General features: G+C 45.5%; 1 protein-coding gene and 1 pseudogene across 1 annotated transcript; one reads left to right on the top strand and one right to left on the bottom strand.

Moving 5' to 3' along the window:
* The first annotated feature begins 21,527 nt into the window (after positions 1-21,527).
* GPR139 (G protein-coupled receptor 139) lies at positions 21,528-62,204 on the top strand. The gene is made up of 2 exons (XM_027098110.1): positions 21,528-21,927; positions 61,021-62,204. Exons 1-2 carry the CDS (start codon positions 21,804-21,806, stop codon positions 61,953-61,955), a joined length of 1,059 nt encoding a protein of 352 aa, XP_026953911.1. The 5' UTR covers positions 21,528-21,803; the 3' UTR covers positions 61,956-62,204.
* LOC113615561 (rho-related GTP-binding protein RhoG-like) lies at positions 52,249-52,741 on the bottom strand (annotated as a pseudogene).
* Positions 62,205-72,089: the final 9,885 nt, after the last annotated feature.

Genomic DNA, 72,089 nt, shown 5'->3' with positions numbered 1-72,089 from the left:
TACCACAAACCAGGCTTCACTTCTTAGAATCACGTTCCTTATAGGAACTTCCTGTTGTGAGACAACTCAGGCAAGCGGGCCTGGCCAAGGCAGCTGGTTTCAGTCAACCGTTCCCTAACAACCTGCCCCCTGAGAGACTTCATACTCAAGATACTTCTTGGGAATTGGGGTGGAGGTCTGTTTCTTCTGTAACTACTTCCTGCTGGGAATGGGTGCCGTCCTGCCTAGTAGAGTAGAAGTCTCTCTCCAGCTGTTCTATCCTTGTATCTTTTTTTTTTTTTTTTTTTTTTGGTGGCTCGTGGGCTCTAGAGCACAGGCTCAGTAGTTGTGGCACACGGGCTTAGTTGCTCTGCGGCATATGGGATTTTCCCGGACCAGGGCTCAAACCCGTGTCCCCTGCGTTGGCAGGCAGACTCCCAACCACTGCGCCACCAGAGAAGTCCCTCTCCACCTGTTCTAAATCAAGGTATTCCGTGTCTGAAACTGGCTTCCACCCTCATAGTAACAACAATTTAGCCTGAAACTGTTGGACCCTATTAGATATAAACCTTATAAGCAGACAGGGACCAAACAGGAGGCCTAACAGAATGTTCATTGCCGAGCCCAGAAAAGGAAGGCAAAACTTGGGGTGAGGGCTGCAGGGGGTGTGACTTTCTTCTGATTGGTTAGTGGTGAGGTAACAGGGCGGTGCTCCAGGAATCTTGCACTCAGCCTGAAGTTACCATCCTCCACCTGGGTGGGACCCCCAGTTCTACAGAAGAGCTCAAAGATATTGTTATGCATACTCCTGAGGAGGAAACAGGGCCCTGCCCCAGGGCAGCACCACCACTTACTGCTCCTCCCCTGCTTCTGCATTCCCTACCTTCCCTGATTAGCAACTGTTTGAATCTGCTCTTTTGAACTTAAGGAAGGTCAAGGAGGCTGAAACATGGGACACAGAAAGGATTTGTACCTGGGAGCTCTACAGGGTCCTGCTCAGTTTCAATTCCCCCTTTTCTTTGAAACTCCTCAGTCTCTCCGGGAATGGAGCGACAACCACTCTGGCCACTTTTTGCCGAAATGGGGCATAGTCCTGCCTCGATCTGGGGAATAGACACCAAATTGGAAATATTCCTGAATTCCAAGTCCTGGATCTGAGTCTTTTATGATTAAGATCTCAATTCCTTGGTCTGTCATTTTGGTGTAACCGACCCAATTAGAAGTAGTTGGAAGAGTGACAACTGGAATTTTAATAGACAAAAATACATCTCATTCCCCAAGGAGTTCAGAAGAATAAGCTTGAAACCCAGTCTGGACCTCGCATCTTGGGGAGACTTATAGCCAGGTAGCCAGTTGTCTAATTTTACCTAAGTAGGTTTTAACTTCTGATGTAGCATTAACATATACGTAACAGGAGCTATTGGCCACTACACGTATGTCTCCTCTTTTTGTTAATATCTGATCTAAAGCAATTTCATTGTCTAAGAAATTTAATAGTTACAGGGGGATATCTTGAAACCATAAGGTTGCAGCTACCAGAGGCCAGCACATATTGTTTTGAGAATGGCTGGTGGATCCCATGTCTGATGCAGCTCAAAAAACTCAAGTTCTCAGCAATACAAGGACTTTGAAATCATGTCCATAATGCCACCTAATATTACCTTGGATGTCTGAACCGCAGCTACCCCATTTTGACTTTCAATTGCATTTCTCTCCTTAATGGCCAAAGCAGATGTCACTGTTAATGATGTCAGTGCTTTTCTAGATATGAGAAGATGCAAGAATTTGGGCTCATAAAATCTTCTCCTGAAAGTATCTAACTATCTGAAGGCCTGTTCTGCCAGTTTTTCCCAGAGCACAGAGCACCTCATTCCTGATCTCCACCCTGAATTCCTTTCAGGGTGTGTTGAAGGTCAGTGACCACAGTAACCATAGACTTAATCCTTGCAGAGGCAGTTGACAAGTGCCAACTTTCAGCTGGCAGGGTCCCATCATGGTCATAAATTCGACCATGGTTTGACAGGTATTTCATGACCATTTTGTTCCACGGTGCTAGGAATGCTCATTCCCAGGTCTGGCAAAGATTTCGCTAGTAGGCCCCTCAATGTGCTGTTACTGGCCTAGGCCTTATTAACAGTAGCCAAAGGTCTCTAGACCACCTGTCTTACTAGTCTCTTATGGAAAATAGTCCCTCTTGCTGCTTTTTCCCGTAGCTGGAGTTACACTATTACAATCCTTGATCTCATAGGAACATACCATCATTTTATCAGAGGCTCAGTCACACGTTTGATAATGCAAGAGACAACAAGTTTATAAAACAGGCACTGTAAAAAATAGTACAGCTAGCAGTATTAGTGAGGTCGTAAGCAAGAATTTAAGTCAAGAACTTCCATTAGGTGCAGCCCAGTGTATCTCAGGTTGTCTGACTTAGTCTGTTCTGTACCAATCCTTATCTATAAGGTAAATTTTATATTGGCATTGTCCATAAAGCACCCAGCCCAATTTCCTAGTGTTACTAGGCTGGTTATCACAAGTATGGTTTGATTGTTCCCAACGTAAGGGAGCCTTTAAATTTAAATGACCATAGCCTGGTGTTAATCTCCTGTTTGCAAATCATGAAGCATTTGATCTTCATTCAAAAACAGATTACTGAGTTAAGCTTCAGAAACAAACTTAGAGTGCCCATTTAATAATTCAATTAAACTTTACAACAATATAACCTAACAGCAAGGAACTATCTGGGAAGTGAATCTTAGTGAATACAGACCTCAATCAACAGAATTAGAATTTGATATCCATTGATACACCTCTTTCTCTCTAATATTACCCTCACTTTTGTCAAATCAAGACTGATTCATCTGCAAATTAAGTCTGATTAATGGATAGAAGGCCCCCTAGGGCCAGGAAAACCATGCCAAGGGCTTCTCACAGATTCCGCCTTACAGATTTAGGTGAATTCCTCCCTTTTGAGGTCCACAAAATACCTTCAGATTCCTGCACCTGTTAGGAGGTGGCCTTCCTAATTTAATTTACCTTATAAAGCTGCTGGGAACCTAAGAATTTCCAATCTCTGGAGGGATCGGGGAGAGAGAAAAGAGAAATGCCGTGATTTTGCTCACAGAGGTGTGATTTACCAAGTTGTTGTTAAGTCATAAGTAACTTGAGGGGAAGGCTTCCCTATCTGGAAGACACAAATCAAGACCAGTATAACCATATTCACCAGTTCACTCAGTAAACAATCCTCCTGTTAACTTTTTATGAGCTATCAAGCTTTCATTTAGGACTCCTTAATTTCTTACCCAGTTCAGCATTATGGTCTGAAAGTCAGAAACTTGTATTTATCCAAAAGTTCTTTCTATAAATCTTCTCGAAGAGGAAACTTTTTTTGCAAAAGCATCAGAGTAAAACCATAGCTATCTAAAATGACAAAAGACCTAAGAAGGCACGTTTAAAATCTGATTACAACGCAACTGACAAAGAAACTTGATTACTGCTGTGACATACACTTTCAGATAATAACTATAATTATGACTGATAACATTTTACCAGGACATATCAGGTTCTTAGGAACCCCGTATAATTTCTAGGATATCTCTATTAATAACATTTACCATACAATAGAGCCTAAGAAGATTTATTACTCATTTGACAATACTTCCCATGTAATTTAACATACCAAGCGAACCTAATAGAGTTTAATATCTCTCTTTGGGATGTTTCAGGGGCCCTTTGAAGCATCCCAAAGTTAGCTAGCAGTCAAAAGGACTTCATTAGAATTTGATTTAGGAAGTTTTGTCCAAAATTAAAAATACCAAAAAGGATTTAAAACGCTTGGTCAGATAGGATCATAGGTCACTGTGAAACAACAGTTATTCACTTAGCCAAAGTGACAATGAAAGATTTCAAAGGTAAATACAGAACTCTTCACTTAAAAGGTAAAGAAACTTAAAATCTGTTATCAAAGTCACTTCAACATTTTAAGAAAACTTGTTCTTTTAAAAGAGAGAAAAACCAAATTCAAGTTTGGCACCAGCTTACTTTTAAAATTCATTTACTCATTTAAATTCATTCTAAACTCAGCCAGTCCCAACCACGCACAAAACTCAGTGTCCGCTTCCCACAAACCTTCCATCACTTTCTGTATCTATACTAGCACATCCCTCATTTTTCCATCCCAAAACAACCAGCTCCAAGATAGAATCACTTTCTTTTTCCTTAATAAAATGTAATTCCATTCCTCATACCTTCTTTACTGAAAACATACATCCTACTTTCCTTAAGCAACCATGAACTGTCTTTTACATTAGCCTTAAACATAAATGCCAGTGATAAATTCTAAAAACATCTCAGGGAGGCACCAAACATATTCATTAATAGTCCAAAATACCTTTAGTTTCTCTGTTTAATAATTTTATTTGGGAATGACCCAGCTATTCAATAAACTTCCATCATTTAACTTAATTTAACACAACTCTAAAATTTAATGTTGCCAAATATCTGGAGAGATCATCCTCAAGTAGACATTCCTAAAACAGAATTATTCCTATAGAGTTTACCTAAAAGCTCTTATATCATTTATATTTACTTTCCTTAAAAGGTTTTTTTTTAGTTACTTTCCTTGTTGACAGATTTGTAACAGATATAATAAGGTTTTATTTGACTTTTATTAAACTTAGGTATAATAAAGGTATTATACTTAATGTCGATGACTCTAAAGACATGTTTATATTAATTAAATTTACAAACTTAAACTAAGTTTAATACCATATATTAATTTAATACTGAATATTTCCCAGTTCACGTGAACCTGAAATTAATTCTGGCCAGTTACCTTCCGTATTTTTAAGAATTTATATAAGCGCTTAATTTCCTTTAAGCCAATTAAGTAGAACTCATTGACAAATTAATATGATAATACCATCCAAAGGTAAGGACATATATATAATGCACACAGGCATATAGAAAAACACAACCAGAGATCTCATAGCTTCATTTTCTAAACTTAGTCATGAATTGGGTGTTAAAATATAAAACTCACTAGTTTATAAATAACAGTTGGAATAAGTAAAAATTTTAAAGGCTTTTTTCCCCTATCTTTTTTTCCCCAGTCTCAGGAATTAGGGATGATCTAGATAAGTGATCCTGAGTGCCCTGGTCTCAAGGCACAGGGTGAGAAAAGCAAATTCTTCTAGAAGGACTTATTCCCTCAAGGTCAGAATTCTGAAAAGATGTTTTATCAAGCTTGCTTTTACTAACTGTACATGCAAAAAGAACCAGTTTGGGAATTTTCAAGAGTTTTACCTAAACCAACTTTCTCTGGAGTCTAAAGACTATTGTGGCCACACAATGTTATAATAAAATACCATCTTTTCTTAGTCATAGGCTCATAGCTAAAATCTTTCCAGTCAGGCAGAATTTGCCCAAGAGGGCTTCACAGTAGAACAGAACCAGAATTTCCCATTTGACGAGGCAGAATGGCCATCACAAATCACAGCACAGAACACAAAGTATTAAACACACATACTCACAGCTGTCCTAACCAGAGATTCCCTTAAATACAAGGCTGCGGTTTCTCAGAAAACCTCCTACAGAGACACAGAACTTCAGATCAGAGTATTGACAGAGTAAACGGAAATATCTCGGGTCTTCAATGATTTCAAACGGAGGGAAGAAGGCCAGGTTGAAAGAAGAAGGGAAGGAGGAGAGACAAAAGGGGTGGCCTTACGGACGTCTCCTGCCACCCGCAGAAGCCCAGGCATGACAGGACTTTTCCCTGGGCTTACAGGAAGGGAGGACGGGAACTCAGCCCTACCAAAAACCAGAAACCAGATACCAGATAATTTGAGTTCTCTGCCCATCGGAGGTGATCAGTCTCTGGCCCTCAGATCAGGCTGAGGCCCTTCAACCAGACTCCTGTGTCCAGGACAGAAGAAAGGAGGGGACAGATAGGAGGGGTTGAAAAGAGGAAAGGGAGAGGGTAGGGGAAGAGGGCAACAAACTCTCTTGTTCCTTACCCGGTTGGGGCACTCTGATCAGTCGTCCATGTCAGGAGGAGACCAGGGACAAAAGGGTCCCGGTAGCAGCTGTTGGGTCTGGTCCATCAGTGGGTGAGCTGGTCCCCAAGAACCCTGAGTGGTCGGGATGTCAGTTGTAGCAAAGAATGGGTCCCATCAGAGTCATCAGCTGTTGCAGAAAGGGGGATCCCTTTCAGAACCTGAGAGTGGGCTCTTGTCTAACACTCGGAAATGATTGTCCGAGGAGTCACACATGCTGACAAAGCAAAAACTTTACTGGGGGGCTTCCCTGGTGGCGCAGTGGTTGGGAGTCCGCCTGCTGATGCAGGGGACACGGGTTCATGCCCCGGTCCAGGGGGACCCCACATGCCGCAGAGCGTTTGGGCCTGTGAGCCATGGCCACCGAGCCTGCGCGTCCGGAGCCTGTGCTCCGCAGCGGGAGGGGCCACAGCAGTGAGAGGCCCGCGTAACGCAAAAAAAAAAAAAAAAAAAAAAAAAAAAACTTTATTGGGAAGGGGCGCCCAGGTGAAGAGCAGCAGGGTAAGGGAACCCAGAAGAACTGCTTTGCCGCATGGCTTGCAGTCTTGGGTTTTATGGTGATGGGGTTGGGTTAGCTTCCAGGTTGTCTCGGGCCGATCATCTTGTTTGGCCCATTGTCTGACTCAGGGTTCTTCCTGGTGGTGCGCACATCTCTGAACCAAGATGGATTCCAGCCAGAAGGACTCTGAGATGTTGATCATCTCCTCCCTCTTTTGGCCCCTCCCGAATTCTCCAGGTTACTTTTCAGCAGCTGCACCATGTTCCTTATAGGAACCACCTGTTGTGAGACCACTCAGGCAAGTGGACCTGGCCAAAATGGGTGGTTTGGGTCAACAGTTCCCTAAGAGTATGAAGCCCTACCGCTCGTGCTTTTGCAATTCTAGTGACTGGTTGAAGTGTGGGATGGCAATACAACTCTGGCCATGAAGACCTGAAAAGTCTCAAAGACTAAGGGAGCTTTTAAAAAAGCTTTCCTTCACTGAAAAAAATAAAGGTGCACAGGGGAAGAAATGGCCCCTCTTTGGTGTGATATGCACAGAATAGCCACCACCTTGCAAGCATGAGAAGAACAAACTGGAGAGGAAAGTTGAAACATCAAAGACAGCAGAGCAGACGATAAAGATACCTGGGCCCTGACGATATCACTCAACCAAGCACTGATTTAACAGCCCTGGATAGCTCTGTCTTAGGACTGGTTTTCATGGGAGAAAATTAATCTCCTTTTTGTTTCATCCATTTGAATCAGATTTTCTGTTATTTTCGGCCAAATTCATCCCGATAAAATCAGCCATAATGATACCTGCACTACTAAGAATAAGATTCATTGTACACTTACTACGTTTCAAATACTGTACTAAGCTTTTTAGATTTGATATTTCCTTTGAAATATTACATGTTTCACCCTTACAAAAAACTCATAAAGTAAACACTATTATTAACTCCATTTTACAGATATGTAATAAAGCGGAAGAAAGAAAACCAACATTTGTAGATTACAAGCATACATACTTAACCTCTTGGGACATTGAGGAGATGGCTAAGAGTGCAGACTCCTGAGTCAGACCATCTACATTCAAATCCAGTTTTATCTCTTACCAGCCCTGTGATCTTGGGCAAGTATTTATAAAATATTATCTTTGAGCCTCTGTTTCCTCATCCTTAAAATGGAGATGATACTTGCATCTATCTCAAAGTGTTGTTAGAATGAAAGGAAATTCATTGAATCAACAAATATTGTGTGCATGAATCAGGGTGCTGGGATTCAAATCTAACTAGGTTTCTTTTGGTTTCAAAGAAATTGGTGTGGCTACATGACAAAGGCTGTTTGGGTCTGAGATTGGGACAGAGAAGTGGAAGGATGAACTAAGCACTGGTTGTGAAGAGCTCTTCATGTTTGGTCAAGGAATGTGGGGAACACATTTCTGAACTGAGGCTGTGGGACTGTGAGAAGAAGGCAGCATGGTCTAGAGCTGGCAGTGGAGAACAGGAGAAGGTGAGCGCTGCCAGATGGGTGACCCTCAGTCTCCAGAGATGCAGTCAGTCTCTGGGGATACACTCTCCAAGGATGGCTATGGGATTGCCTCATTAATTATTAGATTTGCTTGTGCACTGTGATATTGTGATTTTTAATAAGAAATATGTATTTGTCTCTGTCCTGTTTCTGGCACAGAGCTCCTGAAACCCTTAGAATTTCCTAAGTGTTAGGAGTGATTAAGGTGTCTTCTGTTATGTAAATGAGGTGAGTTTTGGACCGCATCTAGATGAGGGCTGGTTACCAGAAAAACGAACCCTGTGATTGAAGGATTGGAACTTTCAGTCCCACCCTGCTGACATCCAGGGAGAGAACTGGAGACTGAATCACTAGCCAACAGCCAATGATTTAACCAATCATGCCTATGTAATGAAGCCTCTGTAAGTACGCAGAGGGAGGGGGTTGAGAGTGCTTCCAGGTTGGTGAACATGTGGAGGTGCTGAGCTCCATTCCCCCTCTCCCCATACCTTGCCCTGCGCATCTCTTCTACCTGGCTGTTCCTGAATTCTATCCTTTTATAATAAACTAGTAATCTAGTAAACAAAATGCTTCTCTGAGTTTTGTGAGTCACCCTAGCAAATCAATTGCCATCTAATTGCCATCAAATTGCCATCTATTCTAAAATTCATACCCAGGGTTTGTTTTAATGAGGTATGGTTAGACACGCAGACATGGAAATGACTGTCATGAGGGAAGAAGTTTATACTCACAGATCCCTAGAAACAGGAGGCAGGGCCACACAGGGAAGCACCATGGTCAGTCAGGAGTCAGAGGTGGGATATGGCAGAGTATGGCCCAGAGCCTTTATTGGGGTACTAGCAGGAAAGAAAGGGTGAGGCAGGGTAGGTATACTGAGTAATTTAGAAACGGATGATTGAATAATTTTGATGGGCTCTGGAGTATAGGGGCAGTCCCTAGTTGTCTAGTACCTGGCCCTGGAGTGATTTAGGGCAGGGGGAACATTGGTTTGGTGTGTGAGAGTTTGATAAAGGAAATGATTGGGGGGTATGGGATCTGTATGGGTTGGTTTGTATATCAAAAGCACACTCAGAAAGAGTTGTTTGCTGTTTCTAGGAATTAGCTAGCCCTGGAAGGGGCCATATCTCTAGCATCAAGGCCCTAGATGTCAGAACATCAAGAATACAGAAGATAAGAAAATATAGCCAATACATTACCACATAACAAGATTTCCATAATTGATATCTATAGTATTCTCTAATAGAGAGGTGGGGGCAATGCATCCTATTTTGAAGAATTGTGAGAAATGATTGTGTAATGTGTGCAAAGAACCAAAAACATAGGAAGTCCTCAAAATTGTTATTTCTTTCCCTTTCCTGCTACAACACATTTTGACCTCTGATGCTGTATTTAGACCAGAAAATACGCTACAGCGGATGGGTTCTGACCTGCATTTTAAACCGAGAAAAAAGTTTCACCTTCTACAAACCAAATCAGCCCTGGCAACTGATTTAAAAAAAGTGTATTCATCATTGGATGTGTTGCCACCATGTTTGACCCTCTGACAGTCACTTAAAAAGTAGCAATGACAAAAGGACAAGGGAAAGAGAATAAACATGTGTTAAGTATAGTCTATGGGCCAAGCACTACGTAAGACAAACATCATCACAATGTTTCCCCAAATATAGTCACAAAAATGCTATGGTCTGACCGTTGTGCCCACACTTCAAATCCATGTGTTGAAATCCTAACCCCCAAAAATGATGGTGTTAGAAGGTGGGAGCTTTGGGGTTGATTAGGTCATGAGGGTAGAAGCCTCATGAATGGAATTAGTGCCCTTATAAAAGAGGCCCCACAGCGCCTCCTAGCCCTATCCCATCATATAAAGACACAATGAGAAGGCTCTGGCTGTGAACCAGGAAGTAAGCCCTCACCAGCCAGTACACCAAATCTGCTGGCACCATGATCTTAGACTTCCCAGCCTCCAGAACTGTGAGAAATAAATTTCTGTGGTTTATAAGCTACCCACACTTGTGGTATTCTATTATAGCAGCCTTACAAACTAAGACAAGAGACTATGGGGAAGATAATTTTAGAGGTTCCTATACCCAATATTAAATGACATTGAATCACAAGGAGAGAGAGTTCATTCCTTTCCCATCATTCCAATTGCAGCAAGGGAAAGTCTCAAGTGGGTGCTAGCATACCTTTAATGCCTCTCCAACACTTAACAATCTCCCCTTTCAACAAAGAATGAGTTAAGCCTTAGACTCAGAGCCTTGGCAGGCTACAACACTAGCTAGAATGCTAATGACATTAGTTTTTTTCCCCTTTGATTTCTTAAACGATTTCCTTCTTTATGAGCAAGAGAGGCTAGTTTGACTATATGTGATAAAAACTAATTTAAAAATTAATTTTAAATATCTAATTTTTAAATAGAAGTATTTCTAAGTGAATCAACTTAAAGAAAAATACTATGTAAATAATAGTACAAGCAGCAAAAATCATGCACATGGTACTCAAATTGCTGAATTTCAGGAAACACTAGGTTATTTCTTTTATCTTAAACCTATGAGGCAGAAGCCTTATTTATCTCTGGTTTACCTGGAAACTGGAACACAGAGAGGAGAAATGATTCAGCCAAGGTCACATAAGCCTCTTCAACACAATTCCTTCAGGCTCCAAAGTTTGAAATCTTACAACACTGATAGATCATGGTGTTTATTTCCAGAATCAGAAGTTATCAATTTGGGAAAGCCTATGTATCTCTTAAGGAAGCTCAGGGACCTGCCGGCTTTAGAAATTAGCAGCCAGGTGTCTGGGTAACCCTCACCTGGGAAAGCCTGGGCAGATCATTCAATTCTCTCTTCAAGTCTGCTGCAGCTTCTCCTCCCACAGCACAGCTATAGAGAAAGGCAGAGCAATACTAGAACCAGACATTTCAGGTATTCAGGACACTCTGAAACTTTCCCGAGCAGGACAGCTCTTTCCTCTGCCCCCACCTAGCCTGGTCCAGCCATTAGATGACCTACCTACTGGCCTTTCTAGCTGCTCTGCTTCTGTGCCCATTGCTGCGTGGTGGAACTGGCCTTATCTGTACATTGATGAGTCATGCTTTCTGTACATTTCAATGTTTTATCCCTGCGGGAAAGATTCTGGTAAATACCTTCACTCTCACTGCTCTCAATACCCTGTGCCTCCCTCTTAGGACTATTTCTAAGGCTCTTAAAGAAAATTGAATTTTTGGCAGTTATAGTGCAGTGATTGGAGGAAAAAAAGCTCAAGGAATAGGGGAATGTTCCCATGATAGATGGCTGGAAAGGATATTCAAACCTTCTCTTCTAGTTTGACAACCTGAGTGCCTGGAATGTTCTAGGTGTTATATGGTGTGTGAGAATTCTTTGCCTCTGTAACTCTGCAAATCAAATGAAAATGACATTTGGTAACTTTTTACTCATACAATACATAGACATGATGGTAACTCTACTGTTATTGTCTCTTTTGAAGCCAGTTCTCCATCGTGCCAAGAATGGATTCAGCTTTGAGTTTTAAAAGCTGCATTTGTGTTCCAGCTCTGACACTAATACTGTGTGTGGTCATGGACACCTCACTTGACTTCTCTGGACCTCCATTCTCTCAACTGTAAAGTGGGGGAATTGGACAGAATTCTCTCTGTGGGTCCCACAGCTCTCAAGCACCAGGTCATCGTGGGCACATTGCTTCCTCTCTCTGAGCCACGGATTTCTCATGTGTAGAACGAGCTAATTAAGCCCCGGCCCCTTCACACAGTAATGATGAGGATTCACACAGGATGGTTTATGTGACCACACAGGCAAACCTGGGAGATATTGCGGGTTCAGCTCCAGACCATAACAATAAAGCAGATACTGCAATAAAGTGAGTCGCACGAATGTTTTTGTTTCCCGGTGCACATAAAAGTTATGTTTACACGAGACTGCAGTCTATTAAGTGTGCAACAGCATCATGTCTAAAATAATGCACACACCTTAATTAAAAAATACTTCAGGTAAAAAATGCCAACCAACACCTGAGCCTTCAGCTAGTCGTAATCTTTTTGGTAGTGGAGGGTTTGAAATATTTCGAGAATTACCACAGTGTGACACAGAGACACGAAGTGAGCAAATGTTATCGGAAAAATGGCGCCGATAGACTTGCTCAATGCAGGGTTGACACAAACCTTCAATCTGTTAAAAATGCAGTATCTGCAAAGCACAATAAAACAAGGTATGCCTGTACTTTGTTAAAAGTAAAGTCCTATCAATTATGAAGTGTTACTGTAATGAGAACAAAGAATCTAAAACACAAAAAAGCGGATATATGTATATGTATAACGGATTCACTTCGCTGTACACCTGAAACTAACACAGCTTTGTAAATCAACTCCAACAAAAATTATAAAATAAAATCTTCGAATTCTAAAAAAAAAAAATCCTTCGCTGATCAGTGCGTGTCCTTTAAATGAAAGGGAGGGTTTTAGGGGCTTTTTTGAGAAGTACTCCTCACATCTCTACAGAGCCTTATCTAGACCATCTTTATGTTTGGGGGATTTTTTAAAAAAAATTGTGGTGAGAACATTTAACATAAGATCTACCCTTTTAACAAAGTTTTAAGTGTATAATACAATATTGTTAACTACAGGCACGAGGTTAAAGATAATATCTCTAGAATTTATTCATCTTCATGCCCCTTGAGTAGCAACTCTCCATTCCCATCCACCCCCAGCCCCTGGCAACCACCATTCTACTCTGCTTCTATAAGTTTGTTCTTTTAGATACTCCATGGAAGGGGAATCATGCAGTACCTGTCTCTCTGCGACTGGCTTATTTCACTCAGCCTAATGTCCTCCAGATTCATCCATGTTGCCACAAATGGCAGGATTTACTTCCTTTTTCAAGCTGAATAATGTTCCGTTGTATGTATACACCACATTTTCTTTGTCCATTCATCCATTGATGGACGTTAGGTTGTAGCTACATCTTGGCGACTGTGAATAATACTGCCACGAACATGGGCGTGAGGAGATATTAGAGGGCTCACAAGGAAGCTGGAAGCCATAGATCTGGGAGTTGGCAGGAAACATGAATCACAGAAATGGACCCAGAGCAGGTGAGTCCTCTTGGGCCGTCCCCACGGAGATGAATGAAATCTAGCTCTCCTGCCCATGTTCTACTCATTCAAGATTCTAAGCCCCGGAGGACGGAGTCTAATTGACCCAATTGAGGATACCTGTGTGCCCCTGGCTGTCCTGGCTCAAAGGATCTGGCCTCTTCTGCTTCCGTAAAGTGTTGGCAGGCTCCTGAATTCACTCTCCTGAGAGCACATCCAGCGGGGAGGCTCACGCTCTAAAAGGAAATCAGGATGTGTTAAGAAGGGGAATAAGATTCTGCACAGCCCCTAAATGTGAAATAACCACTGCCCAGAGACTACTTAAATGCTTAAGTAATCACCATGTGTCACTCTCAGATATGACTTCTTTGTTTTACTTTTTGCCAATAAACACGTTTCCCCACCTGATAGGAAACAGGTTATTCGGTGAGACAGACTGGTTTTGTTTCTTTCCTCCATCTCCTGTCTCTTTTCTCCCTCTCCTCCAACTCACTTCTGTCAGGTAAGATGACAGGAGCAAAGTGAGTCTTAAAGGCTATTCAGAAGTCTCACGTGTCTCTCTGAAGGAGAGAAAAGACTGTGCTCCTCCTGCTGCAACAGTCTGGTCAATTACACCCTCCCTCAATCTACCACCCACACACACCCGTACAGACACACACACGTGCCCTCCCTCAATCTAACAACTACACACACATACACCCGTGTGTGCACACATACACACACATATACACGTGCAGGTACATCACACAGGCATGCGCACACATGCACACATATATAAATACCTGTGCGTGTATACACGTGCATGTACATGTGCACACACACACACACACACACACACACTCTCTCTCTCTCTCTCTCTCCTAACCCTCACCTCCCTTCCTCTCAAAGGCCCATTTCCTTCACCTCATCAACAGCTATTCTTTGCCTGCTGATGAAATTTACCCAGCTGTGACTTGGACTCTTTTATCCCCCCACTGGGCTGTAGGGGGAGAGAAGCACGCAATTGCGGAAATATTCTCTTCCTGCTCTGTGGCAGCCCCTGACCACTTGACAGGTCAATGACAAGCAACAAAAGACTTTATCCAAATTCTATGAGAATCGATGCACCTCTCAAAGAACTTAGCCCATGGCTGTTACACACAGTGCTGGAATGAATCCTCAGCAGCTCACCAAGACGGCCTCAACCACAAGCCATGCCTACGGAGTAAAACCAACACAGCCCCAAAACGCAAGGAAAGCAAACAAGAGGCTGCAGACAAACTGGTAAGAGCTCTAGCAGAGCTGGCCAACGGCAGCAGAGAACCCGGAGCATCAGGGGAAAATGCCAGGTACCATTCTGACAGCGTAATAGCAGGGACGGAAGGGTCTCCCGCAACATCTCTGAAGGCTGGATGTCTAAAGAGCTGCACCACCAGCAGGAGGGGTTGGTTTCAACAATAGCTTGTAATAACCTGCTTGGCCAAGAGAACTTACACAAGATATTTTTTCCTATATTTTACTATTAGAATTTTCAAGGATACGTAAAAAGTGAAAGAGAGTGAAAACTCATATACCCATGACCTAGACTCTACTATTAATATCTCCTGCTTTGACACATATCTATCCTCCCTTCCCTCTAGTCACCCATCCATTTCATTTTTTGTTGCATGCCACTCACAGTGACACACTTAACTCCAGAATTTCAGTATGCATGTCACTAACTAGAGTTCAGTGTTTGTTTATGGTTCATACACAAGATACTTTTGACATAAAAATAAAAGGGGGGGTTAGGGAAAGGGAGAGAGGAATAGGTGAAGCACAGAGAATTTTTAGGGCAGTGAAAATATTCTTTATGATGCTACAATGATGGCTAATGTCCTTATATATTTGTCCAGACCCACAGAATGTGCACCACCAAGAGTGAAGGCTAATGTAAAATATGAATTTTGAGTGATAATAGTGTGTCATGTTCATCAGTTGTAACAAATGTGCCACTCTGACAAATGTGCCACTCTGACAAATGTGCCACTCTAGTGCGGGATGTCGATGATGTGGGAGGATCTACATGTGTGAGGGCAGAGGAGATATGGGAAATCTCCCTGCCTTATGCTCAATTTTGCTGTGACCTAAAACGGCTCTAAAATATAAGGTCTGGTTTTTAAATTAAATAAATCATTTTAAAATGGAACAAAACCTATGACTTCGCTATGACAGAGGACTAGCAAACTGGCATCCCATGGGCTGAATTCAGCCTGCAGATGTGCTGGTTGTACCTGCCCAGCATCTATCCCCATTTCTCCTGTTACAGAATTCCAAGTTTCCTTTGGATACATGGTCTACCTTATCTCACAGTCCATGTGGTTTGGGAAGAACTGACTCCTTCTTCTGGCTCCATCGCTGGACCCGTGAGCCCCACCCGGCCAACCAGTGCGTTTGGGTCTGTCTTCAGAAATCCAACTCAACTCGTGCGTTGGATTGAGATGGGCACATGAGAAAGGCTGGTCCGACAACAGCGAAACTTCTATTTTAGCTCAGGTTACTAAGCTGTTAGGATACATCCAGGGATGCTGGAGTCCATCTTTTTATGATGTTGTAAGAGCCTGTATAAGAATGTAGCTAATCCAAAGCAAAGCAGGGCCCATTGGTGGAAAGGGACAAGTACTTTTTGCTCCTGGATCCAGCAAGTCCTAAAGTTCAGCAAACTTCTATATTTTTCAGTTATGAGTTGATACATTCCTTTTTAAAGTTTAAGCTGGTTTGAGCTTTGTTATATTGATTTCAATAAAAAGATACCTGATGAATACACAGTAGTGAGCTGATCTGGGATTCACGCCCAGGTCTATGTTCAAGGACCCACTACACACCCCTCAGTGAATTCCTACATTAAGAATTCAAAAGGGAAGGAAACTGACCTTGCCCATGAGGCCATCTGAATCCAGGAACTGCAGGTAACAGGTAACGCCTGAGCAGCAGCAGGGTGTGGTGTTGTAGAGGAGGGGCGATCTGTGCAGGGAGCTACAGGGGGTGTGCAGACTAGGAAAGGCTTCGAAGGTGAGAAGTCTGTAAAAGGGAGGAGGGACCAGCGGACAAATTACACTCTTATGGGAGGTGGGGGACTGGGCAGGTCCGCACCGTGGGCCTAGGGTGCTCTAAGTGCCCTTTCACCAGCCCTTCCATCCTGAATAATTTCAGTCATAATCACTATGTGTGTCTCTCTCCCTATCAGTCTGTCTGTCTTTCCGTCTATTCCTTGCCTCCCTGTGTCTCTCTCCACTTCTTTGTCTCTCCCTCACTGTCTCTCTTTTTCTTTTCCTCTCTGTCTCTCCCTCTCTGTCCAGGTGTGTCCCCCTCCCCCTCCCCTTCCTCCTCCCCCCACCCACGCTCGCTTTCCTATAACTGCTGGGAGGCAGTCCACTCCATCACCATCACCACCAGAGTTCAACACAACATCAGTTCTCACATGTCCAACTTGACAGCCTCATGACTTGTCTTCCCACCCCCATTCTTGTCTCCCTTCCATCAGTCCTCCACCTCTCTGACAAAGCAAATGTTTTAAAATGCAAATCTAAACCTGGCACTCCCCTGCTGAAAACCAGAGGTAAAGACCAAACTCCTCACCACAGGCCACAAGGCCCTTCCCACTCTCCAACCGCAACCGGCTCCATGTACTCTCCAGCTCACTGCACCCCAGTCTCCCTGGTCTTCTGGTTCTTCAAAGAGTCCTTCTCACTCCCACCCCAGGACCTTTTCACTTGCTCTTTTTTCTCCCTGAGATGCTCTCCTCACTCCCAGCCCCGCATCCCTTCCTTAGTTAACTATTATTCATCTTTCACATCTTTTTTCAGGTCTAAATATTGCTTCCTCAAAGAAGCCTTCCCTGATTGCCAAACCACATCGGATATCACTAGTATGTGGTTTCTCATTCCTATGACTTTTTCTGTAAAGCATTTATCTAAGTTTATAATTATGTGTGTGTGTGTGTGTGTCTGTTTGTCTGTCTGTCTGTCTGTTTATGGTATCAGATGGATTAATTCATGCCTGTCTTTTGCACTTAAGATCCAGGAAAGCAGAGACCAACTTTTTAGAACAACTGTATACCCTGAACTCAGTACAGTGGCTGGCAGACAATTCTAGTTTGTTATAGTCCCCACTTCTCCCTTTTGCCTTCCCAACACTGAATAAAGTGTTAGTTACAATTTATATTATATTTGTGCTACTGTTTTTCTTAAAGAATTATTACTTTATACCACTGTCTCTGTCAAAGGGCGGAGAAATGAAAACTCGACCAAAAAGGCTAGGTGTCACCAGAAAAATGGGAAATAGCCTATTTCCTTATGGAACTGAAGAATGAACAATGGTTCTGCCTCACTCATGTTTATTACCTGCCCAGGCTCATAGGTATTTGAGTTTGCAACCCCCGTCCCTAACATTCTCCATATCTATCTATTATATTTATTTACTCATTCATTTAAGATTTATCGCTGGACACCTACCTGGCACTGTTCTTAGCACTGGGATACGGCAGAGGACAAGACAGATGAAGTCCCAGCCCTAGTGTCACATGGAGCCACCTTACATTGTGTAATAGTTTTCTGTTGGATACATGTCTCTCCACTAAACTAAGCTCCTCCCAGTGGTTACAGCACAGGCTCTGAAGCCAGACCACCTGCAACCTAATCCCAGCCAGGTGGCCTTGGCAAATTACTAAACTTCTCTGTGCCTTGTTTTTCTTACCTGTGAAATGGGGCTAATAACTGTACCTTCCTTCCAGTGTTATCATGAGGATAAAATGAGTGAAGACATACCTGTTTCATAAGTCCCCAATCAATGTTAACTCTTATTACCCACCTCTGTACCCTAAGCAGGGCCAGGTTCATGGGCGTGCTGTCACACAGGCCCCTCGCTTAGAAGGGCTCCATGTTTGGTTTAATGCTCTGCTGTTACCACTCTGAAATGCTTAATTTTTGAACAAGGGCCCCACAGTTTCATTTTTGCAACAGGCCCTGCAATTATGTAGCCAGTCCTGGTCAACACATGTCAAATGTCCAGTGAAAGTCTGTTGAAAATAAATAAGTATATGAATTTCACCAACCACAGTTGTCAGCTCACATACTCCATTGTCTTACAGAGCCAGTCAAGTGGGTCAGCGCTTGAGCAAAATTAAACAGACTTTGTTGTTGACTCATCATGTCCCTCCCCCAGGACCAAGAACACCCAAGGCCTGACCTTGGACCTTAAAGTTCTTCTCTTCCCACCCATCCATTTCCCAGGAAACCTGGAGATTGACAGGCTGCCAAGGCTCTCAATAGAGCAGCAGAGAACCCAGTCCAATTCCCTGCTCTCCAGAACTGCAGTCTGCACCGTCTCTGCTACTCCATACCATTTCTCCCTGCTCCGCATCCCTAGAATGAGGCATACCTGGTTTCCTTCATCCCCATTTTACAGATGGGGAAAGGGAGGCTCAGAAACAAGACGTGTTAAGATTCCCCATGCAGCCCAGTCCCTCTGCCCAGTCAAGTCTCTAGTTTTATAAAGAGTCTCTAACTAGAGTCCCAGAATCAAACCACACAAATTATTTTTAAAGTAGCAGCCATATATGATAACGACATGCTAAACCTAGGATTGTGCCCTACCCCAACCCTATCAGCATCCAATGTGCTGACACTCCACAAAGACAAAGATAAACTCATTTTCCCCTGCCCGGCACGCCCTAGGTCAGTTGTGCTGGGACCCTCTATTCTTTCCATGTTTGTTGAGAATCTGCAAAATGCAAGCTCTGTGTAGAAGCACAGACAAGAAACAAACTAAATAATTAAATTGTATACTGTATGTCCATGGTGCTAAGCGTATGGAAAAAAATCAAGCAGGGAAGGGGCAGAGGAAGTGAGCGTTTTGGACAGGGGTTGCGTGAAAATTTCCATTTTAAATAGTATTGTCAGGGAAAGCTTCAATGAGAAGGAGACGTATAAACAAAGACCTGCAGAAGCAGGTTAATTCAGCTTTATGGAGAAAGAGCACTTCACGCTGAGGAAAGAGCCAGTGCAAAAGCCCTGAGGTATTATCCATGGTTCGCAAGGTAAGGAGATCTCTGAATAGACGGGGAGCTTTGTCAAATCACATACACCTGCCCCTCCCCAACCCCAGTTTCACATCTCAGTCTAGTTGCCTGTAGACACATCTAATCTATAGGTTCTTGAACAATTATTTGTCAAGCCTCTATGATGACACTGCCTTATTTATCAATGCACTGGGGTTCTTCGTTTTGTTTTTGTTTGGGGCAGTCACATTTAAATGGGAGAGTGCACAACAAACTTTTGATATCTAACTTGGCTTGAGATATCAGACCTGGCCTCACTGGGCCCACATGACTGTGTAATAATCTGACAACGATATGTAATGATCTAAGAATCCTAGCAGTGATGGGAACTGGACACAGGCCCCTTGTTGGGCAGAAGGGGCAAAGGTCCCCTCCATCTTGGGAGACCTGGAGAGGCTGGGGAAAGCCCACCCAGTCCCCTTCCCCCTGCAATAAATGTTATTGAGGGGGGTGCTGTCGGGGCGCAGAGTGGGGTCATAGTCTTTTCTGAGCCCATCACATGCTCCTGGGATGACAGCTGCTCAGCCCCACCTCTCCTTGGGATTTCTGCAGAATCTTTAACTCTCTCACATGCACTGCCTTGAGCCCCAGGTGTATCTCCCTTCCCAATTCTCTTGTGGCCCACAGAAGAGCTGCATGGGGAACTCTCCCCCTGTCTACCCTGAGGAGAAGGGGGTGCCCATTCACCCCAACTCTCCAAGATTGCCTAGATCCCACCTGCTTTACCTCTCTTATCCTTCACTCAACCCTCAAACACTAGACCACCCCCAGGTAGCTCCCACGTGAGTCTGAGTGTGTGTTTGGTGTGTCGCATGAGTGTGGTCATTGTGCACGTTGACAAGGATGCCTCTGTGTTTTCACGTGTCTGGATGTGGGATGAGAGGGCTTCCACATGCCCCCTGAGAGTGTGATTGTGTCCCCATGACTGAGTATCGTGTCTGTGTGAGTGTGGATGAGTGTGTCTGAGTGGCTGCAACATCCCATCCCTGGCAGGAGGGCTCCATGTGGAGGGCTTCTTCAACCCTGCCCATGTTCCATTCAAAGGCACTCAGCTCAGGGACAGTTCACCTCTGGCCTCCCCCAGAGCCAACACACACAGATGAACGCACACTTCCTTTTTTTTTTTTTCTGTTTGTTTTCTTTTTTTTTTCTTAACATCTTTATTGAGTATAATTGCTTTACAATGTTGTGTTTGTTTCTGCTGTATAACAAACTGAATCAGCTATACATATACATATATCCCCATATCCCCTCCCTCTTGTGTCTCCCTCCCACCCTCCCTATCCCACCTCTCTAGGTGGACACAAAGCACCATGCTGATCTCCCTGTGCTATTCAGCTGCTTCCCACTAGCTATCTATTTTATATTTGGTAGTGTATATATGTCCATGCCACTCTCTCACTTCGTCCCAGCTTACCCCTCCCCCTCCCGTGTCCTCAAGTCCATTCTCTACGTCTGCATCTTTATTCCTCCTGCCCCTAGGTTCATTAGAACCTTTTTTTTTTTTTTTTTTAGATTCCATATATGTGCGTTAGCGTATGGTATTTGTTTTTCTCTTTCTGACCTACTTCACTCTGTATGACAGACTCTGGTCCGTCCACTTCACCACAAATAACTCAATTTCGTTTCTTTTTATGGCTGAGTAATACTCCATTGTATATATGTGCCACATCTTCTTTATCTATTTATCTGTGCGTGGACACTTAGGTTGCTTCCATGTCCTGGCTATTGTAAATAGTGCTGCAATGAACATTGGGGTACATGATTTTTTGAATTACAGCTTTCTCAGGGTATATGCCCAGTAGTGGGATTGCTGGGTCATATGGTAGTTCTAAGCTCAGCTCCTCTGGTCCAGGAGAACGGACAACCCTAGAGCATCTTCGCTCCTACAGCCTCCTCTTCCCACCTCCTGCCCTGGGTGGAGAATCCTCAATATGGAGATGGACTCGAAGCCCTGGCAGGGGGTGGCGCGCGGGCGCTTGGGGGGAAAAGAAGTGGCTGGGGGGAAGGTTGAGAAAGGCAAACTGAGGACACGCTGGAGGAGTACGGAGCCTTTGCGGGAGAAGCAGGTCCCACCCACACCACGCCCCTCCCATGCGGTGGGGAGATGAGGGTAGTCTGTTCCCACCCAGACTTCCTCTGGTGTTCCCAGGTCTAACTCCATCTCTAATCCAGAATCCGAAGCCGAGAGAGGCAGCTGGGACCCCCTCCTCCCGAGCATCTCCCCCCTCCACCTCCACCGCGTCCAGGCATTGCTGATTGGCTGCGGGGAGCGGCGTCCCAGCCCCCCGGCTCCGAGGCGGGAGCCTAGAGGGTCGGAGGTGGGAGGTGCACAACCGGGCTCCGGGAGCCCCTCCCGAGTCCCTGCGCCCTGCGCCCTGCGGGAGGGCTGAGCCGGGACTCCAGGCGAGCAGGTGCGGAGGGAGCAGAGGGGACCACGGCCGAGGGTAGAAGCAAGTCCTGCAGGGAGAGGCGCTGCTGCTCCAGCTGCTGCCTCGGCGGCAGCCACCACCGAGCCGGCGTCCAGAGCAGGGCTGGCAGGCCGGGCGCAGAGCTGAGGCGAGCGAGGGGCGCGCTCATGGAGCACACGCACGCCCACCTCGTAGCCAACAGCTCGCTGTCCTGGTCCCCCGGCTGGGCCTGCGGCTTGGGCTTCGTGCCCGTGGTCTACTACAGCCTCTTGTTGTGCCTCGGTTTACCAGGTGAGGGGCGTGGGGGACAGGGAGGGAAGACGGGAGCCCCGAATGCGGGGTGACCCTGCCCGGGACCCCCAGGCCTAGCCACCTTCTCGGAGCGATCCCTGACGCCCCCTCTGAAAAAGTTTACGCCTTAAGGGCAACTGCGGACATTTCCAGGCTGGGGGAAAGGAAGTTGCGGTGGCCTGGCGGGGACCGTGCGTGTGTGCGTCTCACGAGTGTACGCGGCAGGCGATGGGCAGGGTGTGAGTGGGGTCGGTGTGAGTGCGCGGGATTCGAGCGTGTCTGTGTGTATTTGTGTGCGCGACTGAAGCGGTCGGCGCCCGTGAGGGGGTCCAGAGGGGGCTGTGCGTGTGACTCGACTGCAAGTCCGGACAGATGGTTTCTCGGGGGCCTCCCCTCTCCCGTCGCCCCCAGACTAGGGGCACCTCTGCCCCTCTGCCCCGCGGCGTGTCGCCGCCTGACCCGAGATGAAGCTGGAACCCCTGATCCTGGGCACTCTCTGGCCCCCGGGGGGCGCTGGGATGGAGCGAGGGATAAGCCCCCGCTGCCACCCTGAGGAACGCGTCTCCAGACCGGCTAGAAAGAGTCGGGGCGGCTCCGGAGCCATGCCCTGGACAGGGCAAGGGTGCAGAGGTACACGCGGGCTGCCGAGGCCGCCACCTCAGAGGGTCACAGTCTCCTTGAGAACATGCCTCACCCCTGGGCTTTGCCTCCTGGTCCACCCACCCTAGGCAGCTCAGAGCTGCTGCACATCTCTGGCGGGTCCCACATCCTAGCCTCCTGTCCAAAGTATAGCTGAGACTTGTCCTGAGTTCCTGAAGAGAGCTGAGCTGTTGGGAAGGGGCTTACTGAGGGGGGAGGGGGGAGTTGGTGCTTGCCATGGTCGCCTGAGGCGGGGGCGGGCTTCCTGAGGCTCCAGCTTGAGAGGGACCTTTCTTCCAGCTAGTCCCTGAGACAGTCTCTGTGGCAGAAAGATTCCTAAAGGTCACTTCCATGCAGATGGGAGAGAGCGACAGAAAGAAAGGAAAAAAAAAAAATCCAATCTATGTAAAGCCTAGAATCGTAGCTTCATCAACCCCACTGTCTTTAGCATCCTGGGATCCTGGGAACTTGGGAGCTGGATTTCTGAGAGCCTTGTGAGATTTCCTTTCCAAAACATTCATCTTGGTAGTCACGGACCCTGCTAAGGTTGTTTAAATAAATCCTCCCTCCCAAATTTGGCAGGTTCGAGAAACCATAAGTTTGCTAAGGCTGAGCCTCTCCCCCAGTGAGTGATGGGAATTTTATCACTAACATTGCTCTGGCTGCCCTTGCAGAGAGGCTAGCCTAGTTCGCCCTGCTGGGGTGGTGATGTGTCCTGTAATTACCTAGAGCTGGAATTGATTTCGGCCCAGTTCCCACCTCCCCATGTTGGCCCCCCTGAGCCTCTCCAGAGCTCTCCTTTGGGGAGTGTTTTTGAGAAGGTTGGTTATTTGCTGAACCAGAGAAGTGACAGGGCCCCTTTCTGACTCCTACCCTTCACCCCTCCATCTCCTCTTTGGACTCAAGAGTAACTACTCTCTCAGGCTTTTCTGAAAACCCCTTAAGGGACAGAACAGTAAAGACGAGGAGAAACTCTAAGGGTCCAGAGCAGGGAAATGAGGATGGGGAGAATGAAGGAAAGCTCAGACCTTCAAACACCTCAAGGTGGGAGTCAAGGTACCACACACCTTTACGGCTTAACTCCTATGCCAGCTAGGACCTTCCTGACCCATTGACATCGGCACCTATTATATACCAGGCACATGCTCTTCAAGGCTGAGCTCAGGACTTAGAGACTTAAAAGAGTGGGGGATTGTGATCAGAACTTGAAGGGCATTGATGTGTTCATACATTCAGAGTTATGACCACCTACTGTGTGCCAAGGGCTAAGGAGGTGTAAAAAAGGGACTCAGAGACCCCTGAGATGCAGCCTCTGAGGTCAAGGAGCTCATACATGGAGCTTGTGATGGATGCAGAAGGACCAAACATTCTGGAGAAAATCGATTGGAGAAGCCAGGCTTGCAGGAAGATCATGGGTTTTGTTAATGGCTTGCAAGGTGGTTCAAGAGTGAAATCCTTAAGTCATTCTCTCAAAACCGTAAGGGCAGACAAGTATGTCCTAGTGACTAAGAATGCAGACTGTAGAATGAAGCAGAGCTGGGTATTAATCTATGAACCTTTCATGTCTCTGTGCCTCGGTTTCCACATCTGTAAAATGGGCATTATGAGAGTACCTACCCCTGAAATTGTGGTGAGAAGTAAAGATGTGGATGGAGGCAAGGGTGCAAGTGAAGCGCACAGCTCAGTGCCTGACACACCACACATTGATTGCTGCTGTGCTGCTGTAGTTGTGGTTATCATAAAGCTGCCTTGGTTATAAGGAGGAGGGGGGTTGCTCAGCCCTGCCTGAGCCAGAGAAGGGACTGGGAAGCATGCTGAGAAGAGTACTCAGCTCAGTGCAGTGCTTCTCTGTCTGAGCTCACTACAGTATTCCCTGCCCTGCCCCTAGCCCCAGCAATTCGCAAACCCTTGCTACCTGGCCTCCGACTGGAAGGCTCAGCTATGCTGGGTGTGAAGTAACAGACCACAGGGCTTGGTAATATTGTTGAAAACTGAGATTTTAATTGAGTCACTTTTCCTGGCAGTGGACTCACCCCAATTCCAAATTCTCGCCATGGTGGTTGGAGAGTGAAAGAGCGATGGGGAATGGCTGTTTGGCAACAGAGGAGCTAGTAACTAGGGGAAAGCTGGGCTGTTTCTTAGCACTTTCAGCCTCTAGATTGAAAGGAAGAGCTTGGGAAAGGCCATGTGGTCCAATGCCCTGCCTCTAGGAATTACCCCAGACAGTCCAACTTAACTGGTCTGGTGTGGGATCCAGAGGGTTCTAATGTGAAGTATAGGCAAAGCTCTGCCACTTAAGAATTCTTATTCTCTGTACCACAATCTTCCCTGCCTATAAAATGGTGGTAACGGTAGTGCACAGGCAGTGTATATTAAATAAGATAACCTATGTTAAAATGGCTTAGCACAGGGCCTGGACTGTGGACCACGCTGGATCTTTTCCTGTATTAAATGCTTATATTATTGCAGTGAATCCCCACCACATCCCTGTGACCTGTATGTGCCCTGAACGCATTTTACAGAAGAGCAAACTGAGATTCAGAGAAGTGGAGCGTCTCATCTACAGTCACACAGTCCAGCCAGCGTGCAAACACCTTTCCATTGCAACCAGTGCCTTCATTACTGCCTTCATTACTACTAGTTCTTTTAACTAACTTCAGTTCTCCGTGCTGTGGGCTCACTGGAGAAAATTGGTGTCCCAGCTGTTCCTAAAACTCCATCTCTTTCCTCCTCCATTTTAAATAAGCAAAATGTTTCCAACTTTTCAAAACACATACAATAAGCCAACAAAGCAGAGTTGGGGACACTGATTGGGCCACAGCTGGGACAAGACAGTGCAAAGCAAAAGGCAGTGCAAGAGGGAAAGATGAGCCTGAATGCCTGGGGGAAGAGAGTGGGAGGGAGGACGGCTGAGCCCCCCTGATAAGGAAGGAGTAGTGGAAAATTAAACTGAGATTTGAAAGACATTTTTAAAATTTTACCTTCTGAAAGGCACAGTGGATGTTAAGGGAGACAAAGTGAAGAAGATGAAGCCTGAAACTGCATGCCACCCAGCAGAAGGGAGCATTTCTACAACTGCCTGCCTGCCTCTGAGGGCTGGTGCAAGATGAAAGGAGATGATGAGTCTGTAGCCTGGCAGGTAGTAAGTGCTCTGACATGTGCTAGTTACTGTTGTTGTTAACCACAGGTGGAAGAATGGTGGCTGCTAAGCTGGGCTGAGCCCTCCAGATGTGTTCTCTTTCGCCTGTAAAATCTTTAGAGAAGATGTAGTAAACAGATTAAGAGTACAAAGTCTGGAGCTGGACTTCTGGAGTTTTGAGTCTTGGCTTTACTACTTATAAGCTGTGTGACTTTAGGCAAGTGGCTTTAACTCCTCTGTGCCTCAGTTTCCCCACCTATAAAGTGGGGATGATGATGATAATGGTACATACTTCATAGAGTTTCTGTAAGTATTAAATAAGTTAAGCACGTAACACAATGCCTGGCACACAGGAAGCACTCTATAAGTCATTTTTTCACCATTTAAAAATTAGGGAAATCAAGGGAAAATTCCCTACTTGCTTTATGACATCAGCTTTACCCTAATATCAAAACCAGACAAAGACATTACAAGAGGGCTTCCCTGGTGGCGCAGTGATTGAGAGTCCGCCTGCCGATGCAGGGGTCGTGGGTTCGTGCCCCGGTCTGGGAAGATCCCACATGACGCAGAGCGGCTGGGCCCGTGAGCCATGGCCACTAAACCTGCGCGTCCGGAGCCTGTGCTCCGCAACGGGAGAGGCCACAACAGTGAGAGGCCCGCGTACCGCAAAAAAAAAAAAAAAAAAAAGACATTACAAGAAAACTACCAGCCAATATTCCTCATGAACATAGTCATAAAAATCCTCAACAAAATCTTAGCAAATCTAATCCAGCAATATATAAAAAGGATAATATGTAAGACCAAATTGGGTTTATCCCAGGAATGCAAGGCTAGTTCAACATTTAAAAATCATTCACCATAGTAACAATGTGATTCACCATATTAACTAAAAAGGAAAATCCATATAATCATTTTAACAGATGCAGAAAAATATTTGACAGAATTCAACATCCATCCATTTGATGAAACCTTATCAAACTAGGAACAGGGAGAGAACTTCTTTAACCTGATAAAGGACATCTATAAATAATCTACAGCTAGCATCACATTTAATGATGAAAGTTGGAATGCTTTCCCCTCAAGATCTGAAACAAGGCAAGGATGTTCTCATCACTCCTATTCAGCATCATACTGGAAGTTTTAGCCAGTGCAATACGGCAAGAAAAAGGAAAAAAAACCCAGGTATACAGGAAGGAAGAAATTAAATTGTTTCTATTCACAGATGATATAATTACCTTCATAGAAAATCACAAAGACTCCACAATAAAAGTTCCTACAAACAAACTGAGTTCAGCATGTTTGCACACTGTTAATATGCAAAAATTCTATTGTATTTCTACATATTAACAATGAACAATTTGAAATTAAAAATTGGGATTTAAAAAAAAAATAGATTTCCAGGTTCCCTTAAAAAATCAGAACTGAAAACATTAAGCTCATGTTCCCAGAAAGTAGCAATTGACTAGAGCTGAGTAATAGGCTGCTTTTCCTATGCAGCTGTGTGTGTGTGTGTGTGTGTGTGTGTGTGTGTGTGTGTGTGTGGACATACACACACATTAAAAAGGTAATAACATTCATATTATTTGAAAACCTAAAAGTATAAAAAAGGCACACATTGCAAAGTCTCCCTCCCATTCCTTTCCCCTGCTCACCAGTTCCCAAATCCACCCCATCATCACCACCACCACACAAGTAACCACTGCATTAGTATCTTAGTTTCCTATTTATTCTTTCAGAGTTTTTAAGTATATATACAAGCAAATATGAATAGAGGATTTCAACTCTCCCTTTTTTTTACTCTCTCCAAAATGAGCACATTATTCACACCATCCTATATCTTGCTGTTTTTTCGCTTAATATATCACCAAGAACAGTATATATAATGCTTTTTTCATTCTTTAATGAAGCTGCATAGTATTCCATTGTATATTTGTACCATAATTTAGTGGTTGCCCCCTCAAAAGCACACATGCACCCCAGTTCGAAACATTCCCTACATGGTGCACCTAATTCTCCTCTGAAACCTGTCTGGCCCCTCTTAATGCTCATTTGGCCTTAGGATTCTTGTTATAACAGTGGGAGAAAGACTACTACATGAGGAATCCTGAATTCCAGGATTGGTTCTGGTAATAAGTCACTGTGAGACATTGGACAAGTCATTCTTGATGGGTCTGTCAATGGCCCAGGAAAGCTGGGCTCTGCTTGTGTTACTCAGTTGGAGACATGGCCCGTAGATGGGATATAAGTACAGACCAATGACGTATCTATGCTGGAGGCTGCCTGGGCTGACCTTGGGTTGGGGTTCAGAACAGTAGCTTTGTAATCCTTGTCTCTGACTAAGAGTTCAATAAATGTTATTAAACTTCTGTGCCCTGCATTGTTTTGTGGCAATTTGAAATAAAACATGCAAAGGCTTCTTTTGTTCTTTTAATTTTTATTTATTTATTTATTTTTGGCTGCATTGGGTCTTTGTTGCCGTGTGTGGGCTTCTCACTGCAGTGGCTTCTTTTATTGAGGAGCACAGGGTCTAGGCGTGCGGGCTTCAGTAGCTGTGGCACGTGGACTCAGTAGTTGTGGCTCACAGGCTCTAGAGCACAGGCTCAGTAGTCGTGGCACACGGGCTTAGTTGCTCCGCGGCATGTGGGATCTTCCTGGACCAGGGCTCAAACCCGTTTCTGCTGCATTCGCAGGCAGATTCTTAACCACTGCACCACCAGGGAAGTGCACAAAGGTTTCTCATAGTCCCTCGCACATTGTAGAAGCTCAACAAATAGTAGTTCACATTGTTTTTATTGCCTAACATGTCAATGTGTTCAAGCCCTGAAGCCACACACTGCTTTGTACATAGGTCTTTTCCATAAATGCACAATTCCACTCCAAGTGTACCCACCAGATATGAAGCTCCACGTCCTGGCAAACTAGGAGAGAATGATCCAGTGGATTAAGCAATCAATGCCATCATAAGCCTAGGGAATTTGTACCCCTAAGAGGGCTGCCTGTGGTTCAGTGAAACCTCCAGAAATAATATCAGTTCAGAACACGAAATGGTCTTCAGCTAAAGCTAGTGCAGAGAATGACAAGCACCACCAGCAAGATCACCCTGTATGCTGCAGCCGGGATTGCGAACAGAAGTGGAGCAGGGAGGGGAACACAGATCCCGCCACTGAACCTCCATGTAGATCTGAAATACGTGGACGATGTTTATAGGGGAAGCAGCCCTGCAATGCTAGGGGTTGGGGAGGGCAGGTGTCTTGAATTCAGATACCTGCATGGGGCAGAGAATATAAATGAACAAAATGGGCCAGTTTTAAGAACTGCTTCACTTATCCATAGAATTGTGCTTCCTTGCTGTTTTTCTGAAAATACGTGGCTCTCAATGATAGAGACATATGCCAAAAACACTGCCCTTTCCTCTTAATAATTGCTAGCACTTATGTAGCACTCATTATGTGCTAGAGATTCTTCAAAGCACTTCACATACATTAGCTTATTTAATTCTCACGACAACCCTTTGAGGCATGGATAAATATTATGCCCATTTTCCAGATGAGAACATTGAGACACTTACCCAAGGTCACATAGCTAGAAAATGACAGAGCAATATTCAGTACTGCTGTCCAGCTTTATTATAAGAAAATGGCAGCACACGTGTAATGACAACTGACAGTCAGGCTGGGTTGAGGGGTGGGGGTGATAATAGGGAGGAGGGGGACCTGGGGGAGTTAGAAAGCGCTGCCACCACTCAGCTTTCCAGCCAATGGTCCAGTGTTGCCAAATTGTTCCCAAAACTCTAGAAATCCAGATTTTTATTTGAAATGTCCCAGTGTTTAAATGTTGGCAACTAACTCACAAATTTTAAAAACACTATGTGAGCCAGCATCACCTGAGCCAAATCAGACATGTCTGCAGGCTTGATACGGCCCACCAGGCTGCAGTTCACAAACTCCAGAGTGGGTACATCTTCCAGAAGCACCAAGAAACACCAAGGGGGTAACAGGGAGTGGAGAATAAAAGCAAGAAGCTAAAAGGAGGAGCAAGAAATAACAGAGATGGAGACCCAAAGAAAATGTGGGTAAATCAGAAAAGCATGCCAACTCAGGAAACCAGGGACGTGGCATAAGCTGGAAGGCAAAGCTCCAAGAAATACCACACATTTCATGTTGATTATGTTTTGAAACACAAACCTACCATTTGGGGGGATGGGAGTTGCCCTGAGAACCTGACAGCGTGGGCTCAGTGGTCCTCACACCTGGATCCAAGTTCTAACTTTGTGGCTTCTATTGGTGGGGCTCTGGCAGGTTGCTCAAATCTGTCTGAGCCTCCACGTTTCCGCCTGCAGGAGTGGAACAGTGCCTTTCTCACAGGGCTTATGCTGTGGACAAAATGAGACAGTTCGCGGCTAGCCAGGGCCCAGAGCCCGCCACTCCATGGCTGCTGGTATTTGGTGAGTCCAAACACTTCCGTTTCACAAAATGAGGAAACTGAGACCTCACCCAGAGTCACAGAGCTGGCAATGACAGAGTCTGAACCAGAACTTAGTTTTTCCAAGTCTCGCTTAGTTCACTTTTTGCAAGATCACATGCTAGTGGTCTCTGAAGAGGAAGCAAAGTGATAAGAGTAAAGGAGCAAAAGGCTACAGAATTTCAGAGTGCAGAGTGATCATCTAGATTTGGGTGGTCCGTTGATGTTTTATGCAGGATTATTTTAGGTGGTACAAGGCTGCAGCATTCAATTCCTTTTCAGTTTTCTTAATCCTTTTGATTCCATCAAAAGGAGAGTCTCAGCTAGGTGCCAGTGTGTTTTTAACACCTTTACATATGTGCTAAATCTCCCTTTTTAACAGACACAGAGCAGACCTAGGGCTCGGCACCTCAGCAGGCAGCAGTATCTAGCTAGAATTTAATGTCACTCTTGTATTGTCATTGTATTTATTTTTAAGGCTACCTTCTGTTTACAACAGGGAGGTGGGTTTGTTATCCACGATTGTCATATGTCCATGCTGTCCACTGTAGTCACCACCAGCCACATGTGGCTGTTGAGCACGTGACATTTATTTATTTATTTTAAAAAAATTTTTTTATCTATTTATTTATTTTCGGCTGCATTGGTTCTTTGTTGCTGCACGCGGGGCTTCTCTAGTTGTGGTGAGCGGGGGCTACTCTTCGTTGCGGTGTGCGGGCTTCTCATTGCAGTGGCTTCTCTTGTTGCAGAGCACAGGCTGTAGGTGTGTGGCCTTCAGCAGTTGTGGCACGTGGGCTTGAGTAGTTGTGGCTCGCGGGCTCTAGAGCACAGGCTCAGTAGTTGTGGCGCACGGGCTTAGTTGCTCCGCGACATGTGGGATCTTCCCAGACCAGGGTTCGAACCTGTGTCCCCCGCATTGGCAGGCGGATTCTTAACCACTGCGCCACCAGGGAAGTCCTGCAGTACAACCTGCAGAACTGAGTTTTTTATTTCATTTCATTTAATTAATTTACAATTAAAATCTGATACTTGACTCAATTATTAGAAAATAACTGTGTGCTTGGAACAACTTGAGTCGTTCAACTCTTTCAACTGTACATTTTATGACATCTAAACAGAGATCAAGGATTTCCAGTGAAAATTTAGCATCCATAGAGAGATCTGCTGGAAGTGTAAAATACACAGCAGACTTTGGACATTTAGTATGAGAAAAAGTTAAATATCTGGGTAATTTATAGTGTTACATTTTTGGATGAACATGGTTAAATAAAATATATTGTTAAAATTAATGTCGGAACTTCCCTGGTGGTCCAGTGGTAAAGAATCTGCCTTCCAATGCAGGGGACGTGGGTTCAATCCCTGGTTGGGGAACTAAGATCCCACGTGCCGCGGGGCAACCACAACTACTGAGCCCATGCACCACAACTACTGAGCCCTTGCACCTCAACTAGAGAGCCTGTGTGCTGCAAATTACACAGCCCACACACTCTGGAGCCTGCGTGCCACAACTAGAGAGAGAAAAACCCACATGACACAACTAGAGAGATGCCCACACACCACAACAAAAAATAAATAAATAAAAATAAAATTAATGTCACCTGGGGCTTCCCTGGTGGCGCAGTGGTTAAGAATCTGCCTGCCGATACAGGGGACACGGGTTCGTGCCCCAGTCTGGGAAGATCCTACATGCTGCGGAGCGGCTGGGCCTGTGAGCCATGGCCGCTGGGCCTGCGCGTCCGGAGCCTATGCTCCGCAACGGGAGAGGCCACAACAGTGAGAGGCCCGCGTACCGCCAAAAAAAAAAAAAATTATGTCACCTGTTTCTTATTGTTTTAAATGAGGCTGCTAGAAAATTGAAAGTGCATATGTAGTTCATATTACATTTATATTGGAGAGTAGTATTATATAAAATATAAATTCAAGAAAAAAATGGCAAACCACTTTAAAACAAGATGTTAAGTAAGTAACAGTACAGGGGACATAAGAACATGGCAAAAGTCACAACACTGGTAGGCCAGTTACTAAAATCTGGGGAACACTGATCTAGTACAATGCTCTTGATGAAAAAACTGAGGCCCAGAGAGGGCAAGGAAGTTCCCCCAAGGTTTCAGAGCTAATTAGGGGTGACCTTGACCCCAAACCTTCCAGATTCCAAATCAAGTGAGCTTTGGCCTTTGCAGGGGGGATAATCCTGCCATCTCTACCCCCACCAAGGGAAACGTAAGGAAGGTAGGGTCAGGGTGTGGGGAGGAAGTGGCTACCCTGGGCCCCGGTGGGCTTCAAAGGGAGGGAACTTCTCTGTACGGACGACCCAGGAGCTTGGTCTTCCTATCAAGTGGAAGCAGAATGACTGGGGCTTCTCTTGAGGAAAGGCATGACCAGCTGAAGTACACTGAGGGGAAGCTAGGGCTTTTAACCCACAGGTATGTTTTCATTTTGCCCCATGATGAAGAAGGATGAGATGAGAAACCAGAGAGCACAAAATTCAATCCAGAGAGCATCTGAATTCATTGATTCACTTATCCACCCAACCGTCCATCCATCCATCTGACCATGTGCCCGGCAGTGCCAAGTACCAGGCACTGTACTAGGCATATGGCAAACCAAAGAAGACCCCTGCCTTGCCTTTGTGCGCATGTGCACACAACTACACACACCACACACACACACATACACACACACACATCACACACACACACACACACACACACACACACACACAACCACACACACAGATGGGGAAGACCAGCATGATCAGAAACCCGAATAAATGTAAACAGTCACCTGTGAAAAGATCATGAAGGAGAGAGAGGCACATGGAGAGCTCTTTATGGGGGCCTGCCCAAATGGGAGCCCAAGGATGGGGACCCTCGAGGGGAACAGCTGAAAACTGAGGCGGAGGAAGGGAAGGAAGGAAGGATGAGGGCGACGGGAGCGGGCTGTGCAGCCACCTGTGGCAGGAGGGGAGCTGGTGCCCGCACAGTGGGACAGAAGGGTCACCCAAGTCTGGGGGCCAAAAGGTGGCTGAGGTGGGGGAAGAACATGGTGTGAGATGAGAGCCAAGGGGAACAGGAAGCCAGAGCTTCATAAAAACCACGCACGTTGACCCTGAGTTGGGACAACACGCTCTGCAGTGTGAGGACTGACGGGTCCACCAGCGACTTCTTTCCTTGCCCATCGTTTGCCATCGATAGAGCTCAGGGAATTGCTCTTCTGCCACAGACATTTCTTACCATTTTCAGCTAAGTGCAGAGCAAACTATCAGCCACATCCCTTCAACTGAGGGCCTCTACACACACACAGATACACAGAGATGCGCAGACACAGACACGCAAACGCAAACACACAGACATATAGACAGACACACACACACAGAGACACGCACCCAGATACCACCCTCCACAATCAAAGTCATAGAATGGCCAGCGATTCCGTCCTGGCTGCAGCCCTTGCTTTTAGCATTCCTCGCCTCACCCCACGGTTCAGCTCCACAGAACCGCTGACAAGAACCACCATCTGCCTCTTGAAAGAAAAGCACCGGCTTCCCTGGAAGGTGGTAGAACAGAGCAGTGACTGCAGAGGGAACTCGAGCCAGTGGGGCCAGTTTTTGAGGAGGGTGGGGATGGATGTTCCTTAAAGGAATCTCACAACCCACGCTCTTGACCTTCACAGAACGCGGTTCCTACACATGTCTGCCCTCCACACGCAGGACCCTTCCAGAACTCCACTGCTCCTGGCCAGAGGGATCAGGGAAGTAACATTGGTTTAGGAATTGAGTTCCACTTTGCTAGCTGTCAGGTCTGGAGCAGGTAGTTTGCCCTCCTTCGAGCCTCAGTCTCCCACTGAGCGCGTGCATGTGGAGGCCCTTTCACGCGCCAGGAACCCTTGTTGTCTCTGGAGGAAAAGCAGGGGGACGAGCAGTCAGCAAGTAAACCGCGCGTCCACAGAGTCATGTTAGCTAGTGATGCACGCTACGGGGATAAGAAGACGTGGTAGAGTGATGGGGGGCAGGCGAGGGCTCTCCAGAGAGCTGATGTCTGAGTGGAGATTGGAATGACGAGAAGGCAGGAGTGGCAGCGGGGAAGGAAGGGCATGCGGGCAGAGGGACCAGGAGGGTGAAAGCCGGGAGTGGGGACTGCAGGCTGCCTCGGGGCTGCGATGTGACGAGCGAGAGGTGGGGACGAGGGAGTCACCGGCTGGATGCTGCGGGCCCTTCGGTCCGGTGAGGAGCTTGGATTTTGCTCTAAGTGTTGCAAGACACACTAAGCAGGTGACATGACCTAATGGGAGGTTTTCAAAGCCCTGTCTAGCTGCTGTGAGAAGAATTGAGGGAAGGTGGTACGAGGGGAACAGCGAGCAGCTGAGGAGGTGGCTGCCGTGGGAAGGGATGTGAAGGGTTTGGGCGCCGGCACAGGGCACGCGGTGGGAGTGCAGGTCAAGGGTCACGTTCACAGCCCTCACGTCCCACTCCTGCCCTTTCCACCATCTCCTCTGTCTCCAAGTAAAACAGAAGTAGCCAAAAGAAGTGAGCCAACTAACGATGTTCTGGGACGTGTGCCCGCCCCGGGGCCGTGGGGGGTACCCGCGTTGGGAGGGCCATGGTCTCGGTCATGGCCATGGGCAAGTCCCGCTGATGACCCAGCTGTCAGCTGCAAGAGTCCTGATCAGAAAGGAAGCTAGTGCCTTTCTGAGAAGAATGGGGTCACCTTCAGCTCTGTCACTTGCAAATGAACGGGAGCGAGCTGTGGCCAGTTGTGGCAGAGGGACATTGTCACTGTGACTGCATTCAGTTCTGAGGACCAGGGTCCAGTAAGAGGAAGGGAGTAATGTCCCCAAGACTGAGGTGGAGACACTGAGGACATCTTGACAATGAGCAGAGAGAGCTCGTGGAAGAGGCAAGAAAAGGCTGGTCGCCTCTTGGATTTTCTCGGAATAGACCTTCTGGCCAGAAGAGGTGGTCTCTGAGAAATGAGAGGGCTTTTTTTTCTTAATCACTGTCAGCACTAAATGCTGGTCAGATGCTTGCTGGTGAACACCCTTCTCAAGCCCCTCATTCACTTTCCAGAGAGGCCTGGACTGGGGGTCACAGTCTCAGAACTTTCAGAATGTGAGAGAAGCCTGTTCAAGGTTTTCTTAAAATGCAGCACCTTCCCCATTAACACTCAGAGACAAGCTCATAACAATTCAGATTTCTCATGACTCTTGAGAAATTTTAAAGTCTGGCAAAACTGAGCTCTCCCTGACTGTCATCAAGTGCCCAGAACAAGGCAGCTCTGGTCACTTTACATGAAGCTGGTGCCGTCCAGTTCACCCCAGCCCCACCTCTCCCTACTCATACCCAGCACAAAGATTATTTTCTTCTATCTGGTCTGCTACTTTCACTTATGTCTCCTGCCTTGCCCTCTAGGATTTGGAATTTTCTGTGTTAATGCCTTTCCTCAAATTTAACTATGTGTACAATACACACACACATGCCATATCTGTTTACACCATCACACGTTTGGCCTCACAGCCACTTTCCTACCACTCTAAATGCTTTACTGCAAGAAAGGAAGCTGGTAAGACCTGGATTTGAGATCCACTGGACTTTCTAGGTGTGTGTAGTTAATTTCTCTGAGCCTCTATTTCCATATCTATAACATAAGGCTACCCACCTTGCTGAGAATACATGAGACGATATACATCATGGGCCTGGCATATAGCAGGTGCTTGGGGCCAAAAAACCAAAACATAAACCAAAAGCAATGCAATATTGTAACAAATTCAATACAGACTTTTAAAAAGTGGTCCACGTCAAAAAAAAAAAAAAGGAGAGACTGACAAGGATTTCTCAGCTGATCCCCACTTGTACTCTTACGCTGCATAAAGGATCAGGCTGCATTTCATGAGGCCCTGCTTTGTGCCGAAGGTTATAGGGGATAACGATGTGGGAAAAGACAAAGATGATGGTGAAATGGTTCCTTAAAGCACTCACACTCTAGTTAGGTAGGAAGGCAAGTCAATAATCATAATACAATGTGACACATTCTATAACAGAAGTGAGGGTGAGGCATTTAAATTCCTGTAGGGACTCAAACTTATCTCTGCCTGGGAGCATCAAAAAGATATTGAGGGCTTCCCTGGCGGTGCAGTGGTTGAGAGTCCGCCTGCCGATGCAGGGGACGCGGGTTCGTGCCCCGGTCTGGGAAGATCCCACATGCCGCGGAGCGGCGGGGCCCGTGAGCCATGGCCGCTAAGCCTGCGCGTCCGGAGCCTGTGCTCCGCAGCGGGAGAGGCCACAATAGTGAGAGGCCCGCATACCGGGGGAAAAAAAAAAAGATATTGAGTCAGGCGATGTGCCCTTAACAGTAGGCATAGAGTCTAAGTCATCTCTTTGACTCCAATGCCCTCTGGCATTGGCGCATGGCACGTGGTAAGAGGCTTGTTAAGCAGTGGATGGGTGGATGGATGGATGGATGGATGGATGAATAAGCAGATGACTGCCTTCTTAATTCCTTAAGTGTAATTTCCTTACTAATCTTGACGAGACTGAAGAAAACATCTTGACTACAACCATCATCATCACCATCATCATCATCATCATCGTCATCACCACCACTACCATTTATTGAGCACTTACTCTGAGACAAACACTAGATCAAACGTTTTCTCCACGATGCCTCATTTAATCCTCACGGCAGTGGCTGTGAGCTTGGAAATTCTAAGCTCACTTGGCAGATGGGGAAAGCGAGGCTCTGAGAAGTAAAGTGAGCTGCCCAAGAGAATTCAGCCACTGAGCGGCAGAGCGGAGCTGTGACAAGCCTGTGCACCCCTGCTGGTACCTGTGCTGCCGCTGGGCCTGCAGCGGACATTGGTATTCAGAGCACTGGAGAAGACAAATGCTGTGTCTACAGACCTCTGCCTCGGTTCACCCTTCCAGCCTGGTCTTTGCAGGCATCTGAGGGACTATGTCTTCCTTCGTGATCGAGGACTCTCCCGGCGTCCGCATTGCCCTTTCCCCAAGCAGAGAGTTTAATTACTTGAAATTATTTTTAAGCAAGGACAGGAAGGTGAATTCCCTCTCCAATCCACACCTAATCTACAAAAAGGAAATTGAGTTGCTTCTTTTCTTTTCAAGTGGCACATTTTGATGAAACAACTCCCTGGAAAACTCTGCCGTCTTCCAGAGCCTTCCAAGGTCTCCTTTATCAGCCAGAAGTGGACTCAATTCAATCAAGTGCTCAGAATTCCAAATCTAGTCCATGGGGTAAATGTTTATTGACCACCTATTATGTGCCAGGCTCTGTTTCTAATGCTTAAAAAGAGTCATCAGTAATAGCTATTAATGTCAATATAGTGTTGGCCAATATGCAAAGTGAATTAAAATTTACAAAGGGCTTTCTCATCCATTATGAAACTGAAGTTAGGAGGAGTCAAATAGCTTTCCCAAGTTACTCCTAGTAAGTGGGCCTGAAAAACCAAAGCTACATCCTTGGACCTCAAACCAAGGGTTCCTTGTTTCACTAAATATACAAAGCTGTTAAAGATAGGAATGAGTCCCCACAAAGGGAGCCACCCCACTGAACCCTGCTAGGACTTTCCAGTATTCATTCATTTGAGAACTGAGCACTTCCTACAGGTGCCACAAATAGATCTGGGACCCTGCTCTCAGGGAGAGCACAGTCTAGTTGGAGAGATGAAAAAGCAGATACCTCAATGTGAAGCTTGAAGTGTGATATACTAGAAGGGAGCCTGTGTACCATGGGACAGAGAGGAAAGCATCAACTCCCATCCTGGGGTAGGGGCAGTGCTGGGGATGGGGTGTGGCTATCGGGGCAGATATTTGCCCCTGCTCTCTGGAACTCCCCTTCCTCCCTTCTGGGATGGACGTGCTATGTGTGTTCTGACCACAAGTCTTTTCTTCATCACACACACGCGCTGAGCACCTCCTTCAGCATCAGAACCATTGCCAAGGACTGGGGACCAGAAAGAGGAATGAACTTTGCCCAGGCTTTCAAGACATACACAGTCCAGTAGGCAAAACAAGTAAATTGAAAATGATTAGGCCACTTTTTGGCCACTTTTTGCCTTTTAAAATGTCCATTTTGTATGGTTCAACCTATTATCCTATAAATGTAATAACATGCTGTTCTGAAGAAAAACTCAGGATGATGTGAAAGCCCCCCACCCTCAGCCGAATAAGGCACACGTCCTCCTCCGCCACCCCCCGCGGCAGTGTCCATGGTGAAGCTTAGAGAGCGCGGCTGCTGAAGCCTTGATGGTAGAAGCATAATGGACACTAATCGAGTGCCTGCTACCTATTGGGCACTGTTTCAAGCACTTTCCATGAATCAACTAATTGAATCCTGATAAGCCCACAAAGTAAATTCTATTAGTACCCCCATTTTACAGGTAAGGAAACTGAGGCACATGGTAAGTTGTTAAGTGGCTCGAGGTCACGCAGTTAATGCCGTGGCAAAGACAGGTTTCTGACCCAGACGCTGGGAGCCAGAGCCTGTGCGCTCCTTGTTAGCTGCAGCAAGGGATGGAGATTTCCATAGCGCTTTCCATCAGTTTTGTGAGAGACTTAGGGAGATTTCAGGCACAAGCAGGGCTGCTTCGGGACCCAGGAGACAAAGGACAGCCCAGAGTCATCGCAAAGGAGGCCCTCCTCCCCACCTGTGGGCGCTTAGAACGCTGTGAATGGAATCTTCTTCCCATTCCATCTTCTGATCAGCCATTGCTGTTATGTTTGGGCTTTGATACTCTTGAGGTCTCACTTACTGGTTCCAATAAAGTTTTGACTACTTGTCTTGAGTTCTCTAAGCATACTACTATATAATCAGCAAATAAGAATAAGAATAATTATGCTTTCTTGAATAGTGTCACCTCTTTGTTTAGTTTCCTACCTTAGTGTTTTGGTTAAACTGTAGATTGGGACCCTTCATTAGTAGCATTAGTATGTAACATTAGTTAAGTTAGTTTTACGAATAGTATTTTATTAGACTGAGGAAAATGGATTGAGGTTTTGAGCAAATGTAGACAAATGGCTTCGGGAACAGAGGGGCAGGGGCCAGGGTGGAGCTAAGAAGTCCCTGCGGTAACTCACGTATAATATGATGCCATTCAGACTTGGACGCTGCACTAAACAAATATTTATCAAGTGCCTACTGTCTGTCAGACACTGTGCTAGTGACTAAGAATATGTCCCAAAATGAAGGAGACATAGACTTGTCCCCCACCGCAGTGTCAGGGGAAAGAGAAGAGACATCTAAGAAGTATTTGGATAAAGAATTAGCTGGATGTGGCCTTATGGGTGGGCAACAAAAATTCCTACAAGTCTCAAAACCTGCTAGTGTAATTGATAATGACCAGGAAATTGAATTTTTATTAGAGTCCAAAATCTATTACAATTCACTAACCTGAAAAACAGATGAGAGCAATGAAATGAGAATTTTTCATTTATGAATTCTTTTGAGAATGTGGATTCAAGAGAAGTTAGCAGGTATTTTAATTTTCTGCTCTCTCTTTCCCGATACCAATGAGGCTTCTCCAAAATATCTTGTGATAATTAACATTTGCCTAACGTCTTTCCAGTTTGCAAAGCCGCTTCCGTGCAGTGTCTCCTTTGGTCCCCACGACAACCCTGGGAGTTTGCAAAGCAATTTCACTGAGGTTATCACACTGGAGACTTGAATTCTCAAACCTCATTTCCCTACAGTCCACATGCCAGCCAAGCCTGTCACTTTACAGTTCTGCAAACACAACATGGTTTCACATTGGCTTGATTTTGTACTTGTAGTTCCCTCTGCCAAGAAAGTAGCCCATCCCTTCCCTGTACAACCAAGGAGTGCCCTCTTCATTCTGGAAAACCCTGGGCAGGCAGGGAAAGGTCTTTTTCCCTGGGACACCCTGGAGTCAGGAGCACCCAAGGATGGGGGCCATGTCAGAGGCAGACCAGCAGGCCAATGAGCACAGGGCCTGTCCTGCAGCTGATTTGGGTGTCATTAGAAGCAATGGTCCCAAGGCCTTCTGACTTCTTAAAGAGTGTAGCAGTTAACAATTTGAAGTTGGACATATCCGAGTTCAAATCCTGGCTTTGTGACTTACTAGCTGTGTAAACTTGGGCAAGTCTCTAAACCCAGTCCCGAACTCCCTCCTTTATAGAAAAGATCTGATAATACCCACCTTTAAAGTGAGGGGAGCAGCAGTGACTATTTTTTTTTTTTTTTTTTCTTTTTGGTACACGGGCCTCTCACTGTTGTGGCCTCTCCCGTCGCGGAGCACGGGCCCCGGACACGCAGGCTCAGCGGCCATGGCTCACGGGCCCAGCCGCTCAGTGGCATGTGGGATCTTCCCGGACCGGGGCACGAACCCGCGTCCCCTGCATCGGCAGGCGGACTCCCAACCACTGCGCCACCAGGGAAGCCCAGCAGTGACTATTAAGTGTAAAACGCTTATCACAGTTTTTAGCATATAATAGATTGCTAAGTGGAAGCTATTCTTTTTATTATTAAGACCACTTCTGTCTGCATCTCTGTTCCTGTCCTGCCCCTAGGTTCTTCAGAACCATTTTTTTTTTTTTTAGATTCCATATATATGTGTTAGCATATGGTATTTGTTTTTCTCTTTTGACTTACTTCACTCTGTATGACAGACTCTAGGTCCATCCACCTCACTACAAACAACTCAATTTCATTGCTTTTTATGGCTGCGTAATATTCCATTGTATATATGTGCCACATCTTCTTTATCCATTCATCTGTCGATGGACACTTAGGTTGCTTCCATGTCCTGGCTATTGTAAATAAAGCAATTATACTCCAATAAAGATGTTAAAAAAAAACACTTCCAGGAATTCCCTGGCGGTCCAGTGGTTAAGACTCCACGCTTTCACTGCTGAGGGCCCAGCTTCAATCCCTGGTTGGGGAACTAAGATCCCACAAGCCGTGCAATGCAGACAAAAAACAAAACAAAACAAAACAAAAAAAGCAGGCTGGAGAGCTGGGTTGAATTTTTTAAAATAGTAATATTATTTAAAAAAACAAAACAAAACAAAACACTTCCCTCATGGCAGAAAAAGGTACAGAATCACTCATCATCCTCATCCTCACCGTTGCTGCCACTACTGCTATTATTATTTACATTTTCTCTTATTTCTAAAGGGAGAAAAAAAACCACTTGCTTTTCTACTGACACTTTCCCTGTCCTCTCTTGGAAATGATATTTCTGCTCAGAAGAAAAAGGGAGGCAGATTGTTTTGTCATAAGCAGGGCTACAGCAAAGCATGGGGGACATCAATCCAGGCGGCTGGACAAGCTGACTCCTGAAGGGTCAAGGACAAGGGTCAACCAGATAAAGTGGATGAAGAGTGTTCTGGGAAGAGACAACTGCATCAGCAAAGACCCAGAGCTGGAGACAGTGAGGCTTGTTTGGGGAGCTGCACGTGCTTTGGTTCCTCTCCGCTGGGACAGAGGGAAGGCAGCACTCGTGAGTGAAATGGGATGGAGAAGGGAGCCGAGGCCACAATTCCAGGGGCGTCAACTCTGCAGCCCTGACTTTTGTAAGCACTTTCTATGCATTGACTTATTTAGTCCTCACAATAGGCTTCATTTCACAGCTGAGCACATGGAAGCACAGAGACGTTAGGTAACTTTCCCCGGGGTCACACAGCCAGTAGGAGTCACATCTGGATCCAGTGCCCATGCTCATCACCACAGCACTAGGAAGGGCACTGCTCCTTTTCTTCTGTGACATTCAGGTGTGTGTCCCCAAGCTAGAAAAGAAAGAGACCCCCTCAAAATCACAAGGAAGCAAGCCGACTTTCACCTGCTGAACCCAGCTTGGGCAGAATGGAAGCTACGCTCTCTCTCTGCCACCTCCCAGCGTGCAGAGGTGGGTCCTTAGAAGTTCCCAAACATAAATCCATTTCCATATAATTACACCTCCTTGACCTACATGTCGTTCGGCTGTGTGGCACAAAAAGCAATTTCTCCAACCAGAGAAAATTGCTTCCTGAGGCCCCCAGGTAATTAGACATTGTCTTCTGGGCATGGCCTGTTCCCTGTCCGTCCATGTCCTCTGGCACAGGTGCTGCCGCTTCAACCCCGCATCTGCTGGGAGAATGCAGGTCCCGTCGTGGAACACAACAACCACCAGGACGCTGGCCTTGGAGAAAGTGCAGCCAGGTGGTGTACATCAGGGAATTTTCCAATGTTCTTGGACATTCAGATCCCATGGAACTTTCCCCTGCCGACCTAAGAGGGGAAGGGGACACGTTTTGCAGGAAGATGGTACCTCTTGGCATTTCTGCTGCTCCTGTCAAATTTTATATAGGAGGAAGCTACAATACCAACCCATGTTTGAAAGTTTCAATGAGTTATATAAAGGACCCTCTGTTCTCCACCACCCCCCTCAACTACCTTCAAGGACGTCTAAATAACAAGCATCTTACTTTGTAAAACCCTTTAATGCTTAAAGCCCTTCAATGAATCTCTATCACCTCAGGACAAATTCAACTCAAACCCAGTTTGAATCATTAGAATCAAGTGCTGTTACTTCTCTACCTCTTCTCCCGCCAGGCCTCCCTCCAACTCCCTCCCCGGCTCTGGGCAGGGGCAGGCAGATGGCAGAAATGAGTGCGGCCCATGGGGACTTGTTGAGCTGCAGGGTAGCCCCAAGTGGTAATGTGGGCCCAGTGTGGCCTCTCCTTTTGATTTTCAAAGAAGTTCAAACCCTCAATTGGACGTGAAATACTCCAATTTGTAAACATGGCAACTGATTCAAAAGTCTTAAAAACACATCTGCAGCCTGGAATCAGCCCCTTAAGCCCCCAGTCTGTGGCCTCCATTCCATGCTGAGCTTAGGAGCTGAGCTCCTGCAACGGCCATCCTCTTTCTCTCGCCTCTTGGCCTTCGCACATTCTGTTCCCTCTTGTTGACACACTTTGCTCCCCAGTCATTCGACTGGCTCCCATTCCTCCATGTCACTGCACGCGTGCCACTTCCTCCAAGAAGTCTTCCGTGATCCTCTAGGCTAGACTCGTTACCCCTTCCTAAGTGCCCCCATAGCACGATGCCTCCTGCTGTCATGGAGCTTCTCTCTGGTGATCTATCTGGCTTCTGCCAGGATAGGAGCCACAGAAAGGAAGAAACCATTTCCTCGGGTTTACTATGACGTCCACGGCTGTAGCAAGGTGGCTGAATCCAGCAGGGAGTCAATATCTATAATAGAAGGAAGGGTCTGGAAGTCGGCCTGAGTAGTCTTGGTGAATATGCAAAATTCTCCTCAGCCCTGAGTCTCTTGGGTTGGGTTGGTGAGCGACAAAATTAACACTTACTGAGCACTCACTATGTGCCCAATACTCTTCTAAGCCCTTGATTTAATTCCCACAAGAACCCTAAGAGACAGGTATCATTATCCCCATTTTACAGATGAGGAACTTTAAGGCACAGAGTTATTTAAGTAACTTAGCCAGGGTCACAAAGCTAGGAAATGACAAACTTGGGATTCAAGCCCACAAAGTCTGGTTTCAGAATCGGTGCTCCCCACTTTCCAACAAGGGAAAGAGTCAGTGCTCTAAGAAAGAAACTATCACACCCAATAGAGAAATGAATAATACTTTTGAGTACATACTAAATGCTAGGCATAGTAATAATGCTTTTATATATGAAGTTACTCAGTCTTCTCAATAAGCCCTTTGGGGAAATGGTATTTTCCCCCTTGCACAGGTGAGGAAACTGAGTTAAATCATGCCTGGACAAGTAAATGGGGAATTTGAGTCCAGATCCATCAGCCATCATAAGAGGAAACAGGAAAATGTTCCCGAGAGGCTACCTAGAGAGACTGGGTTTAGAGAGAAGACAGAGGGAAGGGATAAGATCAAGTCGTCACGGATATAATGGAGTACCACAGAAGTGACAGCCAGCAGATGAATACTCCACAGAGAGCGCCTTGGGTAACCCATTCATCCACCCATCCATCCATCCATCTGTCACACTTTTATTCCTCTAACACTGACGGAGTGCATACTCTTTGACTGCCCTGTGATAGGCCCTCAAGGTTCAGAGAAAAAAGATACAGTGTCTGCCTTCCAGAGAATGGGTGATAAAGATTTTGAAGGAGATCAGTACCAAAATGTTCTAAATACTCTACCCAGCGAGGTGCTTACCTCAGTGCACTGAGATCAGGAAAGGCTTTAAAAATAAGAAGTCTGCCAGGCAAAGTGCTGTAGGCAGGGAAGGCCTTCCAGGCAGAAGAAATAGCCCATACGATGCTACAAAGCCGAGGCAGAACACTGCACATTTAGGCAATAGCTCGTAAAGTGAAGAGCATTTGCGTGGGATGCAGAAGGGCGCTGATGGTGTGGGGGGTATCCGGTCGGCTGTACAAAGACACTGGATTTTGCTACAGAGCAGAGGTCTCAAACCCATGGGCCCCCCCTCCGTGTGTGTGTGTGTGTGTTGCCTGCAAGCCTCTCTTGAAACATTGGATGACCTGGCCACAGTTGGCTGTCATTCCCTCCTGGGAAACCACCAGGGGGAACTAAACAGTGGCTGCCCTCTTGAACGGGGGTATAAGCTGGGCAGCTCGCTAAAGGCCCCCGCAGGCTCACCTCACACATTGATGTCACCTAACTGGTCCCTTGTGCCATTTGAGTTTATAAGCCCTGGCATAGAGCCATTGAAGGTAGCAGGGAGTTTGAATGACTCCTCATGCTGCCTTGGGATGACTTATTCAGTAAGTTCTCAGCACCCTGAGTGCAGGGTCTTGTACTCCTTGAGAGTCTGACCCAGGCTTGGCTACATAGTTGAGCATCACTAAATTTATGTTGAGCTGAAATTGGATTCACATGGAAGATTCTGGCACAAAACCTCTTCTGGAGAAGCTGATAGTCTCTAAAAGATCTCACACAGTGAACACTAAATTAATTTCCAATTAATTTCCAGTTACCCTTGATCACATCACCTGACTCATTTTCTGCAGTAAACACTTAGCAGTCTTCCAGTCTATTCAAAACTATGACAAAGCCCTTCTGCATGTCTAAAATGCCATGTTAATCTATGTTCGTCGTCATTCATTCATTCATTCAACAGATATTTAGAGCACCTACCATATGCCCAGAACTGTGTGAGAGGTTGGCAATATATTAATAATAAGAAGAAAAGCAAACACACTTCCTGCTCGTCTGGATTTCTAACCTAATAGTTATGATGGTAAAATTATATAGCCTGTATGGTACCAGGCACTGTGCTTGGTACTTTCCATATATTAATTCATTTAATCCTCACAAAAGCCTATGATAAGTGCTGTATCATCCTTTCCATAGATGAGCAAACTGAGGCATAGAGAGGTTAAGTAGATTGTCCAAGGTCACACAGCTAGAGTGGCACAGGCAGGTTTGAACCCTAGCAGCATGGCTCCGGAATCTGTACTCTTTGCCTCTTACCATTCTGGGATGACACTGGGAGTCCCTAAAGTGACTCCCAAATCATCAAAGTGATGGTTGTGATAGTTGTGGTCAGCACTGGTGGTGTCTATAGCAATGGAACCCTGGGTAAGTAGATTAACCATAACAACATGTTCTGGGACCTTTGTATATAATAGTGAGTGGTTTGTTTTTTTTTTTTTCCTGACATCACATGGTATTGCTTCTCCTTCTTTTAAGTTGGAGACACTTGATGCAGACCTAATACTAGAAAGCAGCTGGAGGTGCGAAGTGACAGCTGACTGCTGCAGTTTATACGTGGCCTTGGCCGCAGGGCAGCCAGCTGCCCCTCGGAAGTGGCCCCTGGGAAGAGAAGCCTTCAGGCTAGAAAGACAGCTTGGGTCATTCGCTGAAGAATTATTTGTTTAACTTATCTGTTATGTTCCTAGTTCTTGACTGTGTTGCCCACCATCCTGCTTCCTTTGCCCATGTGGCTCCTGGATCCCACCAGCCCCTCCTTCACGCTTCCGTGCAACTTTCCCAGGCCCCAAGGTCAGAACTCATTGCCATTTTCTCCCATGGGCCTGAGAAAATGCCTGGGCCACCTGGGTCATGCTCGCTGCTTGGTCGCGCAACCTCTTTCCCTTTCTACCTCACTTGCTAGTGGGGAGAGACTTGTCTTTCCACACCAGCAACCTCAGTGCTGTGAATGGCACATAGTATATGCCCAGCACGTGCTTTTTGAATGAAAAATGGTCCAGAGAAATGTGTGACCCACCAAAAGCCTCAGAGTTAGCAGGCAGCAGAGCAGACCTCAACTCTGTCAACATAGATCGTAAGCCCCATGTGGACTCACGCCACCTGTGCGTTTGCACATTGCTGCATCCACAGTGCCTGGCCCAGTGCCTGGTGCATGGTGGGCAGCTCAGTAAATGTTTGTGGAATGAGCAAATGAGTGCCAACCTCCTTTAATTCTTCTGTTGTCCTTGCCTGTGTGGAAGAAGACAGGCAACAGGAATGAAGGCTTTGTGTTGGCTGCGTTTTGCATGCACAATTGATAAGCTATTTGCCCACAGCTAAAAATACCTACCCCCGACAGCCAGTGGGAGACGGATGGTGCTTAGTGCAAGACATTTAATCAAACAGCAACAACCCGAGCAGAGCCACAAAAGCCTCTGACACCACGGTGAACTCCAGATGAAGAGCCCAGAAGCCTCTGACTTCCTGTTGGTCCCCTGACACCCAGTGACCATCACTCTGGGTCCACAAAACAGCAAAACAAATGAGCATTCTGTGCACATGGCAGCCACCAGCTGCAAGTCTGGGGACGGCCATGCGGGCGGAAACCATGCACCTGGGGTGGATCCCAGGGAGAATTAGCCCGCGCGAGCACCATTCCATACGGGAGGCGCCATGGAGAGGGTCTCGGTGGTAAGCCCTGGACTTGGAGGAAGTGATTAGACCCTCAGAGGCAGAGACGAACCCCCTGTCTCTTTACCCTCGCTTATTCCCAGGGACTGTGAGTCGTGGGTGTTCTGGAAGGACCTACAACTCCTCTGAAGGGAATTCTTCCCTCAGCTACCTCATGCCACCATACATGCCAGCTGATACACACTGTTAAAAAAGAAAAAGAAACAAAATACTGACCCATTTCTACTTAATAGTTTCCTCAAGCTAATGATGGAAGCGTCTGGATGAGCAGGTGCACTGAATGGGCTCTAGAGTCTAATAAATTGTTTTTGAATCCTGGGTCCAGCATACATTTGATGTCTGATCTGGGCCAGTCTCTTAACCCACTGGGCCTCAGTGTTCTCATCTCTATAATGGGGATATTAATAGCATCTATCCCTTTATGTCATGTGAGGATTAAATTTGATGCCAGTAAAACCTTTAGCAAGTGAGTCACACATAGCAAGTGCCTAATAAAGGGAATGGTTGTTAATAAATGTACCAGTTATTACTGCATGTGCTCAGCCCTTGTATTACAGGTCTGCGTGAATGGAAGAACTGGAAGAGGCATTTGACACTTTTTTTTTTTTTTTTTTTGCGGTACGCAGGCCTCTCACCGCTGTGGCCTCTCCCGTCGCAGAGCACAGGCTCCGGACGCGCAGGCTCAGCGGCCATGGCTCACGGGCCCAGCCGCTCCGCGGCATGTGGGATCTTCCCGGACCGGGGCACGAACCCGCGTCCCCTGCATTGGCAGGCGGACTCTCAACCACTGCGCCACCAGGGAAGCCCACATTTGACACTTTTGCATCCAACCTCAGTCAACTTCTTCACCCTCTGAGCCTCAGTCTTTCTCATCTATAATAGGGGATGAAAATAGTACCTACTTTATTAGCAAGGATTCCATACTGGATATGTAATGTTAGATATTATAATATTAGATAATGTTTGATATTGTAGACATGAAATATGCTTCATGTATATGAAGCAGTGAGTTCCGGGCCTGACAAACAGCAAACAGCTGCCCTGAGGACCTTCCTCCTTCCTGCCTTTGCACGTGCTGTTCACTCTCCCTGGGAGCCTCTCCTTGTCTTGTGTGCCTGTTTAACCCCTGCCCACCTTTACCAAACGGGAGCTATGATACTATTTTTTAAATTATTTCTTTACTATTCACCAGCTCACTTTGCAGATATGGAAACTGAGGCTCTGAGAAGGGAAGGGGCTTGTCCAGGAGCACACAAGCGTCTATGTGAGAACTCAGTCTAACCCGAGGGGCCTCCTAACAAAAATGGAAAGGCTAAAGATGCTTTCTTTTTTCTTTCACAGTTTTACTGAGATATGATTGACTTACATCACTGTGTAAGCTTAACATATACACATGATGATCTGACTTACATATAGTGTGAAATGATCACCGCAATAGGTTTAGTGGGCATCCGTCATCTCACAGAGATACAAGAAAAAGCAGAAAAGGAAACAAAAATGTTTTCCTTGTGATGAGAACCCTTAGGGTTTACTCTCTTAACAACGTTCATCTGTAACATACAGCAGCATGAAGGACACTTTCACTGACCGAGTGTGAGAAACAAGTTAGAGGTCTTTTCTACGGCCAGTTCTCCCATCCTCAAGAACTACACCAGGAGAAGCCCCACCTAGATATGCGGGCGCTGCTTCGCCTGCACCAGGCCTTCGCCTGGTTCAGTTTGTCACCTTCACAGGACTGGTCATCACACTCGCAGACAATAACTGTGACCACTTATACTGCACACTCTCCCTGGGCCAGGCGCCGTGCTAAGAGCTTTGTGTGTGTGAGAGATTCCCTCTAACCCTCACAACAGCCCTCTGAACTGGACAGCATCGTTACTCCCATTTTATTGGTTGTTCCTTGTGTTTACTTGCCCAAGAGTGCTAGCAAGAAATGTGCAGATCTGGGGTGCTAGCCCAGCTCCTCCAGACTTCAAAATTCATGCCTCTCTAAGGAGCCTGTCCTTTCCGATAACTCTTCTGTTCTGTTTTTGCTGGAGAGCCACCTCAAGCCCTGCCCCCATCTGTCTCTGTGACAAACCCCCAGAGCTGAAAAACCACAGTCGCATCCATCACTTAGTACAAAAGTTGACCCAGAATGGCACCAATGGCATCAAGTGCTTTCAGAATGCTTCTTTGACTTCCCAGCTGTGCCGTCTTGGACAGGTGGCTAAACCTTTCTGAATATTAGTTTCTCCTCATTTGTAAAATGGAGATGAGAGCCTATATTCTGCTTGCACTGTCATCTCCTTAAATATTTCTTTAAGTCAGTTCACTTTTTGGATAAAGTTATTTTATAAACAGGCTTTTATCACTACCCTAAATGGAAAAATAACATTCCTCTAGTACCACTTAAACTAAATGTATAACTTTGAAAGTAAAAATGCTCATCAGCAAATCTCATAAAATCATCTCATCTATACAGAGCCACCCAGCACACAGTAGGTGCTCAGTGTATGGTAGTCATAAGAAAATGAAGCTTGGCATTGAGAAGTATGGTTTGGAAACTTTTGAGTCTGTTGGCCAACTTGAATGTGATTTCCCAGTTGAGAATCTAGTTGTTGTCATGCTTACCCAAAGAAGCTGTGCATAGTCAAAAAGCCAGAAGCAATTTTACTGTCAAGAGAAGGCCAACTGATTGGCCTGTAGCCTGGAGGAGGACTCACTTCTCCCCATCGCCCTGAGTCAGACTGCCCTGGGGTAGCCATCTTAGCTCTTGCTGACCACTCAACCACAAGGGCAGGCTTGCTAGGTCTCAACTAGTCCCGGTCTACACTGGAAAACACTACTTTATTAAGTTCTGGGAAAAAGGAAACCTGCACCATGTACCCAGGTCCCAAGACTTCCTTGTGGCAAATCCACAGCATTTCTTCTACCACGGCAGGCATCACCAATTCATTGCAGCACTGCTAAACCCAGGTGTGGTTTTGGAATGTTTCAACATGGCACCCAGCAGCCCCTACCAGTCAATTGAAGAGTAAACATTTTTGTCATCCCTGCCTCCGGCTATGCTATCACCCTGGGCAGGAGATCCTAGAAAGGGAGATTCAAAGAAAGGAAGAAACACAGATCCTAGCTTTGAAAAGGATCCACTCAAGTGCTAAATGTGGTGACAAGTAGGGTCTCCACAAAAAAATAACAGTGAAGGGCATGATAGTAAAGCTACAAAGAAAATTAAAGAGCTGTCAAATAAGAACTAAAATTTTAAAAGAACAGAAGCTGTTTCAGAGAATGCAAGAAACAACTAAGTTATCATATAGTAATGGCTCTTAAGGGTATAGTTCCATAGATAAAGACCGATGTTTTTCTCCACCAAGCAGAGAAAAATAGAGAGGGGTTGTTGGTGGGACACAGCTGCAGCTAGAGGAATTGGGAATGAAGAATTTCCGGGGCTTCCCTGGTGGCGCAGTGGTTGAGAGTCCGCCTGCCGATGCAGGGGACACGGGTTCGTGCCCTGGTCCGGGAAGATCCCACGTGCCACGGAGCGGCTGTGCCCGTAAGCCATGGCCGCTGAGCCTGTGCATCCGGAGCCTGTGCTCCGCAACGGGAGAGGCCACAACAGTGAGAGGCCCGCGTACCGCAAAAAAAAAAAGAATTTCCAGATAAGGTGACAGGACTATAGTGCCTGGAATGATCCATGGAGGTAAACGAGAATCTTCCATGGATTCCTTGAGAGCTCAGACTCTCTCCTATTCAGCTCTGCTTCCAGCAAAGTGTCTGGCCTCTAGCTCAATAATTGTCTGCTGAACTGAACTGGCCAGGTGTGAAAAGTAACAAAACTAACATTTACAGAGTGCTCACCATGTGCCAGGGGCTGTACTAAGTATTTTACACGTTATTTCCTCTATTTTTCTAATAACCTATGAGGGTGCTATTTATATTGATGCCGATTTCACAGATGTAGGAATTGAGGTTCAGGGAGATTAATCACTACACTTCACAACCTCTGCCAGCTACGATAGGTTCCTTTTTTCTTTTTTTTCTTTTTAAGTGAGAATTTTTTAAATTATTTATTTATTTTTGGGCTGTGTTGGGTCTTCATTGCCGCGCGGGGGCTTTCTCTAGTTGCAGCGAGCGGGGGCTACTCTTCGTTGTGGTGCACGGGCTTCTCATTGCGGTGGCTTCTCTTGTTGCGGAGCGCGGGCTCTAGACCGCAGGCTCAGTAGTTGTGGTGTACGGGCTTAGTTGCTCCGCAGCATGTGGGATCTTCCCGGGCCGGGGCTCAAACCTGAGTCCCCTGCATTGGCAGGAGGATTCTTAACCACTGCGCCACCAGGGAAGTCCTATGATAGGTTCTTATGTACCTGGATATGTGGGGTGAAGTTCAGCCTGCAAAGAGGAAAAAGAACAAATGGCCCTTCAGAGCCCTTGCAGGAACCTGGAAGCTATCCCTCAGGGATTGCCTTCACATGAGCTGGGGCCCCACTGCCTGACCTCCACCCCACTAGTCCACAGTCAGTTTCGTGCCCCTAATAGCCAACTTCAGGAAGTATGTTCCACATTCCCTGGCTTCTGCCCTGGAGCAAGTGGAACAATGGGAAACAAGATTGGCCACTGGCCAGCGGGCAGTGCCTGGGGTTGGACCACATGGATGGACAGCTGCCCTTGGGAAACCCTTCCCTGCTCCTCTCCTAGAAGGCCTCAGGGCACAACTGCCTGAAGACCTCCTGGCACCATCCACAGAGGTCAAAAAGACTGAACACCAAGTCCCGTCAGCATCATCTCCCCCCATCCCCCACTGGAGACGAGATTTTAATAATGCTGATGGGGTAGGAAAGGCCCGGGGGGCATGGGGGGCTGAGTCAGTCAGCAAATGCATAAGACCTGGGCATGTGGGAGTAGGTTAGGACATATTCACCGTTCTTGGGTTCCGTGGCTCCTTCTTTGGGGAAGGGAGAGAGCATCTAGAGGGGAACCAGTCAAAGAGCAGTGAGGGAGCTGTTAGGGACTGGACAGCTGAGAGCTCCTAACCTGAGAGGACGCAGCACAGAGGCACCAACGTCTGTGTGGGGAAATGGGGAGGGGCAAGGGTTGGCTTCTTGGGGAGGGAGCCAACCTTGGCCTGGGTGAGCTCTCGAGAATACCTGGTGTTCCCAAGCAGAGTGGGGCAGGACCCAAGGCCCCCTCGCTGTGGGCCTCCTTAAGGAGAAAAAGGCATTCAGGGAGCACACCCCCCCCCAAGGGGTGCTAGAATTGTCCTTCAGGCTCAGCTGGGGGCAGACGAGGCACCCAGGCACCAGTTGTCCGGGGTGGGGCGGGGCAGCCTCCAAGCTAAGCGCCGTCCTGCTGCCAGGTCAAGCCCTCCAGGGAGCGCACGACGTTGATCTGCTCGGCCAGCACCTGGCCCTGCCCTTGAGGCGCCGCAGGTGTCAGGCTGAGCTTTCAGGTCCTTCCTGGTGCCCAGCAGGAGGATGTACACCTCAGGGCAGTGGTGACACACTTCTGGATGCCACTTGTGCCGCACGTTCTCTGGCAGTGGAGACATAGATGACAAAGACGTTGGGCTGAGGGTGGGAGAGTGTGCGAGACGGTCATGCTCCTGGCCCCGCGTCCCACAGGTTCAGGCTCACCGTGCGCCAGTCAGGTGCACTTCGGGCACTGTAATCGTCGAACGCCACAGGGTGGACTCCTTGGGGAAGGCATCAGCTGTGTAGCAGAGGAGCCCCATCACCTACCACCACTCGCTTGATGCTGTGCATGGTGGGTGCAGCTGCCGCGTCGAGGCCACGCCTCCCTCCCCTTCTGGCCCCTCTGGACGCAGCGACCTGGTGCCCTGCCCACCACGGGGGAGCTGGGGCAGCAGCAGCGGCTTGGTTCAGGGTTCCAGAGCCAGCACCAGCATCTTATTTCCCCTTTCCCCTTTATCTCCCCTTGCTCCAAGATCCCTCCGAGACCTGTAGTGGAGCAGGTAACAGTAAGGGAGATGACAGCCCTCAAGAGCAATGCCCCATCACCCAATTCAGTGCCCACTCCCCAGATGATCTAAACAAGGGCAGTGCTGACTTCTTGCCTGCGAGGCTTAGAAATGGCTTTGCCTAAAAACCTGTCCTTGAGGCACCTTCCAGCAACCATATAAATAGCACCACTGGAATGGCTCACAGTGTCAGGGGTCGTCATGTGCCTGTAGGACATGAGGGCTGACTCTTCTAGTACAAAAGATAGGCACCTTGAAGGAGGGAGGGATGCATTTAAGTCACAGGGGATGGGGGCTGAAAGGGGTGAATTGCTCTCTTTTTGGAAATTCACGAAAATATAATTTAGGATGCAGAGAAAGAGGATTTGCAGAAGGTAGCGCCAGGAATTTAATCAGCCCAGATACACAACTCTTTGTTCTTTTCAGAAGACCTGCGTGGACCAAACAGCTGTGGTGTCAGTGGCCTGCTCTCGTTCACATAACTACCACTGTAGTCAGAAAGTGCTTCTTGGTGTCTAAACTAAATCTTTTTGTAGCTTCACCTTGAGCTCTTTCCCTTCTTACAAATTCTATTAGCTGCCTTTAAGAAGAAAGGAGGGAGAGAGGGAGGGAGGGAGAGAGGGAGGAGAGAGGGAGGAAGGGGAAAAATGTGTGTTACCCTTTAAGCCAGCATTTCTACTTTTGAGAATTTATTCTACAGAAATATGCAAAGATGTTTAATGAAGCTCTGTGGTGGCCAAAATAATAAAATAAAAAATAAAATAAGTAATGTCCAGCCATAAGTGAATATTTCATGAATATAATTGACATAGGAAAAAATTCACGATTTATTTCTAATTGATTAAAAAACCAACTTGGGGCTTCCCACATGCCACGGAGCAACTAAGCCCGTGTGCCATAACTACTGAGCCTGCGCCCTAGAGCCCACGAGCCACAACTACGGAAGCCCACACGCCTAGAGCCCGTGCTCTGCAACAAGAGAAGCCACCGCAATGAGAAGCCTGCACACCGCAACGAAGACCCAATGAAGCCAAAACTAAATTAATTATTTAAAGTTTTTAAAAAAGAGAGAGAAAAAAGATAATAAAAAACCAACTTGCACAACAGTATTAGTGTATGATCTCATTTTGTGGTGATAATCTTATTACTAATTATATTTATAATTATAGGCATATAAATATCCTAGAGATACAAACACCAAATGGTTAATAAACCTCTGTTCTGGTTGCAGCATTGCAAACCACCCGAACACTTAGAGGCTTAATACAGCCATTTAGGATTATTTGTCCTGGTTCTTAGGCTGACTGGGCTCAGCCGGATGGCTCTTTCTCAGGGTCTCTCACAGTGGCAGCCGCAGGGCACTGGGACTGCAGTTATTTGGGGGTTCCATGGAGCTGGACATCCAAGAGCGCTCACTCACATGACAGACACATGACACAGACACATGACAGACAGTTGATGTTGGTTGTCGGCTACGAGCTCACCTGGGGCTTTCAACCAGAGTCCCTACACACGACATCTCTGTGTGGCTTGGCCTTCTCACAGCTGGGCTCCAAGATGGAGCGTCCCAAAGCAGGTATTCAAAAGGCCCACGTACAACCTGCTCATGCAGTGTCACTCCCACAGTAGTCTACTGGTCGAAAGTGAATCACAGGGACTTCCCTGGTGACGCAGTGGTTAAGAACCTGCCTGCTAATGTAGGGGACACGGGTTTGAGCCCTGGTCCAGCCTTGGATGGGGGAAGATCCCACATGCCGCAGAGCAACTAAGCCCGTGTACCACAACTACCAAGCCCGCATACCACAGCTACTGAAGCCCGCATGCCTAGAGCCCGTGCTCTGCAACAAGAGAAGCCACCAGAGAAGTCACCACAATGAGAAGCCCGCGCACCGCAACGAAGAGTAGCTCCCACTTGCTGTAACTAGAGAAAGCCCATGCGCAGCAACAGAGACCCAACGCAGCCAAAAGTAAATAAATAAATTTATTTTTTAAAAAAAGTGAATCACAGGACAAGCTCCAATTCAAGGGGAGGAGACTACACAAAGGCATGAACACCAGGAGGTATGGTTCACTGAGGACCATCTAAGAGACTAGATACCATAATATCTCTAGAAAATGCGATTCGGACAGACTTTCACTTTCCAGTGTCTAATGTAATAGTTACATGTACAAACTCAGGAGACAAAAAGCCTGGCTTAATGTCTGGGCTCACCACTCGCTTGCTCTGTGACCACAAACAAGTTACTTATAACCTCTCTAAGGCTCGATGCTCTCAGATAATTGTTCCAACCTCATAGGGTGGTTGTAAAAATTAAATGAAATTAAATGTGTGTAAGATGCTTAGAAGTAAATGCTCAATAAAAGTGAGCTAATAATATTATTATACACTGATATGTTTAATTTTTAAAGGTATATTTTACTTTTGTAATTAAAAAAAATAATTTTCAAAGACCAAAAAAAAACAACCAAAAACCAAGAAATGTAGCAGAATTAAGAGATATAAACTCAGAACTCCCAGTCAGGGCTCTTCCAAGGAATCTCCAGGAACTTCTTAGTCCTCACAGACACAGAAAATACCTCTGGAAGACCTTGACCCTTTCCCTCTGCACCAGTCAACCGTCCAGTGGTGGGGTCTGACAGCCCAACCTGTGTTGATCTTTTAGCGCTCCCTAAATCCTCTCAAGTTTGAGCATGGTAAGCTGCAAAGTATAGGAAATGAATTCCCCCAAGAATATAACCAAGAAGCTTTGCAATCACAAAACATGGGCTTTATATTACCCACCTGTCCAACGACACCATTGACAGAAAAGATTTGCTTTTTAGAAGCATTGACTTTTTTTTTTTTTTTTTTTTTTTTTTTTTGCGGTACGCGGACCTCTCACTGTTGCGGTCTCTCCCGCTGCGGAGCACAGGCTCCGGACGCGCAGGCTCAGCGGCCATGGCTCACGGGCCCAGCTGCTCCACGGCATGTGGGATCCTCCCGGACCGGGGCACGAACCCATGTCCCCTGTACCGGCAGGCGGACTCTCAACCACTGCGCCACCAGGGAAGCCCTAATGCAATATTTTTTAAAGTAAAAATGCAATGAAATGGAATTTCAGGTGGTGATGACTTGGGTTTCTTCGCTTATTCACCCTTTATAAATACACACAGACCCTGTCAACACCACTCCTTTTCTTTGGGGAAAAAACTGTCACAGTGGAAATGAAAGGATTTTTCAATGTGGGGAATTATAGCAAATGCCGACCTTGGGAGTTGAAAATTCTACCTTCTCATTTCTTTTTCAGAAAATCAATACACAGGCATTGTTCCATTCCCCTCTGGGTCTCTGTGGCTCACACATCTCTCTCATCCCAAGGATGTTCTAAGTGTTCTTGATATTGCCTTGGGAGCAAATCGACCTGCACGAAAGCAATGGGAAACTCAATGTCTGCGGGTTAGTTTCTCGAGAGACGCAATTACTAGAAACTTAAGGAAATGTCAAATATGAATAGCTGGAAATTTAATTTGGAGTTGATGACTTGCCTGACTTAAAGCATTAATTAGATGGAGATGGAATATTTTTGAAGAGTTTGGATATGGAACATTTTTAGCACCACATTACAAACAGGGTTCGATGAGGAAGTAAGAGATGGTGTTGGAAAGTGACTCTCCGCAGAATATATACAGCCAGCCCTCTGTATCCGTGGATGCGGAACCCACGGAGACAGAGAGCCATCTGTACTCTACAATTTTATTTAAGGGACTTGGGCATCTGCAGATTTTGGTATCACAGGAGGGTCTTGGAACCAATACCCTGCAGATACTAAAGGATGACTGTATAACATTTTTTTCTGGGGACGCCCCAGCATTTATTCATCCCTACCCCCCTTATAAGCTGGGGAGCAGAGCAGGGATATGAGAGAGTGTGTGGACATTGTTTAATGAATGGAAAAAAAGAGGTTCTGAGAAATGACGGCACTTTTCTAAGTCAGGGGCAACTGAGAGAACAGGAATCACTTTCCTCCGGCTGGAAACGAAGCGGAACTTGATATGCCATAAAGTCAGAGAGAGCTGGAGTCAACTTCAGGCTCTCCCACTTACTCAGTTTGTGGCTATGGAGAGAGAACCTAAATATCAAAGCCTCAGTTTCCTCCCCTGTAAAACAGGGATGATAATAGGACGGATGAGAGTCCTTCTTTCAGTTCCATGAATACCAAGTTCTTTCCTACCTCAGAGCCTTTGCACTTGCCATTCCCCCTGCTTAGAGTTCTTTTCTCACGGATCTTTTTATGGCAGATCCCCTCTCCTCATCCTTAATTGAACTCAAATGTCCAATCTAAAAAACAACACCCCCCAACGATTTGTCTCATCCCTTGGCTTTATTCTGTATAGTATCACTATCTGAAATTCTGTTGTACATTTTTGTATTTATGTGTTGTCTCTCTCACCCACTCTACTATAAGCCCCATGATAAAAGGGAACTTGTCCATTTTGTTAATTTCTGCATCTCCAGCACCTCATACAGTGCCTGACACACAGTAAATGCTCCGTTAATAATTGTTGAATGAGTGGATTCTCAGTCAAGAACTAACATTCATTGAGAACTTACCACATGCCAGATACTGTTCTAACCACTTTATAAAAATTATCTCACTTAGTCCTCAGAATAACCCTATTAAACCTATTTTATGAAAAAGGAAACTAAGGCACAGCGGGATTGAATAAATTTGCCCAAAGCCAAAGAGTCAATAAATAATAGAGCCAGGACTGAACCCCAGGCAGCCTGGCCCCAAACTCCACATTCTAAATCACTGTGCTCTGATGCTCTTGGCTTGATGGGAAAGCATCAGACCTGGTTTTTTGGGGTTTTTTTTTAACATCTTTATTGGAGTATAATTGCTTTACAATGGTGTGTTAGTTTCAGCTTTACAACAAAGTGAATCAGTTATACATATACATATGTTCCCATATCTCTTCCCTCTTGCATCTCTCTCCCTCCCCCCCTCCCTATACCGCCCCCGCCGCCAGGTGGTCACAAAGCACCAAGCTGATCTCCCTGTGCTATGCGGCTGGTTTTACAGCTTGAGTTCCATGAAACTCTGACTGTCAGGTCGGAGTAGCCTAACTTTTGACCCATCACCTCCTCCAAAGCCTTTGCCCTTCATTCTGTATCTATGCACCTGTGGCTCATGTATCACTGTGTGTATTCTTGTTTGTCTCTTTAATATTCAGCCCCTTGCATGCTGTTTCTACACTCTCTGAGTGGAGACTCTGAATGTCTACAATACTAATTTGTATCCATCTTGGGCCCATGTACACAGAAGGAAGATGCTAGATGTTTTCTGAAAGGATGTCTAAATGAATAAGACATTTTCGAACACTTTTCAACAGGCTGTTTAATAAAAGAGAGCTATGAAGTGCAAAAATGTATACAAAGCAAGTAGAAATCCACATGAGCATTCCTTGCCTTAATAAACTCAACTCTTCATGCTTTCCCCACCTCAGGGCCTTTGCACATGCTGTTTCCTTTGCTTGAAACACTTTCTCCAACCACCTTTTTTGCCTATTTACCTCCTACTGGGTCTCCAAATTTCAGCTTGGACATCACTTCCTCAGTAAAAATTCTTCTGATCACTAATAGCACTTACTAGAGCTTCCAGTTACACATTTTCTTCTGTGATTCTTCGGTTGAAGCTTTTCTTGCATAGTAAACTCTAAGCTCCATGAAGTTAAGATGGCCCATGTCTATTTTGTTCAATATCTCCTTCCAGGGCATAGCTCATAGTAATTATGGAAAAACACTGTTGGATGCATAAGTAAACTTTTGAAATTCCAGGATTAAGAATATAAAGAATTTTGCTTTAATGGACCTCTTTTCTTAGATATTGACTTAAAGTAAAATTTACTCATAATTTTTCTTTATTGTCCAGGGTGTAACATACTCACATGGTGCCCTCACTCCCGCTTAGAAGTACTGATATTGCCGAGTGGTTTAAAGCATGGGTACTGAATGCTCTAAACCACTGGGAATGAATACTGGATAATTAATATAATTGGTACCTTAACTCTCCACCACTTCAAAATGTTATTTCAAAGTGCTTTGAGCAAGAACAAGGACAGCACAGACTTAAACAAACAAAAAAACCTGACAGTGCCAAGTAATGAGAGGTTATGGAGCAACTGGAACTCTCATACTCTACTGTTGGGAGTGCAGATTAGTAAAACCACTTTACAGAGCAATTCAGCAATATCTGGTAAAGATGAAGATGCACATATTCTAAAGCATAATAAACACCCTTCTACATACGTATATACTACCTGAGAGAAACTCTGACACATAGCTACTTGTCATGGAGAGTCATATCAAGGTATTAACTATAGCAGTTTATAACAGCAAAATCCTGAAACCAATTTAAATGTGTATATGTATATATATATATATATACACACACACATACATATACCAAGACACATAGATGTCTATATATAGTATATGTGTATATATATACACATATAGACAGCTAGATGTATATGTCTACATTAATATGTGTATATATACATATATAGACACGTGTGTATATGTATAAATGTCTGTATATACATGAATAAATAAATTGCAATAAGGTTATTAATGGAATTGCTCTACAGTTGTTAAGATGAGTGAAATACACCTACATGTATCAAAAAAAAGAGGTCTCAAAAGCAACTTGTTGTGTGAAAAAAAGCAGCATGTAGAGTGGCAGGTTCTGTACAAAAGAAAGTTAAGAGTATGCAAACGTGGCCCTGAAGACCGCAGCACTGTGGCTGCCTCTGGCGGGGAAAGGGGGAAGGGAAATGATGGGCCGGAACAATTTCAAAGAAGACTTCAACTGCATCTATAGTGTCGTTTCTTTATTTAAAAAGAACTAAAGCATATGTGGCAAAGTGTTACAATTTGTTTAACCTGAGTGATGAATACACCAGAGTGTGCATATTAAAGACATTTTCACATGTGAACTATTGCGAAATAATTTTAAAGGCACATGTGAGAAAGAGAGCCCTGGATTCCAGCTCTGCCACTGCACTTCAGACAGGGGACATAAATTCTCTCAGACCCTTGTTTGCAAACTAAGATTAATAATGTTCAAATTTCAGGTTTGGTTGTGACTTAATGAGAATAAATGTGTAGAATGACTTCCAGATGTTATCCATTGGGATATCATTTTAGAGTGAGTTCCTAATGACTTTCCAGATGTATCTTATTCAGAGAGACATTTGTTTTTTTAAAACTGATCAGAATTATGTGGATGCATTCCAAAACAATTCTGACCCCCAGAAAAATAATCTATTGCTACTATATTTGCAAAACCTATATACATACATATTATACAGACATGCATAAGCACAGATTATTTATTAACTATGATTGCCCTGAGGGAGGGATATTTGGGTGGTTGCAGAATAAGAGTGGAAGGAAATTTTACTTTTCTATTAACTTTAATTATGTACCATGTGTACCGACTCTAAAAATAAATATAATTTATTTTTAAATTAATCTAAAGGTCATGATCTTCTCCATTCCTTCAATTCTGAACCCACTTAAAAAAGAAAGGTCTTAAAATCCAAGTTCTAAAGGTTCTTAAGAGGTTGTATAGTCCAATGTCCTACTTGAGCATGGGAAACAGGAAATGCCATCCCAGCCCCATATTCTCCATGCAGTCAGACAAAAGAAAGAGCAGAGGATTGGGGATTAGAGGATCTGGGTTTGGTCCCTGTCACCATGAATGACTAACTCTGTGGCTCTAAGTGAGTTCCTTAAGTTCTCTGAGACCCAGTCTCATTTCTGAAGTGAGGACAACGGCAGCACCACTGTCATGACTGTGTGAGGGACAAATTAAGTACCATGTGAACAGGAAACTTTGTCAGAATCGTATCCAGATGTTTGTATGAGGTGCAATTGCAGTGCAGAGATTGTCCCTCAAGAGCATGGGTTCAGTCCCTTTGATTTCCGTGGGAGTGCCTGATACACTATGCCTAGGGGCCCCTAGTAGGCAATAAAGTCATCTTGCTTCAGATGTAAGCCAGATTCTCTTCTCTCCACAGCAAATATCCTAACCGTGATCATCCTCTCTCAGCTGGTGGCCAGGAGACAGAAGTCCTCCTACAACTATCTCTTGGCACTTGCTGCTGCTGACATCTTGGTCCTCTTTTTCATTGTGTTCGTGGACTTCCTGTTGGAAGATTTCATCTTGAACATGCAGATGCCTCAGGTTCCCGACAAGATCATAGAAGTGCTGGAATTCTCATCCATCCACACCTCAATTTGGATTACTGTGCCATTAACCATTGACCGGTATATTGCGGTCTGCCACCCGCTCAAGTACCACATGGTCTCCTACCCAGCCCGCACCCGGAAAGTCATTGTAAGTGTTTATGTCACCTGCTTCCTGACCAGCATCCCCTACTACTGGTGGCCCAACATCTGGACTGAAGACTACATCAGCACCTCCGTGCACCATGTCCTTATCTGGATTCACTGCTTCACTGTGTACTTGGTGCCCTGTTCCATCTTCTTCATATTGAACTCAATCATTGTATACAAGCTCAGGCGGAAGAGCAATTTTCGCCTCCGTGGCTACTCCACAGGGAAAACCACTGCCATCTTGTTTACCATTACCTCCATCTTTGCCACACTCTGGGCCCCACGTATCATCATGATCCTCTACCACCTGTATGGGGCACCCATCCAGAACCGCTGGCTGATGCATGTTATGTCCGACATTGCCAACATGCTGGCCCTTCTGAACACGGCGATCAACTTCTTCCTCTATTGCTTCATCAGCAAGCGGTTCCGCAAAATGGCGGCCGCTACCCTCAAGGCCTTCTTCAAGTGCCAGAAGCAACCAATACAGTTCTACACCAACCATAACTTTTCCATAACAAGTAGCCCTTGGATCTCGCCGGCCAACTCACACTGTATAAAGATGCTGGTGTACCAGTATGACAAAAATGGAAAACCTATAAAGGTATCCCCATGACCTCATAGGTTTGGTACCTCGTGTCTCTGCATAATCCATTTCCAGATGGGAATGTGGCCCATCCTATGGCTGAACAGCTCTCCTTAAGAGTGCTAACCTGATTTCCTGTCTCCACAGATTGAGCAACTCTCAGACTGGTAGATGAGGAAAGATGGAGGAGAAGAAAGAAAAGCATGAATCTTGTTTTCATTTATGCATTCATTTCTACAAAGTCATGCTGACAGCAGAAGTCCCTACCAGTTTGAAGATGTCATTGGAGGTTGTGTCATTATCCTGTGGCCTGTAAGGACACACAGTAGAGAAATAGTCTATGACTTAGCCTTGGCACCATCCACAGTCACTGGAAACCGCTCATTTATGTGACACATCAAGCCACAGTAGCACATAGCTGAGCCCACACTCTTCTTCCAAGAGCTGAGGTCATCCATCATTTCCCTGTGTTGTTACCAGCAGCTAACGATGCTGACCAATTCGAGAATTTTCCAAGGTGCCCTTTGTCCTAGTGAGGGTTTTGGTCTTGAAGTGGCCCTGGCACCCCAATCTGTAGAATGAGATTCTGGGGGCAGGCGAGGATTGGATCTTACTCAAACTCTGGTCAGAGCTTCTGTGCAAAGGCTCCTGACCCACATAACCACGACACTCAGACCTGGGGTCTAAGATGCAGCCTTTCTATTTGCCATTATGTATAGATTTTAACTAGTTCCTCCAAAACAAAGACCCTGCCTGGTGTGTGGGGATATAGGAGGAGTTCTTGAGCCCAGAAAAACAAAAAAATAAGCCCACTCTTGCCATTGTTTCAATCCATCCTTGTGTCAGCTGTGTACGGTCTCCTTACTCAAATAGCTTCTTGCTGCGGTGCCGCTCACGCTTCCTGGAGAAGCCTTTATGTGTAGAGTTGCCAACCCTGCCTCCTTGCTTGCTGAAGCCGTCACCAAACTGTTTTATTTGAAGTGATTTGGAACTGGGTTTAGTTTTTGAGGGTCAGGAACTGTAGCTCTCCAGGTGTGAAGGGAGACATTCTCAGCTCTGCCCCACTGTCCAGCTGGCATTGCCATTCGGCCGCAAATGGCAGTGGAAAGGTATGCATGTTGTCTGCATGTCTGCGCTTTGATGCACATGGCTCAAAAGGGTGGTGCCCGTTTTTGGTGATGCTATTTAACCCAGATCCTTTGCAAAAATAATAAAATATGAATTTATTTATTCTGCTCTTGTCTGTCCAAGGCAAGAACAGTTCTACGGTGTAATTAATAGAGGCTTCCCTGGGAACTACAACTCATGTGTGTGCACACACACAGACTTGATTACATTAGGTTCCTATGTACCCCATGATGTGTTTTGAAAGAAAAATCCATGCTGGAGTTTTTCTCAGTTACATTTTCTTAAAAACTTCTCTCCCAGATTCCCAGTATTTGAACTTATCCCTGTTCTAGAAGAAGTCTTCCAAAATGATTTTGGAATTGTATGATATTTTTGGTGACCCAACAAAAAGCAGACAGTCCACCTGGAACACTAGGTTCCTCAGGCTGAATTTTTACTGCACTTTTGTCCCTAAATTGGAAGACATGTCTACCCTCTTAAAGGGAACTTGCAATAAATGAGCAGGGTAGAAAAGGCTCCGATGCCACGCAATCCCTAAACTTCAACCAATGTCCTCAACACTAATTCAATCAACTTTAGGTCACATTCATCCTGATGATCCGAATTCCTACTCCTTTTTTTTTTTTTTTTTTTTTTTTTTGCAGTGCGCGGGCCTTTCCCGTTGCGGAGCACAGGCTCCGGATGTGCAGGCTCAGCGGCCATGGCTCACGGGCTCAGCCGCTCCGCGAAATGTGAGATCTTCCCGGACCGGGTCACAAACCCGTGTCCTCCGCGTCGGCAGGCGGACTCTCAACCACTGCGCCACCAGGGAAGCCCCCTACTCCTTTTAAATAATTGCAGTAGAGTCTCATCAAAAATCTGGCAGAGCCAAAGTTATTTCTGCAAAGTTCTCAGGAAGGAGCCATGTTGGAGACCATATTCTACCCCTTAAAAACTTAGCTAAGTTTTCTTCCAGCATTGGAACAGTTTGCTGTTTCTTCTGTTGAAGACAAGACGGAGTTGGCTTGCATTTAGGGACCATATGGTATGACTCTCATGTACCCAAGAACATTAGGATCACACTGGTGCAGCAAGATGCTCCCACTAGAAGAGGTTCATGGCAGTTGCTTGACTGAGGGACAAGCAGATTCGTTATCTCCCAGGTCACACTCTCCCCAGGGCATGTGCACATCTAGTGGAAGAGTGGCCTGATTTCCCCACAGATTTCCCCTTAAGCTGCATTTCCCTCTGTTTCTTTTTTGCCAAGCATGTGTAGTCAGGCACCTGTTCATTAAATGTGTGTATGATGCGACTCCACCACACCCCCTTGTGAATGAACATTGACCAAAGGCTACCTACACCTAATATATATACGTATTTATTTAATTATTTATTTTTAAACACATAGCTCTGAAAAATGCTAGTCTGAACTATACATGAATGAGTCACAGTGCAATATCTATAAAGGTTAAGCAATTCCTTTTTGAGAATGTATGTAAGATGAAAAATATGTATGTGGATCTCAATGCTCTCTGCTCCACGTTTTTAGTTGTATGTAACAATTATTTATTGATGTTTAAAAAGTAAAAACTGGGTGTGCATTTGGAATGTTTTCCTCATACACTCGTTTATTACTTCTCTTAACAACTGAGGCTGTACCAACTAGTATTGTGATCATTCTTCCTTCTGACTGTATTTTATATTTTGATACAGTAATGTTTAAAAGAGGTCTGATTTTTGAAGGCAGCCCAGAGGTGTTGTCTTCTGGTTAAAATGCATACAAACGCCTGTTGGCTTAGGTTGATACATATCTCCTAAAGTTTATTTCAGATAATCTAAGGACTTTTAATTTATTCTTATTTATAGTAATAATTGTGGACAAAAATGAAAAGTTTTTTTAAAGAAAAAAACAAACTGTTAAGCCTTTTCTTTCAGGCCAGTTTTAGAAATAAAGCCTTGAATTTTGAAGCCTGTCACGTAAACAGCTGCTGTTGATTGCACTCAAGCAATTGCCTTATATCAGGATTTTGTGATGCCTCCTTCAAAGACTGTTAACTAGCATTCCTCTTGTATGATTTGTGTCCTTGGTTGGGCATGCAGTGATGCTACACATGTACACACTGTATCTTTTTTATTGAACAACTCAAGGACTGAACTGTCTAATAGGAAGGAAATAAGGAGGATGAGAGACAAACCATAAAAAACAGACCACGAGAAGGCATGAAGTTTCATTTTGCAAACACTCTGCAATTAGAAAAGGTTACTTTGCACAGTTGGTGCCTACTGGTCCAAACTGGGGGCCTATCTGAAGTGAATAAGAGACTCTAGTGTTGGCTATTCCAGTTGAAAGAATGGAATAAAATGTTACCATAGAAAAATAGTAGATGTTCATATTTTCTTAATTAGATATATTGTGTTTGGACTTGTTTGTATTATAATAAATTCTAATATGGTGCACACTTGGTGTTTGGTAGATGCATATATGCTCAAGCAATGGCAGAACTCTGATTAAAATTTTTAAATAAGCATCTCCCTTATGCTTTGTGCTGGTGCTAGAATGAGACCTGAGTCCCACCTGCCCCTGCCACTGAGCTCTGCTTCCTATAATCCTAAATTAGGTAGCTTACTGGTTATAAATCTGAATTCTTTTCTGACTACATCGTCTATGCATCTTCGAGACTGTGGTGGCTGTTATCATAAGTGGAGATCTAGCATAATGGCTGAGAGCTTGGGCTTTGAAGTCAGACAATCACAAATTCATGTCCTAGCTCCACAATGTACTAGATGTTTGACCTTGAACAAGTCCTTGAAGATCTCTGAAAGATTGTCCTCATGTAGAAAGTGGTGTAAAAGTCAAATTTTCCCAGGTGCCTGAGAGGTAAGTAGACACTTTCAAGGTCAGGACACCAAAGTTTGGAGTGAGTTATTGTCAGCTATAACTTTGCAGGCTCTGCCACTTTCTAGCTGTGTGGCCTTGGGCAATGTTTTCAATCTTTCTGAGTCTCAATTTCCTGTCCATAAAATCGGGCTAATAGTAATTCCAGTACGTACTTCATGGGGTGGTGATTATTAATAGTAGAGCTAAAAAGAGTCTCCAATTGTACATCCTCTTACAGGTAAGGATGCTAGGCCCAAAGGCTTAAATGATTTTGTCCAGAGTAGAACCCAAGTCACCGAACACTTCATCCTTTCCACTCTACCTCATTGCGTCTCTGCAAGATTCTGATTCATCCCTCCAAAAGTTCACATTATTTTTGTGCCCTTTTTACAGTTGGTTATATTACATAGTTTTCCAACTCTTCAAACCCAGGTCATCCAAGCGTGAGATATAGTATAACAGCATCCTAATTAAAACACTTGATTTGACCTTTCCCTGTGAGGTGTAATTTTTGTTTTTAATTGACTCTATCAGGAATTCTAACCACAGCTCTCAAACTAGCTATGCATTTCCCACACAAACCACTGTCAGTTCTGACAGCCACCCACAAACTATTACCATAATCTATCTTTGCATCAACTTGGAGCACGCAAGTAACTTACAAGTTGAGAGGGAAGTACAGAAGAGCAAAGATTTTGATAAGAAGGTTGCAAACAGAAGCTGGTAAGCATGACCACACTGTTCTCATTAATCTTGTTCACCAACTCAGGGAAGCAGGATAAAAGTGAGTTGATGGAAGTTGAACTGTTAAATAATAATCCTTTTATTACATTTATTGGCTAAATGTGATGGCTCAGCCTCTGTGAGGGTGTGCAATTAGTCTGAGTACTTGCCAGACACAACAAGGGGGATGAGAGGTTTGTGTCTATGGGATGAATAGACACAGTGGATTTCCTGGGTTTATTGAAAGAATGTGTCACTGTCATGCCAGAAAAAGAAAAAGAAAACTTTTCTGATTAAAAACAGGGCTACGGGGAAGAGAGATGCCGTCTCACCAACTCTGCATGAGGAGTTACCATGTCTGCGGAACTTTGTTACCTAGTGAATGGCGGTAACATGATATTTCTCTCCACTGGAGATAAAACAAGAAGGAATGAGACCTAAACTGCAGTATAAGGGATTCAGATCAAACCAAAGAAGAAATCTTCACAGTGATGTCTATTAAATCTACAAATGGTTTTCCATGGGTGTCCTTAGAATCTGCTTCTCTGTATATATTTCCAAATGGATTGTATAGCAATCAGAGCCTTGGAGGGAAGCAAATCTCACTCAGATGATTTCAATAAAAAGACTTTAACCAAGAGACTATTCAGTAATGATCTGAGCAAGAATAAGAGCTATTGAGGCACCCGGGAACTAGAAACAATAGGAAGCCTTACCTCCCTATGCCTGATGGGGCAACGGGAGGAAATAGCTGTTACTGCGGCTCAGAGTAGGATGTGCTTTGGAGAAGGGGCCTTCCAGCAAGCAGGTGCCACACCGCTGCCAGAGACATGATGCCAGAGAGGAAGGAAGGGGTACCCCAACCTCTTTCTTCCTTCCTCTGATATCATGCTGATGCCTCCACTGGCCGAGCTCAAAGAGAAGTCAGCGAGGAAGGGAGTGCAGGTGATGCAGTCCATAGTGGCCAGATCGCAAGGCACGAAACAGTGAAAAATCAAGGGTGAAGTGAGATAGGAAGTGATTACAGAGTAACCAGCAAAGGGTGGATTCTTATTTTACTATCATAGGACGCCGGAGAGAATCTTAAGGATTATTTCACCCGAATATCAAAAAGAAAGAAAGCTAAGGCCCAAGAGATCCCTTTGCCCAAGATTATAAAACCTAGATGTTGGTAGGTCCAATTTCCAATGATTTCCTAGCACATTACAGGAAATATATGTTATAGACCTTTACAAGCTTGCTTTCTAACCTTCATCATTAGAAATTCCTTTTATTCATCTTCAGCATCTCCAATGACTAGACTATCAACTTGAATATGTCCAGGAATGGAAATAAAGAGCGCCAAGAGAGTGGGCACTCATTTAACAACCGTGTGTCCCAGCACTCCCACGGTCATTGATTTATTTGACTCATATGTATTTAAATACACTATGTGGCAAGATCCATTCTAGGCATAGTGATTGAAGACAGATTCAGTGAACAAGACAGATAGGGCCCCTGCCCGAGTAGGAGAGACAATACACAAGGAAGCCAATAAAATCATTTCAGGTAGTGATAATTTCTAGGAAATAAATGATAGTGACTAAGGTCAGGAGGAAAGAAGAGCAGACAAGTTAGTCAGGGAAGGCCTTTTTGAGAAGGTAACAGAACTGGAATCCAAATTAAAAGGAAACAGTCATATAAAGAACATTCCAGGCTGAGGGGAAAAAAGGACAGAGGCCTTGAAATGGGAATAATTTTGAGTACTCAAGGAAAAAACAGAAGACTAGGACTGCTGAAGCACAGTGACCCAGCAGAGAATGGTATTGGACAAGGCAAGGGGGGGGGGGGGTGGGCAGGAACAAAATCGTGCAAAGCTCTGTGGGCCCTGGTGAGGAATTTGGTGGTAAAAGGCAATGGGGAATTTTAAGTAAGAAATTGATGTGATCTTCTTACTTCATTTAATCATCATAACTCTTAAAATGCTGTCACCTCCTTTTTTCAGATGAGAAAACTGTCTCGTGGGAATTAAATTAAGCTTGTTCAAGGTCACAGTGAGTAACTTATGAATTGTTATTTAAGGCCAGTCCCATCTGGTTCCATGAGCCACTTCATCAGGCCACTTTGACACATTTTCCTTGACATCCCAACACTCTCCTGAATTAGCAGCTTGTTCCCATTCACCTTTTCAGTATCCAAGGTTGATATTTAGGCTAAAGTCATCCTCTAATTCCAGTAATGAGGATTCAGAGATCATCAGGTCATAATATTAAGTGGTTCTATTTCATGATCCAATTCATGTGTCTAATGAAATCAGGCAAAGTAGAGAATCAGCCCCACAAGATTGTATTTGAAATAATATAGACTATACTAGCAGGAAGGGCATTAAAAATGTATATACTTTTTAAAACTTTCCCACACAACCCGCAGTAATATATTCGATATCATTGTTTTGCAGATGCTTTTGTATGCAGATTTCAAATCTTGGTCCTTCCCTAGTTTATGCACTGGTCTTTCCAAAAAAAAAAAATTGGACTTCCGGGAAGATAGCGGAAGAGTGAGACGCGGAGATCACCATCCTCCCCACAGATACACCAGAAATACATCTACGCGTGGAACAACTCCTACAGAACACCTACTGACCGCTGGCAGAAGACCTCAGACCTCCCAAAAGGCAAGAAACCCCCCACGTAACTGGGTAGGGCAAACGAAAAAAGAATAAACAGAGACAAAAGGATAGGGACAGGACCTGCACCAGCGGGAGGGAGCTGTGAAGGAGGAAAAGTGTCCACACACTAGGAAGCCCCTTCGCGGGCGGAGACTGCGGGTGGCGGAGCGGGGGAGCTTCGGAGCCGCGGAGGAGAGCACAGCAACAGGGGTGCGGAGGGCAAAGCGGAGAGATTCCCGCGCAGAGGATCAGGGCCGACCGGCACTCACCAGCTGAGAAGCTTGTCTGCTCACCCGCCGGGGCGGGCGGGGCTGGAAGCTGAGGCTCGGGCTTCGGTCGGAGCGCAGGGAGAGGACTGGCGTTGGCGGCGTGAACACAGCCTGCAGGCCGTTAGTGCGCCGCGGCTGGCCGGGAGGGAGTCCGGGGAAAAGTCTGGAGCTGCCGAAGAGGCAAGAGACTTTTTCTTCCCTCTTTATTTCCTGGTGCGCGAGGAGAGGGGATTAAGAGCGCTGCTTGAAGGAGCTCCAGAGACAGGCGCGAGCCGCGGCTAAAAGCGTGGACCCCAGAGGCGGGCATGAGACGCTAAGGCCGCTGCTGCCGCCACCAAGAAGCCTGTGTGCGAGCACAGGTCACTCTCCACACCCCCTTCCGGGGAGCCTGTGCAGCCCGCCACTGCCAGGGTCCCGGGATCCAGGGACAACTCCCCCGGGAGAACGCACGGCGCGCCTCAGGCTGGTGCAACGTCACGCGGCGCGCCTCAGGCTGGTGCAACGTCACGCCGGCCTCTGCCGCCGCAGGCCCGCCCTGCACTCCGTGCCCCTCCCTCCCCTCGGCCTGAGTGAGCCAGAGCCCCCGAATCAGCGGCTCCTTTAACCCCGTCCTGTCTGAGCAGAGAACAGACGCCCTCCGGCAACCTACACGCAGAGGCGGGTCCGAATCCAAAGCTGAGCCCCTGGGAGCTGTGAGAACAAAGAACAGAAAGGGAAATCTTTCCCAGCAGCCACAGAAGCAGCGGATTAAAGCTCCACAATCAACTTGATGTACCCTGCATCTGTGGAATACATGAATAGACAACGAATCATCCCAAATTAAGGAGCGGTGTGGATGAAAGGCTCTTGGTGCTGCAGCCAGGAGTCAGTGCTGTGCCTCTGAGGTGGGAGAGCCAACTTCAGGACACTGGTCCACAAGAGGCCTCCCAGCTGCACATAATATAAAACGGCGAAAATCTCCCAGAGATCTCCATCTCAATGCCAGCACCCAGCTTCATTCAACGACCAGCAAGCTACAGTGCTGGACATCCTATGCCAATCAACTAGCAAGACAGGAACACAACCCCACCCATTAGCAGAGAGGCTGCCCCAAATCATAATAAGTCTACAGACACCCCAAAACACACCACCAGACGTGGACCTGCCCACCAGAAAGACAAGATCCAGCCTCATCCACCAGAACACAGGCACTAGTACCCTCCACCAGGAAGCCTACACAACCCACTGAACCAACCTTCGCCACTGGGGACAGACACCAAAAACAACAGGAACTACGAACCTTCAGCCTGCAAAAAGGAGACCCCAAACACAGTAAGATAAGCAAAATGAAAAGACAGAAAAACACACAGCAGATGAAGGAGCAAGATAAAAACCCACCAGACCTAACAAATGAAGAGGAAATAGGCAGTCTACCTGAAAAAGAATTCAGAATAATGATAGTAAAGATGATCCAAAATCTTGGAAATAGAATAGACAAAATGCAAGAAACATTTAACAAGGACCTAGAAGAACTAAAGATGAAACAAACAATGATGAACAACACAATAAATGAAATGAAAAATACTCTAGATGGGATCAATAGCAGAATAACTGAGGCAGAAGAATGGATAAGTGACCTGGAAGATAAAATAGTGGAAATAACTACTGCAGAGCAGAATAAAGAAAAAAGAATGAAAAGAACTGAGGACAGTCTCAGAGACAGCTGGGACAACATTAAATGCACCAACATTCGAATTATAGGGGATCAAGAAGAAGAAGAGAAAAAGAAAGGGACTGAGAAAATATTTGAAGAGATTATAGTTGAAAACTTCCCTAATATGGGAAAGGAAATAGTTAATCAAGTCCAGGAAGCACAGAGAGTCCCATACAGGATAAATCCAAGGAGAAATACGCCAAGACACATATTAATCAAACTGTCAAAAATTAAATACAAAGAAAACATATTAAAAGCAGCAAGGGAAAAACAACAAATAACACACAAGGGAATCCCCATAAGGTTAACAGCTGATCTTTCAGCAGAAACTCTGCAAGCCAGAAGGGAGTGGCAGGACATATTGAAAGTGATGAAGGAGAAAAACCTGCAACCAAGATTACTCTACCCAGCAAAGATCTCATTCAGATTTGATGGAGAAATTAAAACCTTTACAGACAAGCAAAAGCTGAGAGAGTTCAACACCACAAAACCAGCTCTACAACAACTGCTAAAGGAACTTCTCTAGGCAAGAAACACAAGAGAAGGAAAAGACCTACAATAACGAACCCAAAACAATTAAGAAAATGGGAATGGGAACATACATATCGATAATTACCTTAAATGTAAATGGACTAAATGCTCCCACCAAAAGACACAGATTGGCTGAATGGATACAAAAACATGACCCATATATTTGCTGTCTACAAGAGACCCACTTCAGACCTAGAGACACATAGAGACTGAAAGTAAGGGGATGGAAAAAGATATTCCATGCAAATGGAAACCAAAAGAAAGCTGGAGTAGCAATTCTCGTATCACACAAAATAGACTTTAAAATAAAGACTAT

This window comes from Aethalodelphis obliquidens, unplaced genomic scaffold (genome assembly GCF_003676395.1).
Source record: "Aethalodelphis obliquidens isolate GAN/ISIS:26980383/991018 unplaced genomic scaffold, ASM367639v1 scaffold120, whole genome shotgun sequence".
Taxonomy (NCBI): domain Eukaryota; kingdom Metazoa; phylum Chordata; class Mammalia; order Artiodactyla; family Delphinidae; genus Aethalodelphis; species Aethalodelphis obliquidens.
The sequence above is the reverse complement of the archived record's forward strand: the minus strand, read 5'-3'. Positions and strand labels throughout refer to the sequence as shown.

Bases quoted from the DNA above. Each gene is read 5' to 3' on its own strand.
- GPR139 (XM_027098110.1), top strand. From the start codon at position 21,804: ATGGAGCACACGCACGCCCACCTCGTAGCCAACAGCTCGCTGTCCTGG. The intron at 21,928-61,020 runs GTGAGGGGCGTG...TTCTCTCCACAG, and splicing joins GTTGTGCCTCGGTTTACCAG to CAAATATCCTAACCGTGATC.